Source organism: Danio aesculapii, chromosome 10, assembly GCF_903798145.1.
Source record: "Danio aesculapii chromosome 10, fDanAes4.1, whole genome shotgun sequence".
Taxonomy (NCBI): domain Eukaryota; kingdom Metazoa; phylum Chordata; class Actinopteri; order Cypriniformes; family Danionidae; genus Danio; species Danio aesculapii.
In genome coordinates this window covers 7,002,359-7,074,447 of record NC_079444.1, presented here as the reverse complement: position 1 = coordinate 7,074,447, position 72,089 = coordinate 7,002,359, and the positions used below count along the sequence as shown (strand labels likewise).

Below are 72,089 nucleotides of genomic sequence, written 5' to 3'. Positions count from 1 at the left end.
GCTGTCCGTCCTGAACAGCACGTGTTGCCCCCTCAGCACCGGTAAAAAGCGGCGCAGAGCGAAAAACACTGCCAACAGCTTTAGGCAGTTGATATGCCAATGCAGCTGGGTTCCCCTCCACAGGTCCGCAGCAGCATGCCCGCTACACACGGCCCCCCAACCCGTACTAGAGGCATCTGCCGAAACGACAACATGCCTAGACGCCTGACCTAGGGGCACTCCAGCCCGTAGGAAGGAGGGGTCCTTCCAGGGGGTGAGGGTGCGGCAACACAGCGCAGTGACTGTCACTCGGTGTGTACCCGCGTGCCATGCGCGTCTGGGGACTCGATCGTGAAGCCAACGCTGTAGTGGTCTAATATGGAGCAATCCGAGTGGCGTGGCCGCGACTGCGGATGCCATATGCCCCAGGAGCCTCTGACAAGATATAAAGGGGACCATGTTTTTTCTGTCGAACTCTCTCAGACAGTTCAGCATTAGCTCGCCTTCATGGTGATCGAGTCCAGCTCCAACCCGAGAAAGTAGATGCTCTGCACGGGGGCGAGCTTGCTCTTTTCTCGGTTGACCTGAAACCCCAACGGGCGAAGGTGCCGGAGCACCTTGTCTCAATGCATAATCAATTGCTCCCGAGAGTGGGCTAAAATCAACCAGTCATCGAGATAATTGAGCATGCGGATGCCCGTGAGCCGAAGGGACGTGGGGGCACCCTCCGCGAGCTTGGTGAAAACCCGTGGAGACAGAGAAAGCCCAAAGGGGAGGACCCGTAATGCCATGCTCAACCTTCAAACGCAGTTTTGTGGTGTGGAAGTATGGAGACATGAAATACACGTCCTTCAGGTCTATTGCTGCAAACCAATCCTGAGGACGCGCATCTGCATAAGCATTCTGAAGCGCAGCTTGTGAAGGCAGCGGTTCAAAAAGTGCAGATCTAGGATTGGCCATAGCCCACTGCTCTTTTTGGGCATGATGAAGTACAGGCAGTTAAACCCGTGCTCCATCTCGGCTGGAGGTACCCTTGCATCCTTTGCCAGGAGGACAGCAATCTCCTCTCGCAAGACAGGGGCGGACACAGGGCTGACCCTGGTGAAATACACGCCCGTGAACCTGGGAGGCCGTTTCGCAAACTGAATCGCATAGCCGAGTCTGATCGTATGGATGAGCAATTGCGATGGGCTGGCCTGCGCTAACCAGGCAGGCAGAGTCCCCGCAAGTGGTCTCACCCCCACGATCCCTGACATGCCAGCGGACAATTTAGAGTCTGCATATATTTCATTTTCTTCTGTGACAATGACACTTTCTGAGTCACAGTACTTTCACTAGTTGCAGGAGGAGGAAGAATGTTCAAACAAGTCCGCATCTTTCTGCCACACAGCAACTCAAATGGAGAGAGTACAGTCGCAGAATGTGAAGTAGCACAATAAACTTGAAGAAACTGTGTTAATGTTGGATTCCATGCTTTCCCAGACACAATAGCAGACTAAATACAGCTCTTGAGCACACGATGAAATCTCTCAATGGCACCATTTGCAGCTGGATGATAGACTGAGGTAAATGTATGTTTAATACCTCTCTTTTTCAGAAAAGCAGCAAACTCCATTGACCGGAATTTACATCTATTGTCAGATACCAAGTACTGAGGATTTCCAAATGGACTGAAAACAGATGTCAAGAACTTTCACCTTTTGAGTTATGATCGAGGAAGTAAATGCAACTTCAGGCCACTTACTATGGTAGTCAATCATATTTATCATATACCAACAATACCAAGTAGCAGTTTAAAATGGGCCTACAATATCAACAGCCACCTTTTCCCAAGGCCCAGAGAGATAAGGTACAGGTTGAAGAGGTGCAGCAGAAACAACAGCTGTCTTATCGGAGGAAGCACAAATTGACAGTTTTTAATCTTCTGACTAACCAAAGAATCTATACCTGGCCACCAATAGAGTTCCCAGAGACATTGTTTTGTACGGACAATTCCTTGATGACCAGATTGGGTGGGCCAGATTCACCAATACGTGCCTTAATGAAACAGGAACAAGAAGACGTGATCCTCTGAAAACATAGTTGTGCTGGAGTCACAGCAGACGTCTCAGATGACAAAAATGCAACGAATTCAGGTTCTGCGTCAAACAGATCCTCATCAGAAGCTGGCAAAAGCAATCGAGACAAATAATCAGCAGTATGATTTTGAGAACCAGAATGGTAAATTACCTCATAATTAAAGCACAACAGTCGTGCTTCCCAACGTGCAATTCTCATTCCAGCATGATCTTTTGAAGAAAGAAGCACTGTTAAAGCTTAATGATCCGTACGCAAGAAAAATTTCCATCCCCAAAGATAGATTCTCCATTTCAACAGCCCAGACACAGGCTAAGGCTTCCTTTTCAATTTTTGAATACTTGCGTTCAGAAGGTGATAGTGTTCTCGAAGCAAAGGCAACAATGCGTTCAGATTTCTCTTTATGAATTTGAGCCAGTACAGCTCCTACTCCAAAGCTTGATGCATCAGTTGAAACCACAATCTGTAAATTAGGATCAATTAACACCAATGCAGGACTTTTGATCACACAAAAGCTCCACTAGTGGCAAAACTTGGAATAAACTTGTTGTACCATGAAATTAGTCCAAGAAAAGACCGAAGCTGATGTGCATCTGTAGGAATAGGTGCCTGAGGCATGGAATTAAGATGATCTTCATTTGGATGAACACCTTGTGCAGACACAGTGTGGCCCAAGAAACTTAAACTTGTCTTGCTGAACTGGCATTTCGAAGTGTTCAACTGAATTCCTGCACTCTGCACAATTGGGACAACTTTGTTAAACATGCCATCATGTTCACTCTGTGTACAACCCCAAACAATGATATCATCCAGATAGTGAGCTACATTTGGCAATCCTTGCAGTAAAATAGATAGCATTTTCTGGAATGCTGAAGGTGCCGAAGCTAATCCAAAGGGTACTCGGCAAAACCTAAATAGGCCATCGTGCGTCACTTCTCTCTCATGTCACTTCTCTCTCAAATCACTTCTCTCTCATGTAGTGGAAGTTGAAAGCAAGCATTCTTCAAGTCAATTTTATTAAAGACAGTAGCTCCACATAACGTAGACACACATGCAAATGTCTCCCAATTTCTTCTGCACCACTACAATTGGTGAAATCCAAGGTGATGCATCAACTTTCTCAATAACTCCCAAGTGAAGTAGACGTTGAATTTCTTGAGAAACAGCACTTCGGACAGATAAAGGTAACTGCCTGAGTTTTTGGCGTACTGGGACAACAGTAGGAGAAATCTTTACCTTATGTAGGAACCCTTTTGCACATCCCATTTTATCCACAGAAAGGTCCATCACTGGTCAAAACAGAAAAACCTCCAAAGTGAAGATGCAGGCCATTAATTAAATCCATTCCAAGAAGAGCAGTGCCAAATTCTACTATAAATATTGATGTCTTGCAATTAACATCATTCTTGGTGACAGTAACAGGTAAACAACCAAGCACTGGTATTGGATCACGGGAATACGTCACCAATTTAACAGAGGGAGGCAGCAAAGAGTCTTTTTTAAAATGTGTCTCATTCACAGACCTTGGCAGGATGGAAACAGAGGACCCAGAATCCACTATCAACTCCACAGGTACCGAGGCAGAAGCAGTCTTAATTGTAGCAGTGCACTTTATCTTATCAGTTAGCACATTTTGCATGTACAAAATCTGAACTTCAGGCAACTCAATTTCATGAACAGAACGTGTTTGTTGAGAGCGGCACATTCTTGAAAAATGTCCCATCTTTTGACAACTATGACACTTTTCTGCAAAATCTTTGCACTTCATTTGCAAGATGTTTTGTGGATCCACAGCGATAACATGCACAAACTGATGAAGACATCTTAGCAGTTTTAGAAGTTGTAAATGTTTTTGAAGACCTAAAAGTCTTAGTGGATGCAGAGAATTTAGTTTTATACTGACCAACAGCTATAGACTTCACTTGAACTGCTTTAACAGACACGAAACTTTGGTCTGAAATGGTTTTAATTTGCTCACCAGCCGCTTTAATTTGAGTAGCAATTGTGATGGCTTTACTAAGAATCAATTCAGTCTCCAACAAAAGTCTCGATTGCTGGCCACATTTTCAACTATTTGATCATGTAGCATTTCATCAAGTTTGGATCCAAACTCACATGAGGTTGCTAAATCTCGAAGTGAAGTTACATACTGTAAAACTGTTTCACTAAATGTTTGAGTTCGTTTTCTGAAAATATGCTGTTCTGCAATTACATTCCTTCGAGGAACAAAGTGAACTTCTACAGCTTCAGTAGCTTCTTCCATAGTCTCTTCTTGATTTGGTAAAGTGTAAAATAATCTCTGACCTTCTGTCCCCAGACAGTGCAGGAATAAAACTCTCTTCCTTTCAGCACACCATTCATCTCCAGATGCATTCACAACCAGTAAGTAATTCTTGAACATCTTCAGCCAAACATCAAAAAGTATTAAAGGCTCACCAGGACATGACAGGAATGGTGTAGGAAATGAAGCAACTGCAGACATCTTCAGCTCAATTCAGTTGACATTGAGTAGCATCCTCGTTGCCAATTTTGTAATGGTTGCTCAAGCATGAGAAGTCAAGAAGAGTTCAAAATCAAGAAGATTTATTAGCTTCAGAGCTAAACAGCAAACAGCTCAGCATACCACATGGTTACAAACCAGTTCTCTCAACACATTCTTCTTCTACCCTTTTATAGAACCCAGAGTAACCACTAGCGCCCTCATGTGATTCAGTGACTCAATACAAGAACATAACAAAAAAAAAAAAGATTTGATTTACATGTAACGTTAGAGTGTCGATTATCCGTGTACGTTATGCGATAAGACCTACCTGATGCCTTCTCTCGGCATGCCCGCAATTAGTGATGTGCCTATACCTGTGCCTATTGGCTCGTTTCCACTGACTGGTACGGTATGGTACGGTTCGGTTTGGTACGGGTCACCTTTATCAAGCTTGCGTTTCCACTAACAAGGGTACCCTTTTGGTGGGCGTGGTGTACGACAAAAAAGTTTCAGTCGACATCATTTTCGCTTGAGGAAATGTCTACAATAAAGCTGTATGGGTCGCTCACATATCATATGACAAGCTCTTCTCACAAAACAGATGCTTCATACACATAAATACTTGTGTAGAAATGTTTATTACTAACTTTTCTATGAACATAAGTTGATTTTAACTGCAGATCAATGACAGTGCGAAACAGCCTACTGTAACATCTGTAATTATATTAAATAAATAAATGAACTGTTTTCAGGGCTTGTTTTGAGCACAGACCGAGCATGCCCCTACGAACCGACAAACATCCTCAGCCATGGCGGGCCACCAAAACCGCTGGCGGATGGCAGCCAGCAAACTCTTCACCCCTGGGTGGCAGGAAATTTTAGAAAAGACGCCCCACCGGAGAACGGCAGTGCGAACCGCATCAGGAACAAAGAGCAGACCCGCCAGGCACCCACCAGACACCTCAACCCCAGCCTGGGCTCGTTTGACACGCTCCTCAATTCCCCAGGAGATCGCCCCCACCACACATCTGGAAGGTATGATGGTATTGGAAGGGGAAGGATCTGCCGGAGAACCAAAACAGCAAGACAAGGCATTCAGATGTTTGGCCGCCTGTATGTACTCCAGGTTCCTGTGATCAGTCCACACAATAAAGGGTACTGCCATCTCTCTAACCAGTGGCGCCACTCCCCCAAAGCCAACCGGACCGCCAACAGCTCCCGATTGCCGACATCATAGTTTCGTTCTGTGGGAGACAAACAGTGAAAAATACCCACAAGGATGTAATTTGTTGTCTTGAGGAGAAGTTTGAGAGAGGACCGCTCCGACACCTACCTCTGAGGCATCGACCTCCACAACAAATTGTCGGGCAGGGTCAGGTGTAATAAGGATTGGTGCAGAGGTGAACAGAAATTTTAAATGATCAAAGGCAGTTTGAGCAGCCACAGACCAACCAAACCTGACCCTGGTGGAGGTAAGTGCAGTCAGGGGAGCCGGCACCCGCCGAAAATTCCTGATAAATCGCCGGTAAAAATTGGCAAAGCCCAGGAACCGCTGTAACGCCTTACGGGAGTCAGGTGCCGGCCAGTCGGAGACAGCCCTAACCTTCGCAGGGTCCATGCGAATTCCCTCAACTGAAATTATGTGTCCCAAGAAGGAAACTGACTGGACATGAAATTTGCACTTCTCCGCCTTTACATACAGCTGATTCTCCAACAGCCGTTGTAGCACTCGCCGGACGTGTTGGACATGTTCCTGCATGGTGGAAGAAAAAATAAGAATATCATCCAAGTAAACAAAAACAAATTGATTAATCATGTCTCGGAGTACATCGTTGACGAGTGCCTGAAAGACTGCTGGAGCATTGGTGAGTCCAAATGGCAGAACAAGATATTCAAAATGCCCAGTGGGCGTGTTGAATGCAGTCTTCCATTCATCGCCCTCCCTCATCCGGACGAGATGGTATGCATTGTGAAGGTTCAACTTTGTGAAGAATCTTGCCCCCTGCAAGAGATAGAAGGCTGAAGACATAAGAAGTATGGGTTACCGGTTTTTAATGGTTATGTCATACAAACCTCGATAGTCTATGCAGGGGCGCAGAGAGCCATCTTTTTTCTTCACAAAGAAGAACCCTGCTCCAGCTGGAGAGAAGGAGTGATGAATGATACCAGCTGCCAGGGACTCCGTTAAATATTTATCCATGGCTGCTCGTTCCGGAGCAGACAAGGAGAAAAGACGACCCCGAGGTGGGGAAATGCCTGGGAGGAGGTCAATGGCACAATCGTATGGTCTATGAGGAGTAAGAGATACAGCACGGGACTTACTGAAAACCACCTGCAGATCATGGTAAGTGTATGGAACACAGGATAAATCAGTCTCCTCCTGTAAAGACAGACAAAGAGAAACAGGAGAAGGAGCACACAACAGACAATGTGCATGGCAATACAAGCTCGATGACGACACAGAATTATCTGCCAAGTTAATGCAGGGACCATGACAGGATAACCAGGGATGACCGAAAACTATGGGAGTGGTGGGAGATTTATAAACTAAAAAACTAAGCTCCTCTCTGTGGTTGCCAGAAGTGACCACACTTACCCAGTTGGTAACGGAGGTGATGGTGGCGATGGGTCGTAACAGGGAATTTGAGAGGTAAGATGTTGATTCCTCTGGAACGTGCCCAGTTCTCATCAATAAAATTCCCCTCTGCCCCAGAGTCTATCAAAGCCGCACCTTTAAAAGAGACATTATTAACAATGACAGACACAACCAATTGAGCCGTGAACCCTAAGCTGGGGAGGTGGAGGTACCGCTCGCCAGGACTCCACCGGCTACCGACGAGCGATGGCTTTTAATAGACAGGAGGCTGCTTGATGGCCTTGCCCACCACAGTAAAGGCAGAGACCTGCCCCCAGGCGTCGGTGTCTCTCCTTGGCGGTCAGGCGGTAGCGACCCAAGACCATGGGCTCAGCGTCATCTACCGTGTCCATAGCCACAGGAAGAGAAATAAGAACCGGGGTTTCAGACCTGGGCTGGATTGACAGTCCCCGCACACAACGTCGCAACCAGTCGAATGGCCAAGCTGATAAGTTCATCCAAGCACTCCGGTGGTTCACGAGCGTAAATCTTATCCTTCACCTCCTCCATGAGGCCCTCCAGAAAACGAGCAGTAAGGGCTTCATTATTCCAATTACACGTGGCAGCCAGGGTTCTGAATTCAACAGCGTAATATGCCACAGAACGCTTTCCTTGTTTAAGGGATGCCAACAGCCGAGAAGCCTCCTTGCCAAAAACAGATTGATCAAAAACCTTAATCATCTCTTCCTTAAATGCTGAGAAATCTGAACAGCACCAGGCTTGGGATTCCCATACTGCCACACCCCAGTCACGTGCCCGACCAGTCAGAAGGGAGATGACAAATGCCACCTTTGCACTGTCAGAAGAGTATGTCCTGGGCTGAAGTGAAAACACCACCTCACACTGGATAATGAAAGAACGACATCTGCTGGATCCATAATGGCTAGTGTGTAAAGTCATACCCAGAGAGAAGGATCCAAATGCTGTTAACACAAAGGATTTTATTAACTGTTCGAAATAATGATGAGCAGAGGCTCATGACTCAACTTAAGTGAAAAGTGATGAGATCGCTCAGCGAGGGCGAAAGGTAACAAGGCAACCAGTGTCCAAATCGGCTGGCGTGAGAGAAGTCAGGCAGGCGGGCATCGATCGGGAGGCAGATGGGACAACGGAGGACAGTCAAGCTGTCAGACAGGCGAAGTCGAAGGTTGGTAGCTGGTTGGGGCGAATCCAAAAATGAACAGAATAGACACAGCCAACCGAGCAAAAACTGGGCGGAAGAGAAAAACAGAATCAGAACATGAAGTATTGAATGACAATGACAGGAATCAAGACAAGATAACGTAGCCTGAATAGCGACAGGACACACTAGCGACTAGAAAGTGGAAAAGAGCTTAAATAGCAAAGAAATCAGAGGAGACCGAAGCCATGTGCGCACTGATTAGTAATAATGATCAGCTGAGTGCACACTGCAAGAATGAAAAGCAGGGAGAGAGAGAGAAAAAGAAAAGAAAGATCAAGCCAGTGTCCTGACACATTTTTCCAGGTCATAAGTCAACCTTTCTGTGATCATTCTCTCGATGATTTTACAAAGATTTGATGTAAGAGCTATTGGTCTATAACTTGTGGTTTTAGTTGGATCTTTACCGGGTTTCTTTATTGGTATCACTATTGCCTCCTTCCAGATTTTAGGTAACTTTCCCTCCTTCCATGTCTTATTATATATCTCCAAGAGCTTTAACATTGGCCTTTCCTCCAACTTCTTTAGCATTAAATAACATATTTGATCTTTTTCTGGAGATGTAGGTTTTGCTTTATTAATTGCTCTCACTATCTCTGCCAATGTAAACGGATCATCTAATTAATTTCCTGTTTCTTCTTTCCTATTAAGCCTATGGAAATGCTGATTCATTGTTACTGTTCTCCTCCCTTCCTCTGATAAATTTTCTGAACTATGTACCTTAACAAATGTTTCCGCTATAATCTCTGCTTTTTCCTTATTTGACGTTGCTATTTTCTCTTCAGTTACTATTACTAGGTATTCCCACTGCCTTCTGTTTCGTCCCATTTTTCTATAATTCCCCATACTTCTCCTATAGGTGTTGTTCTGCCTATTTCCTCACAAAATTCCCTCTAACTTGTTTTCTTTGCTTGACTTACTGTTTTTCTGACTACTGCTTGAGCTTTTTTTATACTGGATGAGATGTTGCAAATTGTGTGTTCTTTTTAGTAATCTAAAAGCTTTGTTTCTTTCTCTTATCGCCTTCAAACATTCCTCGTTCCACCATGGCACAGTTTTCCTTTTTCTCTTGGTTTCCTTCTTAGAGATAGCTTCCTCTGCTGCCCTAATAATTGCTGTTGTAACTTGATTATTGACTATACTTATATCATCATGAACTTCAATCTTCATCATTAACTCACAACTGATTTTTGTAAACATTTCCCAGTCTGCTTTACCAAATTTCTATTTAGGGATTCTATAATCTAACTGTTCTGTCTTTTCCTTTTAGCAGCAATAATGACGGCTGGAAAACTTTGTTTAAAACGAAAATGAACTGTTAACCGAAGTTGTTTGCTGTATACTGAAACAGGAGTGAACTCCGAACACACACACACTCACACACTGAGTCAGTTGCTAATGGTTACAGGCGCGCTTTCAGTAGTGCTAAGCATCAAAGGAAAACTGTTCTTAAAGCAAAACAGCATATATAAATGCCAAGGTAAATAAATTCACTTTATTACAATGAAATCATAAATTAGGCATTAATTAATCACTCTAGCTGTTAAATATCAATTTAAGTCACAACACTAACCCCACTTCCGATCTCCCACCTACTGAACTCATGATTGGATACTGATCACTTCCTACTGTAGATGCTGTCCACACCTCCCATTTACAACTTCCCGACAAAGAACTAGTCACTATTGTTAAATCTAAGACAGATTCAATTCCTTTTACTACATTTATTCTAGTTCCTGTACCATCATTCAAACACACCAAATCTCTTTCGTCTATCAGTTATTATTTTACCGTTAGCATCTGTATATGTCCTACCCCACACTGAACTGTGGGCATTAAAATCAGCACACCATATTACCATATGACTGTCCTGTTCCTCTATATTTAATAGCTCTTCTATTTCCAACTTCTGGCATGGATTATAATAATGAATGATTCTAATTACTCCACATTTTTCCCATACCTCCACTACTATGTACTCATGTTCCTCACGTATTCCTACTACTCTATACTAAATCCCATTCTTAATGATAACTGCACATCCTCCTCCACCTCCCCCACTGTTTCTGTCTCTTCTAACTATTGAATATCCATGGATTACATAATCTAAATTTGGTTTTAGCCATGTTTCATGTATACACATCACGTCTGGTTCCTCATTTAACTAATTTACAAATTGTTAAAATTTTTGTCCTTTAGCTAAAATTCTCCTAGCATTCCTATGTAAGATTATAACCATTAATATTACTACCCAATACATGACGCTTCCTGACTCGACTGATTTGTAAGGATTTCCCTTCACCTCTTCCCATGTCAGTCCTACTAATCCAAGATGGTTCAGCTTTTACTATCAGCTGTATTTTCTCATTTTTTAATTTTACTTCTGCTGTACTATTTATCACTCCTGCTATAAATGTTACTAGTTCTATTGTTTTGACGTAGATTCTTTCTGATTTGTCCTGCTGTTGAGATTCCAGAACCACTTCATTTTTTTTGTTTTTCTTTTCTCCTGACACTTATGTGATTTTTTTTTCTCCATTCTTATCTTTTGTATATTAGTCTCTCTCTTCATTATTTCACATCCACTGAATGCCACATTGTGAGCACCTCCACAATTGCAACATTTTGGTTAAACCCCTACTCCACAGTTTCCATAACCATGATCCCCTCCACACCTACTACACCTTCTTTGCCTATTACAGATTTTTCCTGTCTGGCCAAACCTTTGACAATTATAGCACTTCAATGGTTTTGGTACATACAATCTCACTGAATAACTCACAAATCCAAGAAATAAGTAAAAACTCACAAAATTCACAATTTAGCCATATAGAGTCCTATTCGTCCCACATAAATAACAGTAATGCATACCTAGCTAACCCCATTGAGACTGTGTCTGTTCCTCGCATTATTAGATCAAGAAACAAACGTACTGTGTGCTCCAGAAATAATCTATTAAGAATTAAACCAGAAAAACCACTAAAAAGTGAGAATACAAATTTCATGAAGCTTGGTCTCCTAAACATCAGGTCACTAGCACCTAAAGCACTTATCATATATGAAATAATAACAGATAACAATCTTAATGCACTCTGTCTCACTGAAACCTGGCTGAAACAAAATGACTATATTAGTTTAAATTAAGCAACTCCTCCAGGATTCTTATATAAACATGAGGCTCGTCAAACTGGTCGTGGTGGTGGAGGTGCGTCAATCTTTAGTGATATTCTTAATGTTAATCAGAGAAACGGACTTATGTTTAGCTCCTTTGAAGTATTAGCGCTTAATGTTGTCCTTCCAAACACTATGTAAAAACCTATGTTATCTCTCGCTCTAATCACAATATATAGACCCCCAGGACCCTATGTCAATTTTCTAAAAGAGTTTTCTGATTTTATCTCTGACTTACTAGTTAAAACTGATAAAATACTAATTGTAGGAGACTTTAACATCCACATAGATGATGCTAACGACACATTAGGGCTCGCGTTTATGGACTTACTACTTTCACTAGGGATAAAGCAAAATGTTATTGGTCCAACCCATCGCCTAAAGCATACACTAGATCTAATTCTGTCTTATGGAATTGAGGTCATTGATGTAGACATTATACCACAAAGTGATGATATTACAGACCACTACCTCTTACTATATAAGCTGTGTTTACCTGAAATTAGAAGATCCGCTCCGATATATCGCCCTAGTAGAACTATTGTTCCATCCACTAAAGATGAATTTATAAATAACTTACCTGATCTTTCTCTACTTCGAAATGCACCCGCAAATGCAAATGACCTTGATGTAGTAACCAGCAGTATGGATGCCATCTTTACTAGCACTCTAAATACTGTGGCACCCATCAAACTAAAGATCGGCTAGAGAGAATAAAACTACACCATGGTATAATAGTCATACCCGCGCTCTCAAAACAGCAACCCGTGCCCTGGAACGTAAATGGAAAAAAACTAATTTAGAAGTCTTTAAAATTGCATACAAAGACAGTATGTCCAGCTATAGGAGGGCTTTAAATTCTGCCAGGGCTGAGCACCTCTGCAAACTGATAGAAAATAATCATAACAATCCTAGATTCTTATTTAACACCATTGCTAAATTAACAAATAATCGGTCATCTTTGGAACAAAACGTTCCACCGCAAATTAGTAGTGATGACTTCATAAATTTTTTCAGTGATAAAATAGAAGGCTTTAGACAGAAAATAGGAGATATTAAACTTTCTGCACCGCCTTATACATCAGATCCAGTAAACACGCCACTGAATCTAAGTAACCTACAGTGCTTTAAAAACCATAGAACAGGAAGAGCTAGACAAAATTATAAATAGCTCTAAACCAGCTACGTGTATATTGGACCCAATTCCAACAAAGTTACGGAAAGAATTGCTACCTGTTATAGGAGAACCTCTTCTTAACATTATCAACTCTTCTTTATCTTTAGGCCATGTTCCAAATCCTTACAAGTTAGCTGTTATTAAACCTATTATTAAGAAACCACAACTGGACCCCAGCAACTTAGCTAATTATAGGCCTATTTCAAATCTTCCATTTATATCTAAAATACTAGAAAAAGTTGTTTCTGCTCAATTATGCTCATTTCTGCAGACAAACAATGTTTTGAAATGTTTCAGTCAGGTTTCAGAGCTCATCACAGTACAGAAACTGCATTAGTGAAAATAACCAACGATTTACTCTTAGCTGCTGACCAAGGGTGCATCTCGTTATCAGTTCTACTCGATCTTAGTGCGGCATTTGACACCATTGACCATGGTATCCTTATTAATCGCTTAAAGTCTACAGGTGTCCAGGGACAGGCCCTACAATGGTTTAAGTCATACTTAGCTGACCGTTACCAGTTTATGAATATTAATGGAAAGCCTTCACAAATCAGCCCAGTAAAATACGGGGTGCCTCAAGGATCAGTTTTAGGCCCTTTGCTGTTTACAATATACATGCTACCCCTGGGAGACATTATTAGAAGACATGGGATCAGCTTTCACTGCTATGCAGATGATACTCAATTATATATTTCAACTAAACCTGACAAGACGTCTAAACTGTCCAAGCTAACTGAGTGTATTAAAGATGTTAAAGTCTAGATCTCCAACAATTATCTTCTCTTAAACTCAGACAAAACAGAATTATTACTTATTGGGCCTAAATCCTGTACACAGCAGATCTCACAACTCGACTTGCAATTAGAGGGATACAAAGTTAGCGTTAGCTCTACTATAAAAGATCTGGGTGTCATATTAGACAGCAATTTAACTTTTAAAAATCATATATCCCATGTCACAAAAACTGCTTTCTTTCATCTGAGAAATATCGCTAAGTTACGAAGTATGCTATCCATCTCAGATGCAGAAAAGCTAGTCCATGCTTTTATGACTTCTAGGCTGGACTACTGTAATGCACTGTTTGCAGGCTGCCCAGCATCCTCTATTAACAAACTTCAATTAGTACAAAATGCAGCTGCTAGAGTTCTTACCAGGTCTAGAAAATTTGATCACATCACCCCAATTTTATCCTCCTTACACTGGCTGCCTGTTAAGTTTCGTATTGAATTTAAAATATTGCTTCTTACATATAAAGCTTTAAATAATCTAGCTCCTGTTTATCTAACCAATCTTCTGTCTCGCTACAATCCAACTCGCTCTTTAAGGTCTCAAAACTTAGGGCTTCTGGTAGTACCTAGAATAGCAAAGTCGAGTAAAGGAGGTCGAGCCTTCTCATTTCTAGCTCCTAAACTCTGGAATAGCCTTCCTGATAACGTCCGAGGCTCAGACACACTCTCCCAATTCAAAACTAGATTAAAGACCTATCTTTTCAGTAAAGCATACACTCAGTGCACCACTTAGTGGGCTTCCACACAGGTTCTGCACCTTGTTTATATACACTATGAACAGCAGCTACACTAATTATTTTGTTTATTCTCCATTTCCACCTAGGGATACTCTTCCCGAGGCCCTCAGACTATGCAGAGTCACTGATTCGATCCAAGACCAACGACGAGATGATCCCAAGGTTTCCATATCCTGGACCAGGCCGTACCCTGAGCAGCTACTGTGGTGGTCATGGAGGAGTGGAGAACAGGAGACTGATTCCTGTGACGCTCCAGAGACAGACGAGTCTTCGCTGAGGCCAGCTTCCAGCCTCCGCCACTGAGACTGCAGCTCTGCACAAGACGTTTGGCCAGCGGAGAAATTAAAATGATCGTGCCCAACTGAGCCTGGTTTCTCTCAAGGTTTTTTTTCTTCACTTCCACCATTAGTGAAGTTTTTTTTTCCCTCTCCGCTGTCGCCACTGGCTTGCATGGTTCAGGATCTATAGAGCTGCGCATCGTTGGATTTGCTCTTCAATATTTGGACTCTCAGTAGTGATTATTAAACCACACTGAACTGAGCTAAACTGAACTTAACTTAAACACTACAAATTAAACTACAATGTTCCTATTTACTATGACCTTTTATGTGAAGCTGCTGCATTGTATAAGCGCTATACAAATAAGGGTGAATTGAATTGAATTGAAATACTTTCTGTGGCATTGCCACCTCATCAAACTCTAATAACAGTTGTATTGTCTTTAACTTTTTCATCTCTTGTTGTTTTCATTCTTGTAACATTCACTACTTTTGGTCCTTTTATATTCTTTTTCATTTCTTCTTCTGTTACACTGAATGATACTCCTGTGATCACCCCTCTGGTTACACATTTCCTCCCCACTCCCACCCTAGCTGTATTTTCCACCTTACATTTGACCACATCCTTAATTTTTAGGGCTTTCTCCATTTGTCCAGCATTAGCACATCTTATAAGTAGGTTACCATCAATAAGGATTTTTGCGTACTCTATCTGCCCTATTTTATTTGCCAGGCTGTTTGTTAACCCAAATGGGTTTGCTGTCTTTATAATCTCTTGGTTCGTTCCATTAAACCTTATCACCACTTTATCCATCTCTTCTATTTCTTTCTGAAAAGAGTCCATTCTTTCATCATCTATTTCAGACTCTTTTCCATCTTCACTTCTTACTCTTTTATTGTTTTCATCACTCATCCTAACATTACCCCTCCTTCCCCTTCCACTACTATCAAACCAATCCTTATTATAATTCATATCTCCCCACCTACCTTCCTCTGATCCATTCACTGAGCTGTTGTGCACAACCGCCAGTCTTTTTCAAACGTTTTAATCCGATTTAAATTTCCCTCCAACTAGCAAAACAAACAACCTTCCGATAATGGCATCCGACCAGAAGTTGTCGACCCTCCACTCTATTCGATCAGCCCTCCAACACCCCCCCATGGGACTAAACCCGTGACTGAAGCTGCCCTCATCATTGGCTAAAAAGCTTGTCAAACAAAGAGGGACAGTCATACAATTGCATTGATACGGAGTTTCTCCTACATGTATTTATATTGTAGCCTTTATATTGCCTTTATGATAAGAGACCTGCCCCCTCCCGATTGTTTCACAGATCTGCACGGTTCATGAGATTCACATAACACAGAATGAAAACTGCGAATTTCGCCGAAAGGTGAGAAGTTTGCTCCCGTTTATGGTGGGTGTTGAGGCTGGGATAGTGCCCTCTTGTGTGACGGCTTTAGGTTGTGTGGTGTCATATAATGGCAGGTTTCAACGCTCAACAAGATTAAAATAACACGTAAAATTATTTTTAAAAATGTTTTCAGCAACATCGGATGCTTCACAGGCTCATTAAATGGTATATGTAACGTTTAGTTTAAGTTAATATAGCCTCAAAGGTAACCGTGACTGAGGCTGTTAAGGACTTTTTTCATCCAAAAACGAAATTATAATAAAGTTCGATTTTTGACAACTACTAACTTCTTCGGCAATACTTCAAATCACTCTAAGATAACCCAGACCATAAAAACGTAAATTTTTTATAGGACTTACCATAAAACTTGCTTGCTTAATTTTTTACAGTGTGAGACCAATAGAAGATCAGAGCATGACCTCTTTTTACAGAAATTTAAAATATGGACCAGTTGCTCTCTTCGTTTAATGTCTAATCATTTTGTTTAATCCTGCCTTTTTTCGCAGCACTGTGCAACATAATTTTGCAAGTTAAAAGTCTAGTGTGAAAGGATAGTGAGTAATTGGAAAATAAGCACACCTGATTGGCTATTGTGTTCACTCAATGGAAAAATACCCTGTAAATACAAAGCTTACCAAGTGCTCACATAAATACATACGGTGTCTTAGGACTTGGTATAGATACAGTATATGTGATAACACACCTTCAATCAACAAGACTATAAATGGCATATTGCATTTTCTTTGTCTTATGTGTTTGAAAATTGTTTGTTAATTTCCTGCTATTTAACATTGTTTTCAGGAGTTAGAGTACAGTTTTATCTCAATGTTTAAGAATGAGCTAAACTGGTACAAAGGACAACTGAGCTCTGATAAATCAGGATGCTCTGATAGAGAGAAGGAAGATGACAAAGATGAATGCAGTCTCAAAGAGAACATTCTGAAGATCACAATAAACATGCTGAAGAAGAGAAAGCAGATGAATCTCGCTAACATGCTACTCACCAGTAAGAGCAATGATTTATTTATAACATTTAGACTATTGTAAATAGATAGCTCACCCTGAATCACCCATGAGATCAACACAGGATCATTGGGAAAATGTGCCCAGGGTCTGAGATACATTTCTGAGAACTGAGAAATATATGCTTGTGGGTACATATGGCTGCATTTTTGTGTAAAAATGATGACACGGGCCTGAACTTACCTTCATATGGAGGCTTTTCTGGCATGACCGGTTTGCTCGATAGCTTACCACAAATGTATCAGACTTGGTTCATAAAACAGACTGGGGTTTGAATCTGGCCAAGGACAGTTTCAGAAACCAGGTAAAACTAAACCCAAAAAAGTCAATGCCTTTTCTCTTCTAGTTTGCTTTTGAAAACACTATCGGTTGGGTTGAGGGGAGGGTGGGTCAGTCAACATCAAGCTGATATATTACACATAAAAAACAAACAAACTGGCTTCTCTCATGGACTTGTGTGGGAAGGACGTTAATCTCTGGTGGATTTATTAGAAACTGCAGGCATGAGAACAAGCACCACAGTAACATATTTGAGTTTGTCAAATACATACACTGTGACATTTAGTGGATTTGGGAAAACAAAAACTGCAAGTGGACCCTGGTTCTTAATAATGTGTGCCTGAGCACAAAATTTCAAATTAATTACCAAGATGTTGAGTTAACTTATTTGTGAATCAGTTGGTCAAACTGCTGTACTTGTAATATCCACATCAGTAGATGCTAGAAGAACTACACTCTAAATAATGCTGGATTTTTTGTGTAGTAATGGGACAAATGCTTGATTTATTGTCTGATACAACAGTACTTACATGTGATTAACCTTGATGCTGATGCTGTAAGATTATGTTCAGAAGGTGGTGCTGAGGGCTTATCACATATAGTGGTGTGGCCATATCTTCACAACATAATTTAAAAAGTATTGTTTTTCTTTTTAATTGTTTATATTATTTTAGGGGCACAGCAATAAGGTAGCTGGTTCGAGTCTGGGCTGGGCCAGTTGGCATTTCTGTGTGGAGTTTGCATGTTCTCCCCCATGTTCGTGTGGCTTTCGGGTGCTCTGATTTTCCCCACAGTCCAAAGACATGCGGTATAGGTGAACTGAATAAACTAAATTCGCTGTAGTGTATGAGTGTGAATGGGTGTTTCCAAGTATGGGTTGCAGCTGGAAGGGCATCCACTGTGTAAAACATGTGCTGGATAAGTTACTCATTTCATTTCCAAATTCGGCGACCCCTGATGAATAAAGAGACTAAGCTAAAGGAAAATGAATACAAATTATTTTAGTTCAAAAAGCTTATGTCAGTCAATTTTGCCACAAATGTACCTTAATATTTGTGCTATGTTTTATTCTTAAGTTACAGTAATTTTACTGTGAACAACAAAACATGTCAGATGCCCCCTTTTAGAAAAACAGACATGTTTGCAGTTTATGTTTTCTAAGGCCCTATTTGCACGGGATTGAGATCAAAACCTCCACTCATATTACAAATAACTAGAAGTCATTAAGTAGCCTAATGTTAATCCAGTGAAATATACAGACATCAGAATAAAATTGCATGCTTCATAAGTGTGTATATTTTTTGGGACTTAAAAATAACAAAGTATTATAATAATAGTAATGTAAATAGCAAAATGTATAACATGCCACTTCTGAAACATTAAAAAGCTCTAGTCTATTTGCTCTTTGATTCTGCTACTTATTTTCTGTAGTCATCTCTCGAAGCGATTTCATTAGCGCAAACTAAAAATTTAAGAGGCTTGTGCTGAATTTAAAACAGAATATATTGAGCAAATTATCCACCATGAAAATGCACAAGCTGACAAAACACTGGTCAGTTTTTTTATAGTACATTAAATTACAGTCAATCACTAAAAACAGATGACAACTTTCACCTGCATCGCAAACCACACTTTCTTTTAAGAGTTCACACTTAGCTGATAATATGGCTTGCTTAGAGCTTGACTATGATACCAATTTGGTATGTTCAATTTACTTTTTGTGGTTACTTTTGTTTTGTGGTTTTTGGACTCCAAAATGTCAACTTAGTAGGGACTATAACCAGAGACATTCTTGCTGTGAGGCAACAGTGCTAATCACTGGGCCGCCATGTCACTCATCTAGAAAGGATGAGGAGTAGAGGTGAGTAGGTGGATTCTTCAAGACGAAGATACTGAGGTAAGAATCTCTGGTTATTTATAGTGAGTTAGGAATCATCTGATTGGTTAACTGAGCATTAGCTAATGAGGGACCAGCCATAAACAATAATAAGCCCATGATCCTCTCGAAATTAGTTTATAAATAAACTTATATGCCTGCAATTTCTACTTAGCGGCCATGATGGGTATGTTCCCTTCAGAGCATAAGTGACAGATTTGCATAAAAGACTAGTCTGGGGCAGTCATGTGAGTTGACTTTTTGTTGGAAAAAATTATCTAAGACCGTTTATGACTCGGAACTGGAACAACATAATGACGTTTTTGACTACATCATGATGGCAACAACGTCCAAACCGCATGGCTACGAGACATACTTCACCCCCCACGGAGGTAAAGGCAACCGCAAGCTCGTTTGGAAAACAGACCAACGCAAAAGTGAGTATGGAGAAACTGTTGGCTGAAGTTACTAAAATGAGCAAAACCCTTCAAATAGTAGCAACGCACAAGATTGCCATCAAAAAAACAATGACGGAACTAAAGGACTCGGTTAATGGGCTGCGGGTCAGAGTGGAGGAGGCAGAGGGCCGAATCTCATAGCTCGAAAATGTGACAGAGGGGCTGACGACTGACAAAGATGTTAAAGAAAAGAAAATAAAGAGTTTGTGGGAGCGTGTTCAAATGCTTGAAAACCACAGCAAGAGAAATAATGTAAGGCTTGTGGGGCTGAAAGAGAAATACAGGACGAATGGGATGTTAGAAGAGTGCGTGAAGAAGATCCTGAGTAAAGAGCTGGGGATCGAAATTTGAGAGGGCTCACCGAATACTGGCCCCTATGCCAAGCCAGGATCAACCACCGAGACCGGTGATCAGGTATTTAAGACAATCAGCACGTGAGAAAGTGCTGCGAGCCGCGCGAATACGTCATGGCATTAAGTGGGAAGATGTCAAATTATCCATGTTCCCCGATACAACGAGGGAACTGGCTGAAAAAAGAAAGACGTTTTTGCCTGCTAAGAAAGCACCCAAGCAGCTTAATGTGAGATACACGCTTGGGTTTCCCGCAACCCTGAGATTCACTTGGGAAGGCAAAATTCGTAGCTTCACTAACAACAAAGAAGTGGAAAGCTTTATCGCCACATTGTGCAATGACGAGATATAAAACATGTATTTTGCTTACAAGATGGATTTTGCCTAACTAGCGACAATGTGGAACATATAAGTCAACTGTATGAGGAAATCTAAAACGAGTGGGAATCAGCTTTAAGGTGCCAGCACAACATGTGGTCGGAGAGCAAAACCACCGTCTACATGCGGAGTGCAAGCTCGACCAATACGACTTTTTTTGTTGTTGTTGCGTGTTATTTTTGCAACGCTTTTATTTATTTTTTGTCATGGCTTAGTGGCCAGAGATAGGTTAAAGCTCCCAGTTAATGTTTTACGGGAGCATTCTATGTTATTTAAGGATGTTCTTTTCCTTGGATAAATGGATAAACAAGGCTAAGGTCAAAATACACGGAGAAACAAGACTAGGAAAACGCGTTGTAATGTCACTTTACTGTTAAACAAGACTCGGCAATGGAAGTGAGAGTGTGTGTTGTTTAAATGGTGTCTGTAATCAGTCTAGAAGCTGCAACAGCTGTGGAAGTCTAATCAGTGGAAATGAGGAAGCATGTGTGTGTGTGTGAACGGAGTGTATGTATGAATATGTAGTCCATGAATGGCGGATTTGTAGTCCATGTGTGTTTGTGTGTGAGATCCAGCGATCTGGGAGTTATGATTGCTGATGATCATGACAGAGCCCCCCCCTCTAAGGAGTGGCTTCCAGACACTCCTAATACTGTTCAGGCGGGAGGTGGAGCGGAGGCGGAAGAGGGGGAGGGATGGAGGGCCAGGACCATGTAGAGGAGGCGTACCTGAAGCATGGGGCTCAGGAGGGCCTGGAGCATAGAGCTAGGGAAGGCCTGGAGAGTGGAGCTGCGGAGGGCCTGGAGAGTGGAGCTGCGGAGGGCCTGGAGAGTGGAGCTGCAGTGGCCCTGGATCATGGAGTTGTAGAGAGCCTGGAGCCTTACATTCCGCAGACATCTGCGGGTCATATGAACCTGGTGACCATTCAGGGAGCTCAGGCGGCGGCGGCCATTCAGGAAACTCAGGTGGCGGTGGCGGCCATTCAAGAAGCTCAGGCGGCGGCGGCGGCGGCCATTCAAGAAGCTCAGGCGGCGGCCATTCAAGAAGCTCAGGCGGCCATTCAAGAAGCGCAGGCGGCCATTCAGGAAGCGAAGGCCATTCAGGAAGCTCAGGTGGTGGCGGCCATTCAGGGAACTCAGGTGGTGGCCATTCAGGAAGCTCAGGTGGCGGCGGCGGCCATTCAGGAAGCTCAGGCGGTGGCTGCAGCGGCAGCAGTGGTGGCTGCGGCAGCTCTGGTGGCGGCAGTGGCTCTGGCAGCTCTGGAGGCGACTGAGGATCTGGCAGCTCTGGAAGTTCTAGAGGTGGCGATGGCAGCTCTAGTGGCGGCGGCATCGACTCTGCCAGCTCTAGTGGCGGCGGCGTCGACTCTGCCAGCTCTAGTGGCGGCGGCGGCGTCGACTCTGCCAGCTCTAGTGGCGGCGGCGGCGTCGACTCTGCCAGCTCTAGTGGTGGCGGCGGCGTCGACTCTGCCAGCTCTAGTGGCGGCGGTGGTAGTAGTGGCTCTGGCGATGGTCTTTCAGGAACAGACTCGGGACAGGAAGCCATCTTGTGTGCTGGAGGACTGGGAGCAGCCATCTTGTGTGCTGGAGGACAGGGAGCAGCCATCTTGTGAGCGGCCATCTTGTTAGCTGGAGAACTGGGAGCGGCCATCTTGTGAGCTGGAGGACTGGGAGCGGCCATCTTGTGAGATGGAGGACTGGGAGCGGCCATCTTGTGAGCTGGAGGACTGGGAGCGGCCATCTTGTGAGCTGGAGGACTGGGAGCGGCCATCTTCTGAGCTGGAGGAGGCCATCTTGTGAGCTGGAGGACTGGAGGCAGCCATCTTGTGAGCTGGAGGACTAGAGGCGGCCATCTTGTGAGCTGGAGGACTGGAAGCGGCCATCTTGTGCGCTGGAGGACTGGAAGCGGCCATCTTGTGCGCTGGAGGACTGGAAGCGGCCATCTTGTGCGCTGGAGGACTGGAAGCGGCCATCTTGTGCGCTGGAGGACTGGAAGCGGCCATCTTGTGCGCTGGAGGACTGGAAGCGGCCATCTTGTGATCTGGAGGATGTATCATAGGCTGGAGAGATGGTGATGCTAGCATTACTGTCTTGGTGGAGTGTACAGCAAGCCCTGTTGTCATTTGGTCATGCTATACACTGCCCCCTCCCAAAAAACATTTAGGAGTTTCCTCCACCTCTCCTACAGTGAAGGGGGACCCACCCATTTGTAGTGCCAAATCTATGTACTTTTCTAAAGTCCAGTGGGGTTCGCACAGTGGCATGCCTGAATAAAGTGGCTCAGATAACCCACCATGGAAAAATACCATTAAGCACAAATCGTTCATAGATGTTAGGTGGGCTACCTGAATAAAGTCCTCAACATAGTCTTCGATGGATGGATCTCCCTGACGAAGACGCATGAATTGAGCTCCTGCTGGACCCATAGTATGGCCGAGTCTTCTGTAACACGGGGAGTGACAGAGACAACTGAGGTTTAGGATCCACGTGCAGGTTTATTCAATGTCAGGAAAGCAATGGTCAACACAGGTGCAAACATATGTTTAACGGCAGTCCAGAATCGTAGAAAAACACAGGCAAGAGGTCGGTAGACAGGCGGCAGACAGGGAGAAATGGATAAACAAGGCTACGGTCAAAATACACGGAGAAACAAGACTAGGAAAACGCGTTGTAATGTCACTTTACAGTTAAACAAGACTCGGCAATGGAAGTGAGAGTGTGTGTTGTTTAAATGGTGTCTGTAATCAGTCTAGAAGCTGCAACAGCTGTGGAAGTCTAATCAGTGGAAATGAGGAAGCATGTGTGTGTGTGTGAACGGAGTGTATGTATGAATATGTAGTCCATGAATGGCGGATTTGTAGTCCATGTGTTTGTGTGTGAGATCCAGCGATCTGGGAGTTATGATCCCTGATGATCATGACAGCTGGACACCTGTAACCATTGACTTCCATAGTATTTGTTTTTACTTTTGTGGAAGTCAATAGCTACAGGTAACTGATGTTAAATAAATAAATGTAAAAAAAATTATATATATATATATATATATATATATATATATATATATATATATATATATATATATATATATATATATTTATATATATATAATATATATATATATATATATAATTTTTGTCAAAAGATTGTCAAAGTTGGTCTCGTTTGCTGTCACTTCAAGCATAATGCCAATGCATAAGAAGAATGTAGGCTTTTAAACATTTTACTATAGGTAATTTTAAAGTTCAAATGTAACAGACGCCATAAATAAACAATTACAGAACTACATTATTCTGTACAGAACTACATAATAACTTTTTTTTTTATTTTTTTTTTTACAAAACTCAGATTCTGAGGTAACTTTTAAATTTATTGCATTAAGTGTTGCTATCTGTTATGATGTCACTGGAGTGGAACTTTTTAAAATTTGTAACTAAAAGGTCCATATTTTTACCTCAAAGGTACATATCGGTAGCTAAAAAGTACAAAAAGTGTATTTCTTTAAAACATTAAATACTAATCTGCTTGTTAAGTGTGACATTATGTGAAGCAACTTCCGAGTCCAAGCTTTGTAATCAAACTGTGTGGGGAGGCTCAAGTGGAGGATCAAATGATAATAAAAAAAAAACGTATTACTTTCGAAAATTCCGATTGTAATAATAATAATAATTATATATATATATATATATATATATATATATATATATATATATATATATATTGATAGATAGATAGATAGATAGATACAAATAAATAAATAGATATTAATTCAAATATAGCGACTTGGACCAGGAAGCAGTAATCACGACGTATTCTAGTTATTTCTAGTCACGTTTATCTAGTTATTTACTCTTTTTCTCTGCCCATATATTATTCATAAATTATTATTCATGTTAACAATATATTAACAACCAGTAGCTACAGTGTTCTATCCTAAAATACAAATACGATTTTTGCACATAATTGGGATACGCATAAAACATTTGCAAACAAAGCACCGTCAAAAATAAGAAAATCATAAAATTCTGAAAAACGGGTGCCAAATATCAAAAATAAAAGTCTGTATAAGTATTTTATGCACATTTTCAAATTGTATGTATCTCAGTGTTTCCATTAAACATTTTTTATGCTACAGAACAAAATGCGAATTAAGTGAAGTTTATTTATAAACTAATTTCGAGAAGATCATGTGCTTATGATTTATCACAGCCGGTCTCGTATTAAGCAAATCAGTATCATCCAATCATATGAGCCATAAGCTACTATAAATAACCACAGTCTTCAGTCCACTTTATCTTCATTTTGAAGACCGCTCTGCATACAACTGCGCTCCAGAAACTCTTTGCAAGCAAGCAAGCAAGCAAGCAGGTAAGCAAACTCCATATTTCAACAACAACAACAACCATCATCTTCATCATCATCATCTGCTTACCACCATCACCTCCCTCATTGGGTCTCTGTCCCCAGCAAACTACCCAACGACACCAGATTGATTGCGGAGAATTCTCTGTCTCCCTCAAACCATCAGCCAGTAATCAATCCTGTATATTAACACTAGCAGAATTGATTTTATGGCAATCATCGCCGAGCTCGCGCTCTCCTATGGGGCACGCACTTCTACACCTACCACAAATTATTCTCTGCCAATCTAACCTGCGCTGTCTGCCGCTCCAGTCTGCACCCCACTACCTCCTGTCCTCTAATCACTCCCTCCTCTGATCCAGCTAAACCATCCATCAAATCTACCAGCTATGTTCCTCAACCACCCAGCCACAACATCCCTTCTCTTCTGTCTGCTTCCCTCAAACCCTCCCTCCCTAATCGTGACATCTGCATGAATCTTAACATCAGCAGATGTAACAGAATGCCCTGCAGATACCTCCATTTATGTTCTTATTGTGGTGGCGCCCACGCCAAAATCATCTGCCAAGTCCTTAGGGCAAACAATAAAAAATCTAAAAATTACCTGTCGACTCCTGTGAATATTCCTAACCTTGCTCTCGAACTACATTCTCACCCTGATACTAACTTCTCTGATTTTCTAATTTCAGGTCTAACCCACGGATTCCATCCAGACATTTCAGCTCTCCCTTCTCACAATCTCTTTTGTCCCAATTTGCAGTCTGCTACCACTGAACCTGAAACTGTTGATGATCTGAAAATGATTCTGTTTTTCCTAGCATTAACAGCACTATCCCATTAGATGAATATTCGCTCAACTACCACAACATCGAGCAAGCTATCGCCCTCATCAAAATAGCTGGTCACAACGCCTGGCTAGCTAAAGTAGACATTTCATCTGCCTTTAAAATATTGCCAATCCACCCAGATTTTTAGCATCTTTTTGGCATTCATTGGCGGTCCCAATTCTATTTTGCAGTCCGACTAACTTTCGGATGCAAAAGTAGTCCAAAAATATTCGACATGATGTCAGAAGCATTATGCTGGATTTTGTCTAATAATTACGAAATCCCTCACCTCATTCACCTTCTATATGATTTTCTCATAATTTTCCCCGTCCTTCACCTCCAGCTAAGCACCTAGTGATCACCCAACAGGTTTTTGCTAATCTAGGAATTCCTCTCGCAGAGGAAAAAAACCTCAGGACCCAGTACTTCAATCGAATTTCTGGACATTAAACTAGACTCGCATAAATTACAAGCATCCCTCCCTAAAGAGAAAATTGATTGAATCATTTCCCTATCCCAGATATTTCTAGAAAAACAGACATGCACAAAACGCGAACTCCTATCCATTCTCGGCCATCTCAATTTTGCCATGCGCATAATTCCTCAAGGCCACCCTTTCATTACTCACCTCCTCCAACTCTCCACTACAGTCCATGGTTTATAAGAAACAATCCCCCATAGACATTCATTTATTCACAGATATAATGGGCATTGGTTCGCCGCCACATGGCCACCCCAATTGACTTCCATTCCAAAAAACCAAAGCTCTTCGGCCCTCTTCGAACTCTACCCACTAGTTGCAGCAGCCATCCTGTGGGGAGATGAATGGTCCACATCTAGCATTCTCGTTCATTGTGATAACCAAGCTACGGTACACTGCATAAATAAAGGGTGTTCTCACTCCCCTTCAATAATGCAGTTTCTAAGATGCCTCACCTGGATATCTGCTCAAAAACAGTTTATCATAACTGCTGAACATGTACCTGGTTGCAAAAACCAAATTGCTGACTCTCCTTCTCGTTTTTCTTTCCAGAAATTCTGGCTATTGGACCCAGAGGCGAACCCCCACCCAACGCCTGTCCCTCCCTATTCAGAAATGATATTGCCATAAACCATCCACTCTACAATCTCCATCAAACCTCCCTATCTTTCATATTACAAGCCGTATCCCCCAGAACCCTCCATTCATACCTCACAGCATGGAACACATTCAAACATTTTCACACCCTCCATCACCTACATTTCCCTGATTTTTCCCTCCTCTCCATCACCTCCTTAATATCACACCTTCACACTGCAAAACACATCCAAGCAAGTTCAATCAAAAGCTATCTCAGTGGGATCCAATTTTTTCACAAATTAATCCACAGGTCACCCTCTGATACCATCACCAATTCGCAAACCTCCCTCCTTATTAAAGGTATTCAAAAAGCCAACCCCACCACCCCCAATTCTAGACAACCCATCACACTCAAAATCCTCTCGTCATGCATTCATACCCTACGTAAAGGTAACATTTCCTCCCACACAGCTCGCACCCTAGATGCCATGTTCACCCTAGCCTTCTTCGGCTTCCTCAGATGCTCCAAATTAACAGTTGCATCTAAATTCAACCCATCACTCCACCCCACTAATTCAGATCTAACTTTGCAAGATAAGGAAACTATTTCTTTCCTTATCAAACAAAGCAAAACAGATCAGTTCCACAAAGGACACCTAATTTACATTTTCAACATACCCTCCCACACCCACCCCTTCCAAACCCTCCTAACATTTCTAGATCTAAGGAAATCTCAAGAAGCTAACCCACTAGCCCCACTCTTTACTGATGACGCTAACCGTCCAGTAACTCGCTTCTGGTTCCAAACACACCTTAAAGAAGTTCTCCGCCTCTAAGGTTTTTCCCCCGAGCCATTTTCCAGCCACTCATTTAGGATTGGCGCCGCCACCACAGCAGCCTTTAACAGGCTCTCCCAGCATCAGATCCAGACCCTTGGTCACTGGTCCTCTGAAGCTTTAAAATCCTACATTCGCCTTAGTAAATACCACCTCAGGGAAGCTCAACGAGCCCTCACTATCCTCCCAACCCCCACACTCCCTCCCTAAGGTTCTAGGCAAACCTATATCTCCCCATGTCCCCCCTCTCTCTCCTTCCATAACTCCTTTAGCAAGAGCATCATTTCCTCTCCCCATGTCTGCCCCCCCGCTCCGACTCCCGCAAGAGTCATATCAGAGCCATGACTCTCGCAAGAGTCCCACCCAGCTAACCCCCCCCAGGAGTTTACTGTCCACTCCTCAACCCCCCCAAGGCTATACGTCACAACAGCTTAGACTCCCGCAGGAGCTATACATAGATAAATAGATAGTTATATGCATTTGTGTAAATTCACATTTGCTTGTGGCTGCGTGCGCATGTGCACATGTGGGTGTGCATGTGCACGCATGCACGTTTGTTTCCTGCGTATGTATGCGCGCATACGCATGTGTTTGTGTATATGCGTGTGCATGTATGTATGTGTGTATGTATGTGTGTGTGTGCACGTGTGCGCTGATATGTGTGTATGTATATGGGTGCGCGCGTGTGTGTGTGCGTGCATATGTGTCCATGCTTGGAACTCATTTGGACATTAAGTACATTCGTACTTACACATGTCCAGATATGTTCCCTCTTCCGCTTCTAACTCTCCTTACCCCTCAACCTCTATCACCTCGCTACAAAAAAATAAAAATAAATAAATTCTTTCATACTAAAACTAAGAAGCTCCGACCCCCGCAGGGGTCTCCCTGAGCTCTAACTCCTGCAGGAGCCCCCCCTCTCATATCCCTTCTTCCCCTCTACAGCCCCTCCCAAGCCACCTCTAGTCTCTTCATAAACTCCTTAAATCCCCCAACCACCCCCTTAGTCCACAAATTTCCCTGTATTCCCTTACCCCCCCAAGCATGCCTCATGCCTTTTCCACACCCTTATCCTACACCACCACAGCTGGATGCTCAGCTCCTCAGCTCCTCATAACACCCAGTCTCCACTAATGCCCATCCTAGCCCTCCCCGCCAGGCCTCCTACAGGAGCCTCCCTTCTTCCTCATCTTGCCCTGTTATGTACAGCTGCCTTATATAGCTCCAGTCTCCTTACCCTACATAGCCCTCTCTTTCCACGTTATATCCAGCAGCCGGATATAGCTCCATTCTCCTTGCTTTTTGGGGGGGTTTTGCGTGTAAAAACGCGGCTGCTGTCCCGAGCGATTAATTACTGCTTTTTAGGGAGTTCTGAGCTCGGGGCTCTCTCCCGGGACAGCATGCCAAACAAGGTTTTGATGGATCATCAGCTAAGTGTGACCTCTTGAAGTGAAGTTTATTTATAAACTAATTTCGAGAGGATCAGGTGCTTATGATTTATCACAGCCGGTCTCATATCAAGCTAATCAGTATCATCCAATCATATGAGCCATAAGCTACTATAAATAATCACAGTCTTCAGTCCACTTTATCTTTGTTTGGAAGAAACCCCCCTTCCCCCTCCATTCTCCTCCTTTACCATCGATAGGGCGGCACGGAGGCCCAGTGGTTAGCACTGTTAGCCCCACAGCAAGAACACTGCCAGCCCTGGTCCAGCCAGGTCGGTAGGCGTTTCTGTGAGGAGTTTGTATATTCTCCCCATGTCTGCGTAGGTTTTCCCCCAAAGATATACATCATGCATAACAATCAAGCATTTGTCTAGCCCCCTTTTTCCTCACGTGTTCCCTTAGCTACTGCAGACGGGGAGTTCTGAGATCCACAGAGCTCAAGCTCCCCTCTCGCTCTGTGAATGGGAGGAAGCCCAGGGCTCGAGGATCCCTTGAGCTCTGGGTTCTCTCCTGGGACAGCATGCCAAACAAGCTTTTGATGGATCATCAGCTAAGTGTGAACTCTTGAAAATAGGTGGAAGGAAAAATGTAAAGTGGGAGCAGAGAATGAATGTTATATTTTAAGGTTAGCAAACTGCAGTATTACGAAGAAAGATTGTGCTGATCTGGCTTCAGCTCTGAGGTCAAACACACAAATGAAAGAACTCAATCTGAGCTGGAATAAACCAGGAAATTCAGGAATAAACGCTCTCTCTGATCTACTGAAGGATCCCCACTGCAAACTGCAGGAACTAATGTGAGGGTTTTTGTTTGAGTGATGAGCAATTGTGTTCTCTTAATCCTTATGATATTTCTAATCATTTTTGTTTTTGATTAATGTTTTGTTGATTATTAATTATTTTTCTCATCAGCATTGATTTTTTAAATATAATTCAGTTCTAATAATAAACAATGTGGATGTATTTTTCTTTGTCTAAGACATTTTTTTTCTATGTATTTAAAAAAGTCCTATGCACATACAGACTGTAAACCTTACCCACATGCTGTTGTTGATTAATAAATATCTGAATTTGAATAAATATCTTCCATGTAATACTCAAAACTTTTTATGTCACTGTAAACTTTGATATATCCCAAAAAATATATAGGGTAAGACATCTAAAACCTAAAAAATATACCGTGAGATTTGAACTCATACTCTCTTTCTCCATTTAACCTTTTCAATAATTTTGTGTGTGTTGATCTGTGTTTAATGATTATTTTTCTCTCTCTCTCTGCAGTCTGTCTAATTGCAATATTGGACGAGGGCTGTCGTGCTTTGGCTTCAGCATTACAATCAGAGAACTTTTACCTGAGACGACTGGATTTGAGCAAAAATATGCTAGAGGACACAAGATTGCAGCTGCTCTCTGTTGGACTAAAAGATCCACACTGTAACTTAGAGAAAGTACAGTAAGTTTTCCCTCCCCTTGTTAATGTTGGCATTGGCCAACAAAAGTTAATTCAATATATAAATGTGTAGTGGTTCTGTATTTAGTATTATTTGTGTCTTTGTCATCATTTGATTAATTATTTAATATTTTACTATTTAACATATTAATATCTATAATATCAATATCATATAAATTCATATATATATATATATATATATATATATATATATATATATATATATATATATATATATATTGTCTAACCCCTGTATATAACCCCCTGCTATTTGGAATATTATAACATATTTATAATAAACATTTTTAATCAGTTTAATTGTCTTTGCTGAATTAAATATTATTATTATTATTATTATTATTATTATTATTTTAATCATAGTGATCTCATGATGTATTTACTTAAAGGTTGTTGAAACTCAATCTGAGCTTGTTTTGTCTTAATTAAAGATTGGAAAACTGCAGTATTACAGCGAAAGGCTGTACTTCACTGGCTTCAGCTCTGACATCCAACTTGTTGCATCTGAAAGAACTTAATCTCAGGAATAATGAACTGGGGAATTTAGGAGTTAAGAAGCTCTTCGATGGACTAAAGGATCAAATTAGAACTAGAGAAACTATAATAGGTGTAAATATCTCCTTTTTTCATTTATAAATTGGAAATTGCTTTTGGAACTGCGTACTTATACTGTGTTCTTTTCATTTGTCTTTAGCTTGGAAAACTGTAGTATTACAAAGAAAGGGTTTGGTGTTCCGGCTTTGGTTCAAAGAGAGTTCAAAAGAGTTCAAACTGCTCCAACTTGCTCCAACTCTAGAGTTCAAACTGCTCCAACTTGAAAGAAGTAGCACTAAGCAAGAATGATCCAGGCGACACAGAAGTGACACTGCTTGCTGATGTACTTAAGGACTGAGAATGTAAACTGAATAAACTACTGTGGGTTATTTACATTTTAAACATGTTACAATGCACTTTTTATCCATTTGGTTAAACAGAATCAAACTTCATTTATAAAACAGTGTTTGTGGTATTTTTACAGAATAAATTGGCAAAATAAAATGATCTACACATTTCATTCAAACATACCACAAAAACTGATTCATTCTAACTCAATATATTTCTAAAACAATGAATGTAATAGAGTATGATTGCTTAAAGACTTTTAGAGGTCATAGGGAGGGTCATGGACCATGTTTTAAAAATATTTTTAAGTATGTTTTGATAATGAAACTCAACAGATGATTGGATTGTGTCTTATATTATAAATTGTGCATTAAAATGTTATTAACAAAACTGTTTTTGACTCTACGAATCTTCATTTTTTTACTCTTTGCAAGCTGGAAAGCTGCAGTTGGTTGTATTACTCTATCTTCAGCTCTAAAATCAAACCCCTCACAACTCAATCTGGGCTGGAATGAACTGGGAAATTTAGGTTTGAAGCTGCTCTCTGATCTACTGGAGGATCCACAGTGTAACTTCGGTGCAGCTATCGGAAAGAATATTGAAGGGTGCAGCGCGATGATCGGTAAATGAAGAAGGGAGGGCAGGTCAGATTTACGGTGGCAGGCCAAATTGACTGTCAGGCCACCGGGAAATGTCCCGGTGCTCCCCATGGCCAATCCGCCACTGCCTATTATTGTAATTTTGTCATGAAAAAAAAAATAGTACACACTGCAATTGTGTGACAGTTGTATGATGACCGTTGTGTGTGTATATGTAAAGATAAAGCACATGCCGGCAGATGTTATCACAGAAAAAAAAGCAGATGAGCTTATTGGCAGCCAAAGGGAAAGTAGACTGTAGCTGTAGTTGTACTGAAGGGCTTTATTCTGTGAAAACAACTGCCTGGATGTGCTTTATTCTACTTATTACATGGCTACTACCCTGTACTTTCAGAGGTTGATATCTGGGATTATTACAGGACTTTCTGGAATACTTTGTTTTTATGTTTTACACACACACACACACACACACACACACACACACACACACACACACACACACACACACACATTAAAGAAAAAAATCCAATATTAGTTTTGGTAAAAACAGGCACTCGCTTTCCATATTAATTGAAATATATGTAAACAGCAAATATAGGGCCTGTGTTTCCTTTACAAATATTATTGAGAACATTACATATTCTATTCTAAAACATAAAATCACTTAAAAAAAGCCAACACTTTTTCTAATCTCATATGTAAATCATATAAATAAAGGAGGCTATTTATTAAGAAATGAAATGTAATATTTATTAGGAAATGAAAAAAAACAACAACAATTTTTATTAATAATATTAAATAATGTTGACGATTCTTATTATTATTATCATTATTAAGTAGGATATTGTTTTTATTTTATTTTTCTGAAAAGTCTACTTTTACAATTTTACACATGCAAATCACCGCAGAATTGTGCTAACCAATAGTCCCATGTCATATACAGTACAGATACTTAATAAATAACCCAGTATAAATTAAAAGCATTAACGTATGCTGTGTTGTTTGTTTTCACAAGCTTTGGAGATGTAACATAATTTCGGCTTTTAAATAAAAGGTCACCTACAGCTTTCGCCATGAGCCAAGACTGTGTTCCAAATGGCATCAATGTTTTCAAAGTGCACTGCGAAGGGAGCGCATGAAAATCGCTAAAACTGTAAAAATGCTTTGAAAGCAAATTACACCTAAAAGACATGACTTTAATGCTTTATTTAAAAAAAAAAATCATTCCAAGTTTAAATGTTAGAATGTTCTAAATGAATCGGGGATTTTTAACTACAGCTTCAGGGGTGTAGTTGCAAGCATAGAAGTTTGCGACCCAGTTTGCAAATATTTGTTGGAACGACGGTTTTGGGAAACACCAAATCAACAAACTATGTTTGTAACGACACAAATTGTGACCTTAGTTGTCTAATGATGGTTTTTGGAAACGCACCCCTGGGTAGCAATCTGCAGCAAACACAGTGGTGTTGTGTACATATGTCTATAGCACGGAAAATCTAATCGGCCTCTGCTGGAGTTGAGAGAGGATCACGTGAGCTCTACTGATGCTCCTATTTGCTGTCGCTCAACAAAGTCGCTCTTCATTTGCATAAAGTTGAAGGATTCTCAACTTTGTCAAGTTGCTCAATACGCTCGGTCACCAACGGTTGCTGATGCTTGCTTAAGCCTAGTTCACACTACAGGATTTTAAGTATGATTTGAGCCCGATTTAGAAGTTAACGAGCTCGCCGACAGATCGGGCTGTGATCGGAAAGAAATCTGAAAGTGCATGTCGCTCGCCAGTCTTTTTGTGTGAACAACTGAACAACGCATCAAAGAGGCTCGCTGAAGCGTCGCCGACACCTCGCAGATGGAAATCCAATATCTAGCATGCTGAATATTCCAGAGCAGTTGGCCGACTCGACCCCTGTGCGATCTGATGTAGTGAAGAGCTGCAGCCAATGAGAGAGCATATGAGCATGAGCTGAATGCCTGTTTGCTCAGAAGCTCAACAGAAACGTCTGTGATTGGTCAGAATGGGCCTTAACACGGACACAAGAGTAGGCTATATTAACAGGGGAACTAGAATTCTGTGACTATTAAAATGACTATACTGGTCATTCTGACCGTTCTCATATAAAACGTCATATTGTCTGGTTATATTGACATTCAAAACTTCCATTGAGATCTTAAAATTAAGCTCTGAATGTCTATCCTCATATTTTATAGCACTATTAACCTAAAATATTATCTTTCTTGGTAATACAGGCTATAAATATGTAGTTAAGAGACTAGAACATGCAAAGGTCTGGGGCTCCCTTTCATTTTCACTTTCAAACAGGAGCTATTTCGAATATGCTGGTTTGAAAGATATATCTGAAGTAAATTTATGTTTTTGCTATCTGCTGATGCATCAGCTGATTGACAATGTTTTTAAATACTCCCTTGAAAGCTTGAAACACTGTCAGTGATGTAATCAGCACACAAGCAGCCAATAGTGTTCAGCTTTTTCTGACGAATCCTCCCTCAACATTTCATTGGCTGTGGTTTGGTAGCTGGACTGAGCTGTTAGGGAACTAGTTGTTGTCAGATCATGTAGTGTGTGACCCCCTTTTGTGGATCATCGGCACAGCAATCTGCTGATGTTTAAAATCCTGTAGTGTGAACTAGGCTTTAGATGGAGGTCCCCGGAAGTCGCTCTCTCTCTGTAGATATGAATGGTCACTTGGCGCTTTGCCACTGCAAGTCGCTCAGTGTAAATGAAGTTTTAGACTGTACATAAATAGTAAGATCTACTATAATATTATGACTAGATTTGTAATATATGTTTTTTGATAAATGTTTTAAGGTTTTGTCCTGATCAGTTAAACTGCCCTCTGTTCTTCAGCAAAACCCTCCAGTTCCTGCACGTGCTTTTGTTTACTGAAATATTCGTGTGACCCCATTTCAACAGTTAGAGTCTGAGATCATCTTCATTTTCTTTTTGGCTTAGTCCCTTTTGTAATCAACTATCCAGCACATGTCTTAAACGCAGCGGATGCCCTTTCAGCTGCAATCCATCACTGGGAAACACCCATACAATCTTATTCACACTTATACATTACAGACAATTTAGCTAACCCAATTCACCTACAGCAGTTTGCACCCCAAGGAAACCCACGCAAAAACTGGGAGAACATGCAAACTCCACACAGCAATGCCAACTGACCCAGCCGAGGCTCAAACCAGCGACTTTCTTGCTGTTAGGTGACAGCACTACCCACCGCGCCTCTGCGGCGCCTTCATTAAGAGCAAAATATGTAATCTTTTGAACAGAATTATGTGTCATGTTTTACCTTATTTATTGATCGACCCCAAAAGAGTTGCTATACAGTAAATTATTCCAAACCACTCCTTTGCATAAAGCTAATCAATGGTGATTGGTTCGATGACACATTCTGTTGTGATTGGTCTACTGCATTCAGCATGTGTTTGGAAAAGAACACCCATCACAATTACTGGATTATGGTATTTAATTAAATTCATCTTTATTTCTATAGTGCTTTTTACAATGTAGATTGTGTCAAAGCAGTTTAATATGGAGCATTCCAGCAAGTCAGGCAGACAAGAGAGTAGTTTAAAATGCTGGTTATAGTTAAATGAATACTGATTCAGTTCAGCTGAGTTCTCTATTGAAAGCAGATCAATTTAAGAGCAACTTCACTGATGTGCAGCTTAACCAACCCTGACCAGGCAAGCCAGAGCAGGGGCATCGCTAGACCCCTTTTACTGGGGCACGTGCCCCAGTAAAAATCGCCAGTGCCCCAGTAAATGCTTTGAGATATGATTTACTTTATATGCACGTGTATTTATTAAGAGTGGTAATCACAGAATAAAGACATTGTTCTCTATGTGTAACCGAACCAACGCTGATGAAAGCAATGTAGTTTAATCAAAAGGCATATCACGCACCTCACGCACCGCTCCTGCTTGACGCTGACGCGCTGCTCTGCTCCCGGTGTAAGTCCTGGTTTTGAATACGTAAAAATAGCCGCGCTGCTCACGCACCACTTATATTAAAAAAACATATTTTTTTATTCGATAGAATTGTCTATAGAATTTCATTTAAATGAAATTAATATTCATGCAAATGATTTCTTAAATTATCTTAGCATCACTCCAGTTGTGTCTTTAGATTGTTTTTCAGTTACATTTTGGATTAATTTATATATATATATATATATATATATATATATATATATATATATATATATATATATATATATATATATGTCCCAGTAGAGCATTATGTCTAGCAACGCCCCTGAGCCAGAGGCAACAGTGGAAAAAACCCAAAACTCCAACAATTGACAAAAAAAATAACCTTGAGAGGAACCAGACTCAATCAGGGTGACCAGTTCTCCTTTAGCTAAACGTCTTGGGTAGAACTTCAGTCTGGATGTTGGAGGCTTGAGAATGATGAGCGTTCATCATGGAGAAGTTGCAGGTCCAAGAAGGTGACCAGGGGGATGTTCAGGCTAACCACTGGGATCAATGAGGAGATTCGTCTTTCACTGGGGTCTTTGCAGTCCTGTGCTCTCAATGCATCAATGACCATGGCAACTATTTGCTCAGGATATTGGCCAGATTGATGATTGTTTAAACCTCGGAATAAGGTGAACCAGACAGACTAACATGAGCATAGATGACATTCAAATTGCAGTGTCTTTTGGGAAGGGTTCCCAGGTCCAGTTGAGCTAATTTATGCAGGCTAACAATACTTTAGAGGATTTGCATATAAAAGTTATACATTTGCTTTTTTATCTGTATGCTAATGAAAAAAGATGTGTCTTTCTCGGGGCAGCATTGGCCTAATGGTTAGAAAGTTGGACATGTGATTGGAAGGTGGCAGGTTTGAGTCAAGGCTCAGACAAGGATTTTTGGTCATGAGAGTGAATAATTAGTGCTCTCACCACTCTCAATGCTAAAGTATGGCTGAGGTAAGTCCCTTGAGCAAGGCACAAATCCCCCAATTGCTAAGTGGGTGCCACAGCAATGGTGTGTGTTCACTGCTGTGTGTGTGCACTTGGATAGGTTAAATGCAGAGCACTAATTCTGAGTATGGGTCACCAGACTTGGCCACATATAAAAATTTTACTTTACTTTACCTCAATTTAAACTGACAAAGATTAACTATATTTGAAGGCATTATACAGTGCATAAACAGACAACATGGCTGCAGTTTTACCTTATCAGTTTGAGCTTGACGAGGATGCATTGTTCAACTAAATAGAAGAGTAAAAAAAAAAAACTTCCTTATGTCACAGCACTATGCAAGTGATTAGAGAGCTATGCTTTTGAATTAATGATGTTGTGGTCACAAATCAATCTGCTTCAAGTCAAATTCATCTATATTTTTGATTCAGTATCCCTGATCTTCATGCACAACAAATGTGTGGTCTAATGTTTTATGTTGACAGATAAATTGGCTAGGGATTATTTTAAAAACAACTCGTTTAAATGACTATGAAATGAAATATTTCTTTTCAGAGACAATAACTTTATCCATGGTGCACTTTCCAATTTAAAAACTTTGCATGATGTTTTATTTAACTAGAGCTGTATAACACACTGCATGCATGGTAATTTCACATTTATAATAGGGACCCTTTAACATAGAGTGACCCCAATCACAGGAACTGCTTCAGTGTTCCTGATTTTTGAGAATGATTGTAAATGATTGTGGCCCATAAACATATCTTCACATGCATAATTATTACACAAACATGGAGCACATTCCCTTTGTTTTTAGAACAGAACAAAACTCATAACAGAACAGTTCAAATAAGTTCCATACCAGTGTGGGCAATTCTGTGATGTGCTCAGTATCGATCCAGCCTATATTTGGAATATGTAAGGTGCATAGGGCCCCGCAAGTTATGTGAAGCCACCTGACTAGCATCTAATTCACATATGTGAGGAAAAAGAGAGGAAGATTGCTTTCAACAAATCTAGAGGACAGTGTTGTGTCCTACTGTTTGGTCTGACCAGTGCCCCAGCTGACCAGTGCCCCAGTGGCCAAGACCAGCTATCTACAGCTATCTTGATTAAATCTTGATATTATATATTATTAATATACCGTCTCCACATTACATACTCAGCAGATGCTAAAATGGCTGCAGGAGAACCCTCTTTATGTCAAGACAGAGAAGTGCATCTTCTATGCCCAGTCATTTCCATTCTTGGGGTTCATTATTTCTGTGGAAGAGGTCAAAGCAAACCCCTGAATCTGTTAAGGCTCTGCAGCAGTCCCTCGGGATTTCCAATTTTTAAGTTTTTCATCCGGAACTTTTGTCAGATTGCATCACCCTTAACAGCCAAGGTATTGTTCTAATGGAATGATGGTGCATGAAGACATTTTCTGTTTTATTTATTGTCTTTTCTATTCCAGATCATGAACATCAAGTTTTATCTATTGTCTTTTCTATTCCAGATTATGAACATCAATTTATTGCTGAGGTAGATGGCTCTGATGTTAATGTAAGTGCGGTCCTATCATAGCAGTTGCACCAGAATGGGAAGGTGCATCCTTGCACTTTCTTTTCCCACTGCCTGAGTCCCTCAAAATGAAATTACAACATAGGTAATCACAAATTGTTGGAAGTCATGCTCCCTTTGAGGAAGTGGCATCCGTAATTGGAATGCACAGTTCAGCCCTTTCTGATGCCCTTCCTGATCCAGCTTGACAGATCAAAAACCATTGAATAGATTTATTTAGGCAATAGACTGAGCTCCTAAAAATTTTATAGGGCTCCCTTATTTGACCCCAAACTTTGGCCTCAATGTCACCCTGTCTTACAGGCCAAGGTCCAAAAATATCAAGTCCAATACACTCTCCCATCTGTTTGAGCCCCCAGGGGAGGAAGAATTTTGTATGTTGTCCTGGGCCATTCCATCTAGTCATGTATTTTCTCTGTTGGCCTCACTAGCACCTAGTTTTCTCAGGAGGTCTCCCATCTAACCCTGTTTAGCTTCAATCTCCAACTAGGCTGCACTGTCAGCTGAGTACTTGAACTCTTTAAAACTTCCACAGATCTGCAAAACTAGTTTGTCAGTGCTGTTAAGCAGGAGGATGAGCTGCACATCAGGTAGCAATCTTATCATTGGTTTGGATCATGTGTACTCTACTGTGCATTCTAGAAAATGCCCTTACAACATGGTTGCCAACTTTAGATAAGCAGGGTTGTATCTGGTTACTACCTGGATGGGAGACCACATGGCAAAACTAGATTGCTGCTGGAAGAGGTGCTAGTGAGGCCAGTGGTGGGTGTTCACCCAGTGGTCTGCATGGATCCTAGTGTACCAGTACACAGTATAGGGTACTCTAAACTGTCAGTGAGCACCATTTTTTGGATGAGACATTAATGGCTCATTTCCACTGACTGGTACGGTACGGTACGGTACGGTACGGTACGGTACGGTTTGGTACGGGTCACCTTTATCAGGCTTGCGTTTCAACTAACAAGGATACCCTTTTGGTGGGCGTGGTGTATGACAGAAAGTTTCAGTCGATGTCATTCTCGCTCGAGGAAATGTCTACAATAAAGCTGTATGGGTCACTTACATATCATATGAAAAGCACTTCTCACAAAACAGATGCTTCATACACATAAATACTTGTGTAGAAATGTTTATTACTAACTTTTCAATGAACATGAGTTGATTATAACTGCAGATCAATGACAGTACGAAACAGCCTACTGTAACGTCTGTAATTATATTAAATAACTAAATAAATGTACATATATAAACACATACAGCCCCTTACAGTCTCCCATATGTTACCAACTACAGAAGAACTACATATAGCAGACATTTCATCGGTATTTAGGTTCAAAACAACACAAAATATAGCCCACAGTCAGTGAAAACCTCTCATCTGTGTCTGTAATCTTCAGCAGCACATGTAGCCTCTGTTAGAGAGTAATTCCCTCATTCCCAGTTCATATTCGTCCAAAAGGTGAAGATAATAAGTTAGTTATACATGGCATTTTGTTCATGTTTGCTGAAAAATAATGTGCTCCTTTTTTTCTGGCTTCTCCTTTGTTTCTTTGTGCTTCACTCTCGCGTTTGTCAGTGTCTGACAGGATCGGGTTTCAAAAGCACGTCAATAATCAAGCACAGGTTATTATCATCAGCTCAAGAAGTTTGTTATTTCAGATATAATGTTGGACGCGCGCGAGCGCAAGGAAGAAAGCGAAACCGCTCGAACCTCAGACTGACTCGTAAAAAACTACAGGGCACAGGAGAAATCTGCTCTTCTTCTTGGCTTTGTGGCTGTTCGACAAGATGACGACAAGGTTTTTTTGAGCCCAGATCGACCATGGCTCGTTATTATATGTATTTATAATTCCGCTTTAATCTCTCGCTGTGTATTTCAAACATGGCGGGTTTTTTGTTTTCATCCTGGCTTGTTGCGTAAGCGAAAGACGTATCTCTGTAAACCAATAGTGTTCAGCTGCGCGTGTGGCTCCGCCTTTTGGTACCCTTTCTCGTGTTTGGTACCCTTTCGAAAGGGTGCCGAAAAAGTGGTACGGTACAGTTCGGTTCAGTACGCTTTTTGACAGTGGAAACGGTCATTAAAGCGTACCAAACCGAACTGTACCGTACCGTACCACTCAGTGGAAACGGGCCATAAACCAAGGACACTGGTGGGAGTTGAGGACATTTCCAACCAAATCTTAAAAAGTGCTTTGAGTGCACAGAAAATCGATATAAAAATGTAATTATTATTATTATTATTATTACTGATATTATTATTATTATTATTATTATTATAAGCTGTTATACTATTAAAAAAATAATACACTCCCGAGGTGGTCATGCATATGTATTGGATGTGCTTTATTTACTAAGCAAATTCATCTTACCCAAATCAATTATTTCTTTCATTTACAGATATGTAAAGGCAATTAACAAAAGTTGTATTGTTGTTAATCTGGTACCTTCTCATACTTTTCTTGATTATCTTACAAACTAAACTGGCAGCCAAATTTGTCACTGATTTTGCAAGGATTTGAGACCGTTCTAAACTGAAACAACCCTCCGACATTGCGTTGTCTAGATGAAAAGCAAAAATACTAAAACAATTTCACCCAAACTACAAAAAGTCAATATTACAATGTCAGTAGATAGTCAGTAGTTTCCTTCCAAGCATGAAAATTAGACTTATGTGCAAAGCTGAAAATTGCGTAAAACGTTTGCAAAACCGTTTCCATCCAATCAGTCAAAGAAAAAAAAATCATCACAAATTTTAAAATACAGTAACATGCTGCATAACTGTCCTACAGTAAAACATAGTTCATATTAGTTAAATATTGTGTAATTTACAACAATTGTAGTGTATTTTAAACATATTTTATTTTTTTTGTCTTTAAATTGCTCCTGTCTATTAAGTACTGTTCATCTCTAAGAAGTTGTTGCTTTGTTTGTGTAAGTGTGCATCTATAGTGTGTGTGTGTTTGTTTGTTTGTTTGTTTGTTTGTTTGTTTGTTTGTAAGAGTGAGTGACATAAATGGTAAGTCTCTTAAGTAGTTAAGAAACATAAGTCCGAGACAAAAAAAAAAGTTTAACCTATTTTTTTAATCAATGCAATGTATTGGTTAGCGTTAAAATAGATTAGCGTAAACAAATAAAAGATTTTCTAGTTTAAATAAACTAAATTATTATCACCTTAAGACATCTTGTTGAGCATAACACTTAACTGGAGTTAACTAACTCTCAAAGTTATTAGTAGACTGCTAGAGGTTAGGGTTAGTACAATTAGTTGGCATGTACTTAGTAAGTTACTAATAGTTACTAGAATGTCTGTGGGTGGAGCAATAAAGTCTTATCTATCAATTGTATACTTATGCATTCTGTACATACAGGACATAATAAAGTTCTTTGTAAGGCAATAATATTTCACTGTCAGTATGTCAGTGTCTTAAATTCTTGGTTCACAATTAACCTAAATAGTCATTGCAGACCAGTCTACATGTGTCAGACGAGGTTTAAGAGTTCATCGTCAGTTCAAGTCCTTAAGGAAAAGAGCCTTTCAATAGCATTGAGCGCTTGTAGGCTTAGGCTTTGCACTGCTTCTATTTAGACAAATACAGTGCATCCGGAAAGTATTCATAGCGCTTCACTTTTTCCACATTTTTTTTGTTACAGCCTTATTCCAAAATGAAAAAAATTCATTTATTTCCTCAAAATTCTACACACAAAACCCCATAATGACAATATGAAAAAAAGATTTTTTGAAATTGTTGCAAATTATTAAACATAAAAAAACTGAAAAATCACATGTACATAAGTATTCACAGCCTTTGCCGTGAAGCTCTAAGTTAAGCTCAGGTACATTCTGTTTCCACTGATCATTCTTGAGATGTTTCAGCAGCTTAATTGGGGTTCACCTGCGGTTCAGTTGATTGGACATAATTTGAAAAGGCATACACCTGTCTATATAAGGTCCCAGGGTTGAAAGTGCATGTCAAAGCACAAACCAAACATGAAGACAAAGAAATTGTCTGAAGACCTCCGAGACAGGATTGTCTCGAGGCACAAGGCTGAGGAAGGTTACAGAAAAATTTCTGCTGCCCTGAAAGTTCCAGTGGCCGCCATCATCCGTAAATGGAAGATGTTTGGAACCACCAGGACTCTTCCTAGGGCTGGCCGGCCATCTATGTTGAGTGATCGGATGAGAAGGGCCTTAGTCAGGGAGGTGATCAATAACTCGATGGTCACTCTGTCTGAGCTCCAGCATTCTTCTGTGGAGAGAGGAGAACCTTAAAGAAGCACAACTATCTATGCAGCAATCCACCAATCAGGCCTGTATAATAGAGTAGCCAGACAGAAGCCACTCCCCACCTGGAATTTGTCAAAAGGCATCTGAAGGACTCTCCAACCATAAGAAACAAAATTCTCTGGTCTGATGAGACTAAAATTGAACTCTGGAGTGAATGCCAGGCGTTACGCTTGGAGAAAACCAGGCACCGCTCATCACCATGCTAATTCTATCCCTACAGTGAAACATGGTGGTGGCATCATCATGCTGTGGTGATGTTTTTCAGCAGCAGGAACTGGAAGAGTAGTCAAGGTAGAGAGGGAAAGATGAATGTAGCAATGTACAGAGACGTCCTGAATGAAAACCTGCTTCAGAGTGATCTTGACCGTCTAAGGGGTGGGGTGACTGTTCATCTTCCAGTAGGACAATGACCCAAAGCACACTGCCAAAAATATCAATAGAGTGGCTTCACAACAACACAGTAAATTTCCTTGAGTGGCCCAGTCAGAGCCCAGACCAACATCTTATTGAACATCTAGAGAGATCTGAAAATGGCTGTACACCGTTGCTGTGACAGGTGTGCCAAGCTTATGGCTTCATATTCAAATAAGATTTGAGGCTGTAATTGCTGCCAAAGGTGCATCACCAAAGTATTGAGCAAATGCTATGAATGCTTATGTACATGTGATTTTTCTGTTTTTTTTTTTTTTATTTTTAATTTAAAAAGTTTGCAACAATTTCAAAAAAAAATTCACATTGTCATTATGGGGTTTTGTGTGTACAATTTTGAGGAAATAAATTAATTTAATGCATTTTGGAATACGTCTGTAACATAAAAAAATGTGGAAAAAGAGAAGCGCTATGAATACTTTCCGGATGCACTGTATATGACAGGGTTAATTAATGTTATTTATTCATTTTCCTTGGCTTAACCCTAACCCTTTATCGCTACAGCGGAATGAACCACCAACTTATCCATCATGTTTTACACAGCAAATGCCCTTCCAGCTGCAACCCAGAACTGGAAATAATTAAGGTTACAGGGCTTCAAAAATGACTGTAATCATCATGACAATAAAAGTGATCTTAGAGGATGAGCTTAACACTGATTTCCATAACAATGTAAACACTTGACAAACAACCACCTTCTTCTTTTTTTAAGTAATCATTGTATACTTATCAAGCAATGCAAACCATTCTGAGTAAATTTATACTGTATATTATACTTTAGTTCAACACGCAATGTAATTACAAAAGCTAAGATGGCATTAGTGGTCTAAAATGAAACCACACACAGACATGACCTAATGGTAGATGAAATGACCAAACTGTCACAAAAACAGTGCAGCTTATCTGAACACAAAATGTATATGAAGAGTTCAGATGCAAAGCCCTCTAAATGCCATCTGAAATTTTCATCTAAAATGAGGACTTTTATCAGGCTCCAGTATTTAGGTTTAGTAATTCCACTTTTATGGCAAAGAATAAGTGTTTTTGATGGTTTTCAAAGTGAAATAACTCAACATAAACAAAGGAGGCTGAAAATAATGCTCATTTTCTATGGAAATTTCAGACGGAACTCTTCATTTATTAACATACAGACTGGAATGTAATGAGTATTTTTCCTTTTCTGTTCAGCTCTCATTTGCTGTGCTCTGTCAGCAGAGTCTTTATGTGACTATGGCCTGTTTGTTTGTCCTGTGCTTTTGTTATGCAGTGAGGGTGTGATTTTTGTCGCACACGTTCTAGATTGTCTTTAAACGTGGCCTTGGTGAGAGGTATTTAGACGTCACTAGAACAAATGACTGAGGCACCACCAAAACAAGCTTTAAAGTGTGTTCTAGGACAAAACAAAAAAATTTTAAGTGTTAAAATAGTCATTAAAGCATTTGGTTTGTAAGCAACATTATTATGTATTTAATTATTAATAAAACATAATATAATAAAACATTTATAATTTTATATTTGTGTCTAATATATATTTTTCAGTTATTATGTCATTTGAATATAATTAAATTGAGATGACTGATGTATTAAGAGAATGGGACTACTTGGGGAAGTTTGCTCTGATGATGACAATAATGGAATCATCATCAGCTGAAATGGAACCCTTTAAGTCCTAAAACTATACATATAGTTGTGTAAAATCAGGAGGGCAACACGGTGGCTCAGTGGTTAGCACTGTCGCCTCACAGCAAGAAGGTCGCTGGTTTGAGTCACGGCTGGGTGAGTTGGCAGTTGGCAAGTTTACTATATATATAAGACCTCTTTCTTGTAAATAAACATTTATTATCAGGCTCCTATAATTAAGTTCAGAAGTTTCATTTTATATGGAATGATAAAGTTATAAGCTAATGAATAAAATACCTTTTTTTTTTTTTTTATAAATGTCACTTTAGACATTAAGTTTTTAACAAAGTAGATTTTCTTTGGTGTCAAAACCAGCTAAATCCACATCAACTTTAAATAGTGCTTAAATAGTAGAATTTATTATACTCAAAATATACCAAAACGTTCACGTTTACCCACATTTTATTTATACTAAATATGTTCTCCATTTTACGGATGATTACATTTGAATACATATACTTACTATTACACTCAAAAAAATACTTTTGCTGCTTGTTCAAACTATTTGGTTAAAATGATCTGAAATAACACAATGCCTTGAGACTCCTTTTTTTGGGGACAACAATTGTTTTATGTTCAATCCACTTCAATTTGTTAAGTTAACTTAATCGAGACAGCATTCATAATTTGTGTGGAACCTTACCTCTTTACAGTGCAAATATAAAACTTAAATATAGTTTAAAAGTATACTCTATTAGCACACTTGAAAAAACTTCTACTTTGTAATGTTATTCATCAACAGACTCAATAAACTAAAATAATGTAATTTTGAATGTATTTTAAAAATAAACATAACATGATACACAAAAAATAACAGGATATAATTATTTTTTATGTTGCATCAAATTAACCTCATTAGTCATTTTAGCTTAAATTGCATTGCAAACTGACTTCAAACAGTTTGTATAACATAAACAAATTAAGTCAGAAACACAATCGACTTAGTTTAACAACTTATAAATAACGTAATTTAAATACATTATGCAGTAGTGATAAATAAGCAGTGACGTTAGTTCTCCGTCAAGCGTTGTTAAATTAATCTTCACTTGTAAGTAACAGGAAGTATTCTATAGAAAGTCAGTCTGACAGAAGGCCGGCGGCTTACATTATTAAAGCAGATTACCCCTTCTTTATAGTTCTCCGTCACAGGTCACATACTTTCACACACACTTGACTCTACTGTGGGCTGTATGTTTTTCCCCCTGACTCACCGTCTGTGTGGATTCACACTGTTTGGGCGTTGACGGAGCTCCGCCCGGGGGAGGGGAGTATTGGAGGCCGCGGGATGCGTCAGGATCTCCGGGACTGTGTTTCTAAAAGCGGCTCCACATTTACAGTGAGCCTCATTCTGCCGGACGCACACAGTTGGAGACATGGACATCTGCCTGCTTGTCTTGGTGTCTTTTCTGTCTATGTTTCACTTGAGCGGAGCTGACCAGCCTCTGGAAGAGGCGGTAATTGTAGCAAGTAAGTGCTAACATTATGGGTCATATGTTTTATTAGGCTATTTATAAAATGTCTTATTCTGAATTTGTTTTCAGTAGGATATGAAGAGTTGCGTCGATGTTTGCGCCAGCTATTGTACAATATATCAATTGATATTACCATAAGTTACTTTTAATATTTTAAATTTATATATAGTTTAGTATTAATATTTATTAAAAAAATTTAGCTCGTGTCAGATTTTTTCATACTATTTCTTTTCATTTTTATTTATTTATTTTAATTTATAGGCTGCGTTATTAATAGGATATGTTATTATTTAGTTTACTTTAGTATAATTTAGTACTTATAATAAGTTATCTTACTGTACATCACGTTGAAGTAATTTTTGTAGGGTTAACGTTTATTTTATTTAAAAACATTTGTTTAACCATTTCTTATGTTTAACAATATGGTTTAGTTGATTTTGCTTTGAGATATATGTTTGCTTTTTTAATCGTTTTGTTGTTTTTATACGGCTCTATAACTAGTTTTCATTATTTTATTGATTGTAATTCTAGTTATGTTAGTAACTAGAATTAAACATTGCAACGAGTTATGTTTATAATGTTTATTTTATTGATTTTAATTAAAGTCATGTTAGTACATCACGTTAATTTAAATGAAAATTATAATTATTTTCTTGACAACTAGGTAAATATTTAAATAATGATTTTAACATGTTTTTTTACCATATAATTATTTTTTCATTAACTTTTTGTTAATTATTATGTTGTTTTTGTCATCTTCATTCTTGAAATATGTGTGCATCTTTATGTAGTGTAGTAGAGTAAACTGTGCTTAAACATGGCAATTATTGAAAAAAAAGCTAACTCATTAAACATGTACATAATTTGAAGAACACTTTTTTTTTTATGAACCCATTGCTGATTCATGTCATGAATTTGTTACACATGAGTGTATTTATATCCTGTGATTAACATTCTGTGTTGGTGTCTCTCAGGAAAGGTGGAGCTGCTTGGGGGATGGATTGATGCCAATCCGGACAGAGAAGAAGTTCAAAAAGCTGCAAAAGAAGCTGTAGAGCAATTCAACAGCGAGTCCAAAGCAAAGAAATACTTCAAACTCATTAATGTCACATCAGCTCGCACTCAGGTACAGCTTTCACAGGTTCTTGCAATTCATGTGTAATTTAAATGTATCTTGATCACATTAACTAATCATGAATCTTTCTGTACAGGTGACAAACAGGGTAAACTTCAAAATAGAGGCCATTATTGGAAAGACGAAATGCCACAAATTGGAAGGTGTAAACATTGAGTCTTGTCTCATGGCAAAAAAGGTATATTTATCTGTTATTATTATTATTATTATTATTTAAAATTTATTATGGTGGCTTGATAAAGTAATAGAATACTACATAAACTTAATATTCTTCTTCTTCTTCTAAGACTAATTTCTATATGCATCTCCTACTAGACTGTTCATTGACAAGTCCCATTGACTTAACATTGAGTCAAACTTCGTGACCTCATAACTTTGTGCCAGAATGTCATACAAACTTAAAGTTGGGCTCATTTAACTCAGACTACCAATCTGCCAATTACTGACCACCTTTCAACTACTAGCCACACCCTGGCAACCATTTACGGCACCCTATCAACTGTCCCGTATACTTCCATTGTTAAAAACTCCCATTGACTTTACATTGAACATACTAACAAGATACCAATTCATACAAACAATATACTAATTTATACTAAAAAACATACTAATGACATTCCAATCCATACTAGGAACATACTAACAAGCATACTAACATACTAATCCATACTAGAAACATACTAATGACATACTAAACATACTAGCAATATGCTAATTAATGCTAAATTCATGTTAACAAAATGCTAGTTTATGCTAAAAACATGCAAGCAACATTCTAATTTATTCTAGAACCATGCCAACAACATGCTAATTTATGCTAGAAACATGCTAGCATAATGCTAATTCAAAATAGAAACATACTAACTTATGTTAGCAACTGCTTAGCAACCACTCAAAACACCTTAGAAACCGCCAAGCAACACCCTAGCAACCACCTAGCTACGCCTTAGCAATGCCTTAGTGACCACTCAGAACACCCTAGTAATTGCCTGGCAACCCCTTAGCAACCACCTAACAACTTTACTTTTCTAGTTAATTTATGAGATTTAAAATGTAAAAAAAAAAATGGAATTCATATGATTTAATACAGATTTATCAACTGTTTGTTTGTGTTTCTTTGTATCCGTACAAATCTGCTTATGTGTCAAAGATGAAAACGTGGTTTATTTGTAACTGTTTAACATTTCTTCCTAATTTAAAATATAAAAGTTATAATTTTATTATTTATTGTTTTTACTTATTATTATTATACATATTTTTTATGTATGAATATTGATTTTTGCCATGTAAGGTCAAAATTATTAGCCCCATTACGCTTTATTTTTTCCCAAAGTCTACCAAACAAACCACCATTATAGACTTGCCTAATTACTCTAACCTGCCTAGTTATCCTATTTAACCTAGATAAGCCTTTAAATGTCACTTTAAGCTGTATAGAAGTGTCTTGAAAAATATCTATTAAAATATTGTTTACTGTCATCATGGCAAAGATACAATAAATAAGTTATTAAAACTATTATGTTTAGAAATGTGTTGAAAAAATCTCTCCGCTAAACAGAAATTGGGGGAAAAATAAACAGGGGGTTAATATATATTAGGTTATATTATTTATATATTATATATATAATTAGCAGTCAACACTAGCAAAGAGGATCAAAAATGTTTTCAAAACTGTTCTAGGACAGGAATAAGTGTTTTACAAAGTTTTAAAACAACTTAAATATATAGCCGGGAAAAAAATTATTAAGTAGATCATCTTTATATATGACTTTTACAGTAAATGATGATGGAGCGATATGTCAAAATGTTATTATTTTCACAATAGCATTTAATTTGGTTGTTTTTCTATGTATGTATTGCATTTTTTAAATGATCATTGTAATTTAACAGAATATTTATTTCTTCATTTTTTTTTTTTTCTAGCAACTGACATGCAAGTTTGAGGTCAGCCTGAACCCAATGAATGATGATTATGTCGTGCACAAAATTATCTGCAAAAGATCCTCTTGAATTTCACTTGGACAACACATTGCTACGGTTTTGCACTTTTGGATATTGATGGCCCATTGTTTTGTTAGAATTTTTGTGATCTATTCAGTAGCTTCTGTATATTTTTTGTAAAATCATACAACATGGATTAAAATAATCTCCCTTTAAAAGCAATTTTATATTTTGTTAAGATCCAACTTTTATCTTTTTTTTTTAATAAAATATCTTCAGATTCATGAAGTGACATCAGTATTTCTAGACTATTAAAAACAAGTTACATAATGACCTAATGATAAGTGATTTTATGTGCTGCATTTTGCCAAGAATAAACTGACAGACATTTTCCAGAAAGCTACAGTAAGCCTAATGGATTTTTTTCCTCAAACCACAGATCAAATACAGCAACAGAACACTACAGTAGTTATTTCACAAATAAACTGCAAATCAAATACCAGCATTTTATTTGGTCTCTCACATGATAAATAGTGTAATTACAGTTCCATTATGCGAAATCTATTTTACATTATTTACACTCACACCACAAACATAATTGTGTAAATCTATGTCCTGCATGCACTTTTAAACATTTCACAATCCTCATTTCAAGTTTTGAAGACAGTATTCTTTTTTACCCTGTTTCTCGTTTGTGGTTGACCTCACATGGAAAATTATTTCCCACTGCCAAAACTTCTTTATACAGTCGTCTCAGTTTTAACCGTCATCTTTTTCCTCAAGCACTGCAACAAGAGACCCCGTTCCTTCTGGTATCTGTGTGATAAAATGCGTTATAAAGTCTTTATGGAAAAAAAGACAAAAATGCAGTAATTGCTACAAGCAATTTTCAAGTGCTGTGGACTAGAGATGTGTGGGATTAACAAAAAATTTAACACTTAGTTCAAAATAATGCATTAGTTAATCATTAAGTAATGGTTAATTTGCTCACAATTGAGCATTAGTTAAAAAACAAAAGCACTAGTAATTAATGTTTAACTAAACATTTTAAGGGTCCCAAATTATGCATTAGCTAAGCTCAGTTAAACTTGCAAATCCTGATTAACTTGTTCAAAATTATGCATCAGTTAAGCATGAGCAAACACATAATTCATGATTAACTGAACACATAGTAAAGTCATGTTAACCATTATTTACAGTTTGATAAACCATGTATTATTTCTTTGATTTGTCGTGTAAGTTAACTGAACAACTAGCTTTATGTTTAATTACTGCTGGTTTGCAATTATATATAGCTAAAATTATTGGGGGCACTTATTGGGGAATGTTCAAGTTTATTGACTAAAACAAGCTAATAATTGAGGCTAAATGTCATTAACACATTACAAATATTACAAATATTATTTTTAGAAAACAGTATTTTGCTGAGAGTGTTTTTGTGTTGGAACTGTGGCTGGTTTAGACCTGTCATGACACTAAAACCACCAGTAGGTGGTAGGGGTGGGAGAAAAAAAATCATTGATGCATCACAATTGTCATGGTCACCATGTTGAGTGCCTACCAGACACACTATGTCTGTTTCTGAGTGCTACGGTACGCTTCGGTATGTTTTTATGGCCATTTCCACTGTCAAAAGGTACCTAAAGGCGAACCGTACCTTACCACGTTTTGCGTACCTTTTCAGAAGGGTACCTAGCACAACAAAAGGGTACCAAAAGGTGGAGGAAAACGCGCAGCTGAACGCTATTGGTTTACAGAGATACGTCACTAGCTCGTGGACAAGCACAAGAATAAAAACAAAGGAACCGCCATTTTTAATTACACAGCCGAGACATCACACCATAATAATATTTACATATAAAAATGAGCCATGGTCGACCCGAGCTTAAACAAACCTTGTCATCATCTTGATGAGCTTGACAAAGCCAAGAAGAAGAGCAGAATCTACCCTGTGCCCCATAGTTGTTTGCAAGGCCGTCTAAATTGAGAGCCATTTCGATTTCTCACTTGCGCTCATCATGCGTCTATATTTGAAAAAACAAACTTCTTGAGCTGATGATAATAACGTGCACGTGGTTATTGAAGTGCTTCTGACACACGATCATCTCAGAAATGGACAAACGCGACAGTGACATGCAAAAAAACAAAGTAGAAGCCTGACAAAACAAAGGAGCAAATTATTGTTTCGGCAACCAAAAACATGAACAAACTGCCATGTTTAATTATTATCATCGCCTTTTGGACTATTGTGAACTCTGAATGATGGAATTACTTGCTAACAAGAGGTTATATGTGCTGGTGAAAATTAAAGATACTGACTGTGTACTACAGTATGTTGCATGTTGTTTTTGAACCCAAATAAGGACTAAATGTATGTTGTGTGTAGTTTTTCTGTAATTGGTAACAAATCGGAGACTGTAAGGGCTGTATGTGTTCATATATGTTGCATTTATTTATTTTAGATATTTGCAGATGTTGCAGTAGGCTATTTCGCACATTAATCATTAATCTGCTGTTATAATCAAATCATGTTCATTGAAAGGTTAGTACTGAACATTTATATAAAAGTATTTATGTGTATAAAGCATCTGTTTTGTGAGAAGTGCTTCTCATATGATATGTGAATGACCCATACAGCTTTACTGTAGTCATCTGCTCGAGCATGAATGACGTCTACTGAAACTTTCTGTCATACCATTGGCACCCTTTTGGCAGTGGAAACGCAAGCCTAATAAAGGTGAGCCATTTCAAGGCCGCTAGAGTGCACTCTACACATCACATCTTTCCTCTGAACCAGACTACCCATCACATAATGTTCATGAACTTCAGGTGTGAGATGCTGAGAATTATGGGATGTGTAGTCTGGTTCAGCAGCAGATGTGATGTACAGAGTGCACTCAAGTGTGACTGGTGGGCACTCAACTTGGTGACCGTGACAGCAATTATTTCTCTAGTGATTCAGAATCAATTCTTAACTATGTATAGAATAACTAAAGGAAGTGTGGCCAGTGCGGCCTTAATGTGATGCAAGGACACTGATTATAATGGAGTCACTCACAGCTTGTGTCCTGCAAACGCAGACTGTAAATAAAAGTAAAAGTGCTGCAAATGCATGAAGCATTCTGTGCTGCTGTTTTCAGGTACAGTACATCCGTAAAGTATTCATAGCGCTTTACTTTTTCCACATTTTTTTGTTACAGCCTTATTCCAAAATTGATTAAATTAATTTATCTCCTGAAAATTCTACACACAAAACCCCATTATGACAATGTGAAAAAAAAAAAAAATTATTAAAAAAAAAAAAAAAAACTGAAAAATCACATGTACATAAGTATTCACATCCTTTGCCGTGAAGTTCTAAATTAAGCTCAGGTACATTCTGTTTCCACTGATCATTCTTGGGATGTTTCAGCAGCTTAATTGGAGTTCACTTGTGGTAAATTCAGCTGATTGGACATGATTTGAAAAGGCATACACCTGTCTATATAAGGTCCCAGGGTTGACAGTGCATGTCAAAGCACAAAACAAGCATGAAGACAAAGGAATTGTCTGAAGACCTCCGAGACAGAATTGTCTCGAGGCACAAGGCTGGGGAAGGTTACAGAAAAACTTCTGCTGCCCTGAAAGTTTCAATGAGCACAGTGGCCTCCTTCATTCATAAGTGGAAGATGTTTAGAACCACCAGGACTCTTCCTAGGGCTGGCCGGCCATCTAAGTTGAGTGATCGGATCATATATAAATAAATATTGATATTCATCATGAATACATAAATAAATCACCCAATAAAATTTTTAAATCTCAAAACATTTTAAAACATTTTAAAATGCAGAACTTTCATACATATAATCTAATCATAAACAAACTCATAGAAACTCTAATTCTGGTTGAATGTAACTTTTTAACAATGTCTTTGCACAGCTGAGTTAAAAAAAAAAGGGAAAAACGTGTGTTAGAATAATTTTGGAATCGGATCATGACTCCCAGAATCATAATCGAATTGGTTTGGATCATGAAGACACGCATCCATCTTATGTAGAGACAAGTCTTAAAGGGATAATTCACACAATTAAATGAAAAATATTTCATTGTTAACTCATCCTCAACTTCTTCCAAACCCATTTGAGTTTCTGTATTCTGTTGTACACACAGGAACATATACCGAAGAATGTTGGAACGCAGAAGACATTGACTTGCATAGTATTTTTTGTTCCTACATTGGATGTCAATTGTTTCTGGTTTTCAACATTCATCAGAAAATATTGGTTTGTGTTCAAGAGAAAAAAATAAACTAATAAAAGCCTAAAACCACTTGAGTGTGAGAAAATAGTGAAGATATTTTCATTTTTGGGAGTGAATCACTGAATCATTAATTCAAATGATTTGTTCAAAACAACAGAAGAATCGTTTAGTTAAAAGCAAGTGAACAGAAATCAATGTTGGATTTGCTTGTGTAATATTACTGGTATGTCATGTCTTGCAGGAATATTTTTGTTGTAATAACTTGATTTATTGGCTCACTCTAACTTCATACTAATAGGCTTCACCACACTTTCAAGATGCTTATTCTTGTTTAAAAGTAAATAACAGTGAAAGTTGTAAGAAGACAACAAGTATAACACACACACAGCCCTTGACTTACTTTGCTATTATCCTTTGTATCTCTAGATTCTCTTGCTCTTCTAGTTTCTGCAGGATAACCTTCAAAATGGGCATTTCTAAATTGAGGTACTGAGCTACCTGTTAAATCAATGCAAATGGCCTGTTAGTTTCACTTATTTGAATAGAAATCACTTTCTGTAATACCCGAAGAGCTAGACTTACATCAAGACTAATTTCCTCTTCGTCTGCATCCATAAGGAACATCCTCATAATGATGTTTGATGGTCCTTGGAGAACACGCTCCCACAAGGGCAGGTCTGAACTGCTCAACCTTCGCTTCTCTAGGAAAGATTGATATAATGATCAGAAATGTGTCTTTGGGTGTGTTCACATTTGTAGTTTGCTTCACCTGACTTGTACATTTAGTCCTGATACACTTGGTGTTCACAGCTTGTGGTTCCATTAAAGGGGTCATAAACTTTCATAAATTCATTTATTTGTTTTCTTTAGGCTTAGTCCCTTATTTATCAGGAAATCGCCACAGCGGAATGAACCAAACTCAGCCAGGGTGACCAGTTTTCTGGCTAAACATCTTGAGTGTCAATGAGACACAATGAGTATCTGGTGTAGAGAAGGTGTAGGTCTAAGTAGGTGATCCGAATGATGTTCAGTCTAACCGACAAAATCAATGCAAAGACTCTTCGGTCTTTGCAGGAATCTTATGCTCATCAAGATTTTTGCATCAACAACAAACATCTTAATTTAGAAGTAATTGACTAGAGTAATCTCCTGTCCAGTTTTTGACCCTGCTCATGTTTAAATAGGCTGATTGTAAACTGTTGTTATTGTGACCGTAAACGATTGCCCACTTGTTCCAAATCCATTTGAGTTTGTTGCTTCTTTTTGAACACAAATGAAAATATACTGAAGAAAGTTGAAAAAAATCAATTGACATCAGGCCCAGATTGGCTAATCAGGAGGACTGGGAGTATTCCCGGTGGGTTGGTTCGTTTTTTTGGCCGCGAGCGCCGGTTGATAATAAAAAGCGCAAAGGTGGCACTGAAAAGGCCAGAAATAAAAAAGCTGATTACATTTTTTGCTAAAACCAGTGGCAGTAACACATACAGACGGTCAGTTAACATTAAACTAGTTAGGAGCAGTGCAAAACAACAATGTCTGAAAACCACTGTTTATGTATCGAACTTTTTCTTATACTGTAGCTCTTCAGCAGCAGCCTCTAGTCCAGTTTTCTTCTAACAGTGAAGAGCCAAGCCCCGTAATGTTACTAAGCACTAGTCATGAGCCCAACACACTAGAATGGGCAGGTAGAATTGTCATTGAGTGAATATATTAATTCGAATAATTCATATTAATATTATTATGAATGAATATTACACCTGCTCAACAAAAAATGTGAGACAATTAATGACATTAGATTATTCACTACATTGATAAATCTGACTTAACTTGATCAGAAAACTGAAAAGGAGAAAAATATTAATCCATCGTTAGAAAGCAATACTGTGGTTAAAAAGTCTGGCAGCTAACAGTGCAGTACTTGTTTTATTCTTTATTGACTGGACTGGATTTCTGAGAATAGAATATATATTCAGATATTGCAGAAAAGGACATTGTGATGTTTAAAAGAATAGTGTTGAAGATTTAGCTACCATTTAATGTTCTCATATTTCTGAAAAATATTTGAAGTTATACAGCAGCTGTTTCCTTGTGATGGTGTCATTAGAAAATTCAATACATTTCATTTTAATATTTATTTTATGTATGTATGTATATATATATATATATATATATATATATATATATATATATATATATATATATATATATATATATATATTTTTTTTTTTTTTTTTTTTGTTTTTTTTTTTGTATTTTTTTTGTATTTTTGTATTTATTATTTTATATTTATTTGATTTTTTTTTTTGGGGGGGGGGGTGTATATTTATGAGCACTAATTCTTAAAGAAAATAGATTCTGATACTGTTGAACATTACATCATGTTAACTGTTCAGATAAATCTTCACTGTGAAGTACTGAATTGGAAATGACATTATTTTAATACAGTCAGTCATGAACTGAAGTGGGCCGGTCTAAGGCATAAAACTCCAGGGCTGAAAATGAGTCCCACTCCACCCCTGATTGACATTAATTGATTGAGTATTTTATAATATTACTTGTACCTACTATGCATGTCAATGCCTGCTGCTGGTTTCCAAAACTCTTAAGAACATCTCGTGTTTAACAGTAAAAAGTAATTAATTAAACTTTAGAACCACTTGAGTCTGCGAAAATGTTGAGGAAATGACCATATTTGGGTGAACTATCACTTTGGCCAGGCTAAATAGGCTATGGAGTAGAAACCAGCATCAATCTTAGGCAGAGGCAAGGCATTTTCTTTCAGATTGGCCTTAAAGGTGTTACAGAACAGAAACCTGAATGGCTGAATAATTAGAGTTCAATACATAAATGCTATACCATGAACCTTAAACACCATTGTTTCCTCATTCTCATGTTAATCCTGTGAGTGTAAAATCCCAGTACAAAACAGGCCAATCAGAACAAAACACTGACTCGGACGTTCAATGCAATGACTTCAGTTTTGTCTTTGTTTAACTGAAGAAAGTTTTAGCACATCCAACTGTCTTTTTTATCAATGAATTAGCAGAGAGTGTCAATGGGGTTGTAATTATTAGGCTATAAGGTGAAGTAGATCTGAGCGTCATCAGTAAAGCTGTGGTAGGAGATTTGGTTCTTTCTCATTACTTGCCAGAAGGGTGCCAGAATTGAACCTTGTGGGACTCCACATGTCATGGGTAATAGTATAGTAACTCTCCCTTCAAGTAAGATATGAACCATTTGAGGTCCTGGATATGGTCAAAACTGATATTTTAATATTAGGGGAAATATTTGTGATTATAAATGAGCAAATGTTTCTGGAACATTCCTACGCCACATGACATATACTTTCTTTAGATATTTTAACATATTGAATCAATGCACTCTATGGCAGCTTTAAATATTACAGTTTTTACAGTTTTTTAATAGTACCTATATAACTATTTTGATACCTCTAATAAATCAAAAGATATTAATAAGATAAGAATTTTGGTTTCCCAATTCTTGATCACTTTAAATGTCAACAATGTCAGTGTGGTTCATTTAAATAACACTGTGAACACTATCATCTGAATCTTGGTGTGCACCACACAACTGGACTGAGACCATTGAAAAAGATGAGTCTATATGCTTCCCTATGACTTCCATTGCAACTGAAACATGGATGTAACACAGACCAGAAACATCTAAACAAACTAAATACATGATATAATATCACAAAATACAAACATAGAAAGGATATAATGATCAAGCCTAAATATTTTTTTTACACATTATAATTTAATTCAGGAATCTTGAATGTGTCTCTTTGTAGTACATTTTTGTTTCAGTTTGATGGAGGAATTTAAATATTTTATATCTGTATATCAACTGATACAAATACCATCACATGTACTCACATAAAAGTAGAGGATTTAGCCAAGAACACAGCATTATACACAGCACAAAATATACACCCTAAAAGCAAATATGTATATTGCTTTGTATATTTTCTGGTTTGGTCTTAAAAATGGTGGTGTCAATGATTAAGATTTTTTCAACTTCTGTATGATTTGGAATAAAAGGATGGTTCTACATACCTCCAGTTTGATGAATGCAGTAGAGGGAAAATTCATTTGGACTGTTTTCTACCTGCATTAAAAAAAATGTAACTGTAAACCCTGTGGTTCTTATGTATCAAACCTTCAGTAATAATAACTGTACCTACTTTAAATTTGTGTAGCAGTTGTGTAATGACCTCTTGTGTCGTCATCCTGCTGTTAATGTGCACATTTGTGGTTGCTCCAAATGATGGTGTGAAAACAGATGTCTGCAATAACAAAATGACTCAGAGAATTATATATATATATATCTATATATATATATATATATATATATATATATATATATATATATATATATATATATATATATATATATATATATATATATATATATATATATATATATATATAAATTAAACAATAACAAAGTCATGAAAAAAATGTTGAAAAATAGTGTGTTCAGACATTTAAAAAAAAACATTTTTCCTTTTTTTTATTATACAGAAGAAAGCAAGTAATAGTAGGCATTTGGGGGAATTTATTTATTTGTGTTTTATTTACTCCCAAATGTTTTTATTTTTTTTTACTTTAATACAGTTTGTTCAGTTATATTTTATATTTTATAAATATAGATATTTGTATTATAGGTGAATTCAGTATTTCAATAATTTCAATAAAGAAAAAAAAAGATCTGCATATTACTTTTTTAAGAGTCACCAGAATTGATCATATTACCATAAGATAATTTAAATAAAATATGTTTATTTTTTTCATTTAACTATCATTCATTTTGCCATGTTGGACTAACCCATGTTAGGCATTTGGGGCAAAAAGTCTTTATTTATGTCTAATAAAAGTACTGTATATGAAATTTAATAGTATCGCCACTATAAACACTTTGTTTGTTTCAAAGCCAATTAAATTGATAGATTTTAAACTTTATTTGCATATGTTAAACAATTGTACATTGTGATATACATTGTCATGACTATCAGTGGGACTTGTGGGACTATCAAGTTTGCTATTCACCCAGACTACAACCCCCTATCATGTTTTGCATCAACATGGACATTGATTACACACTACAGCTGACACCAATTTAGACTGGATTATAAATTGCTTGTTGCCTGCCACGACTGACGGTGGGCAGAGTAAAGCTGCGGTCACACTTGACTTTTCTTCCCATAGACTTCCATTCATATGCACGCGAATGCGTCAGACCAGAAACGCAAAGTCATGCGTCAAGTTTCGCAGGTTGCTGCGGTGCAAAGTTCAAGCTTTGTGAACTCTGACCTGCGAAATTGCATCACTTGACTGTGTGAGACACATCGAGGATCAAAACATGACCTCTCTGGACAGAAATTTAAAACATGGAGCTCGCTTTTTTAAATGTCTAATCATCTTGTTTAATCCCGCCCCTTTTCGCAGTGCCATATGACAAAATTTCGTACACACAAAGCCCAGTGTGACCATAGCTTGAGGCTTTGTGAAATACTGAAACAATCAAGAAAAATGTGTCGAGGCTTTGAAGCATTTAGAAACCCATCTCTACTGTTACACCTGGAAGTCATCTTGAGGTATTACTCTGAGACCACTTCAGCAAAGAAAGTATTAAGCACAGTCAGTAATTAAAATTCACGTTAAATGAACAAGTGGTGTGGGTAGTGTACCTGACTTACGCAATATTGACTTACGCAATATGCCTGCACATTGTCCACTAGTACGAGTGCGAGTGATTTTTTTTTATGTGCAATTTTATGTGAGATTTGCCAGGTCCCGGGTGGAAGTGCTTGTGAAATGGTCTTAATTATTTGAATTGCTTTAGTCAAGTGACATGGTTGTTTCGAAACACGTAGGAGTAGTGTTTTGAAACTTCTGCACACCCGGTAAAAACGTAATTTTTTTCATCAGCCATCTCTAGCCATGACCTGTTTTCTTGGATAACTTTTTTGGATTACCCATTTTGGTACTGTCTGCTCCTCTTTGATCCTTGCCTGCATGATCATCACTTATTCAAATAAAGCTCCATTTGGAACTTTCATTGTCCGCACTATACATAACAGACATATTCAACCATCAGCTGAGATGCTTACAATTATGCTTGTAAATTATTTCCTATGCATCATTAAGAGACATTCAAAACAAACTGTAAGTTACTTGCTGCAGTTCACTTAGTTGTTTCTGAATTTAGCATATAATCCTTAAAGCACAAATCTGTAGCCAACACAATTCCTTTTTTGATATTAATGAATTCATGTATTATTTATGCGTTATGATCAGTGGTGGAAAGAGTACTGAAAAATCATACTCAAGTACCATTACTTGCCTAAAAATGTAGTGCAAGTAGAGTAAAAGTATCTGTTGTAAATATTACTTAAAGTATGAGTAAAAAATACTTAAGAGTAGTGAGTATTACATTGGTAAAAGTGGATGCGTATTTATATAATTTGTGCACGTGTGTGTAAACGTAACATTCTGTAGTGCATCTAGTTATTGCCCAGCACACCTCATAAGATGATAATATTAGGTTAGATTTAGGTTGTGATGTCAGGTGACCAAAATTCAACGTCTAGCCAGTGTCTAAGGACAACATTATTTTGATGTCCAGTAAGGACGTCAAATGACGTTGATATTTGGTTGATTTTAGGTTGTTAGAATGTGACCAAAATCCGATGTCGAGCCAACATTTTAAACCCACGTCATATTGACATCAAATACTGACATATATTAATCTGGTATAGCAACCAAAATCCAACATCTGATAGACGTCATATTGGTGAAGTCCACACAACATCAAGCTGTAACATCATTAGGCCTTGATATTTGGTTGGTTTTAGGTTGGACATTGGATGTTGACGTTGGCCTGACATTGAGTTCTGACGTCAACCCCATTTTCTTTTACAAAAAAATGCAACCTCCCCATGACGATGTGGGTAAAACGTCAATCTGACATCATGTTGATGTCTTGTGCCTGCTGGGTGTTTAAGACCATTTCGGTCATCATCCAGTAAACATCCGTCATCTTCTCATCAGTGACATGCATCTAAACAGTCTCTGGGTCAATGCGCATAAAGACTTTGGACATCTTCTTGAACACTTTCAATGCTTCTTAACAATTTTCTGCAATTGTAAATTGCCCATGTCTTGAGGTGGTTCATTATGATGCAATTTGCCTTCTATGTGTGATTTGATTAGACAGGAATCACAGGACTATTTTTCCTTGTCTATGGGGATTAGAAAAATCAAAGTAGTGACTGCAGGATGAAAGAAAGTAGTGGAGTAAAAGTACAGATACTGCACTAAAAAAGTACTCAAGGAAAAGTAAAAGTACACATTTTTAAAACTACTTGGTAAATAACAATTCCTGAGAAAACTACTCCATTACAATGGTTTGAGTATTTGTAATTAGTTACTTTACACTACGGGTTATGATAAACAACATCGAATGCATACAGCTCCAAGGTTGATGTTTGGATCGTTGCACTTAAACTACAGACCTTATAGTTGTAGAAGTGTCCATTGATAGAGAAGCGATGGTTTCTGTTCTTCTGACTTTCAATCATCTTCTTACTTTTCACCCTCATTTTCACCAGCGAGGCATCGCTCATGGTGCGGATCAGATATGAACTATCTTCATTGATTTGCGTGGTCCGCGATGGCCTTAAAGTCGTGGTCTCGTATACGATGTAGTCTAGAAGAGAGTGTAGGTTGTGTTAAATGAAATGTGGAACTAATTTTTTAATGCAGAAAAACTAGTTATTTATTAAATGTATTTTGGGTATAGTTCACCCAAAAATGAAAATATGTTAGTTTGTTCATCCTCAGGCCATCCAGAATGTTAGTTTATAATACTTAGGTAGAATATTAAAAAAGACTTTTAAAGAAACTGTGAAACTGGTGATTCATAAAACACAAGTCAGTGCCTGCTGGCACCTTGAGAGTTAAAAGACATAGAGGTAAAACAGAATTAATATCCAATCAGGATGAGAGGTATTTTATACATTGCCCACAACAGAAAACAATAGACTTTTAATAGTAATAATTATAATTAATTCTACCATCAGTATGTGCAATGATTTATTTTAGTAGCATGTGTGAAATACATGTTTGCCTTTATGTGCCTGTTTAACAGATTTACTGACATGCATACTTAATTTATTACCTGTATTAAATTAACTTCATGACATCAGTCGAGTATTTGAAATAACTACTTTTTGTGACCAGACATGGTTTTACATCACAGAATGAGGAAGAAATTAAACTATTTTATAGTATTCAATACAATGATAAATACTATAGGTCAATTTGATTGCATTATAAATATAATTTATCCTTAAACAATATCCAGCATGGCTTAAAGAACATAAATAATTCATATATTGCCACAATGATTTGTTTATTATGTCAATGTTTGATCCATTTATCTGTGTTGCTATCATGTTTATCCTAAGTGCTCAGTAGTATCTTGATATATTCAATAATCTATATGCGTAGATTATGCACATGGCTGCCCTCCTGCATCCAGTTGGAATGAAACATAAAAAATATTACAATATATTTCAGAGGACTTCAACTTTGAAGTGCCACTGTCCTACAAAATTTCCTGCAATTTTCTTAACCTGCTTTGGAACATCTATTTTATATTCACCAGGTGTGTTTTACATGATCCTGAAAATCTTGCATAAGCTGCTTTAGTGTGTTTGATTATTGTTGAGCTTCACTCCAAAGTAGGCATTCAGGAGCAGGGTTGAATAACTCTCCACTGTTTTATAAAAAGGTCTGTCAGTGGATACTTATGACTTATATTGCCATTAATATTGTTATCATTATAAATGCCAGAAAATATTGTAAAAAAATCTTTTAAAGTCTATCCCTAATACCCATAACTCCACCATTATATATGCACTAATGCTGTGGATTAAATGTAATAATAATAACAATAATAATAACAATAATAATAATGTCCAGTTTGTTACACAGACTGATCGATTCCCTTTATAGCTTCTCAAGGAAACATCATCACGGGTATTAATTTTATCTATATGTTTTTTATTATTCACCAAGAATTACAGTTTTACCTAAAGATCTTCTTTAATTTTCTACTAAGAAAACAGGTGCTCGAGTAAATTTACCGAAAATTATTTATGTATGTATGTATGTATGTATGTATGTATGTATGTATTTATTTATTATTTATTTATTTATTTATTTACTTATTTATTTATTTATGAGATACCATATATGATTCTATCAGTTGTGTTACCATAGTCCAAATCATGTTACCACAGTCCAAATTCTACTAGAACATCAAATAATGTTAAAGAAACTGAACCTTCAGTAGGATTTTCAGGTGATCCAGCTTCCTCCAGTTCAGCAATATTGTGAAGGTTGTCAAATTCTCCCCATCGTGTCATACCCCTAATGGTACGATTGATCAAATGCCAAAACACATAATCATATTAGAAACCATAAGACAGAATCTTCAACAAAGCCACACATCCATCTATCTATCTATCTATCTATCTATCTATCTATCTATCTATCTATCTATCTATCTATCTATCTATCTATCTATCTATCTATCTATCTATCTATCTATCTATCTATCTATCTATCTATCTATCTATCTTAGACACAGAATCTGAGATAACAAAATAAATAACACTACCAACCTTTTGCTTCCAAGTGGACTGATAGGGTCTGATGATTTAATTGAAGACTCATTTGCAAATATCTGTTTCTCATCTTGTATTTGTAACCGAATGGGTCTCTTTACACCCCAATAAATGACCAGGATGCCTTCCAATGTCACCTTTCCTGCATACTAAAAAACATTAACATTAGTTCTAATGATCTTAAATACCATTCATTTCCAGCAGAGGGCAGAATAATACTCTTTTGTTTGTTAGGCAAAAGTACTGGAGGGTCCAAAGTCCACACATATGCATGCAAAATCACACACTGCCACAATTGTCAATTGTTTATGCCACATTTATTAAAGCAATGACTGCATAATAATCCATTATGATATAATTATCCATAAAGACATAAAAGCAATATTTTACCTCATGAACAGTGAGCTGCAGGTGTGTATTGTCTTTAAGAAAGCAGTTGTAGGTGTTCAGTAAAGAGAAAAACTCAGCCCTTTGAATTCAGCGAGAAAAGTGAGTTAAGCAAGAATGGACAGACATATTAGGAAATTAGATAAATAAAATTGTTTAAGTTACAATTATATTTTGATTGTCAGATTTTCAATGTCATCTCAGATGTCAGGCTAATGTTTACCGTAAAATAGTCTGCCATGTCATTGATAACATATAGAGTATTCCTTTGACTCCATTAAAATATAATTTGTGTATATATATGTATAAATAAAATATAATGCAATACAATATCAACTATTACTGACCTGGAGCAAACTTTTCCAGCACCAACTTGAACGACAGAGTTTGACTGGACTGCATTCATTTCAACAAACCAACTCGATCTGCGAAGAAAGTATATTCTTTATACATTTTTACATGCACAGCATTTAATACCTGAAAATATTAATTCAGGATCACTGGAAATATGTGGCTATTCAATGTTGCCCTGGTACATTTCACTTTTCAAATTATACAAACAATGGAAAAATTTACCGTAAAAAAATACCGTAATTCGTTACATCAATTAATTATTATAATTAATTATTATTATTATTATTATTTAAAGTATAATTTAACTGGTTCAAAATTTGAAATTGATCCTAATCTAAGTCAAAAATATATATTGTGGTCAAGAAAAAAATGCATTCAAAAAAAGTAAAAATATTTCTTACTATAGAGACCACTATTATTTGTTTTTGTTTTGTTTTTTACTTTGGTGCAAAACATTTTTATTTTCAAAAAACAATGTTTTTACCCTTACATTAAGTATAGTTTTGCTTTGGACCAGCCTAAAAAATACTGTAATTTGTTGCAGCGAAATTTATACATTTTCCCTTAAATCAAGGCCATGAATTAATGGTCCAGCTTAAATAATAATTTTGATTGCAAACTTATTAAGAATGCAAACTTCACATTTGAATTAAATAATTGCAGAGGGCAAAATGCTACCTGGTCAGCGAGGATTGATGTCATGTGGTAAAAATGACTGAAAAACTGTGTAAAAACAACAATATAATACAGTACATTAAAAATATAACAATATGATAAAGCATTTCATTTGTATGGCGACACGGTGGCTCAATGGTTTGAAATGTCACCTCACGACAAGAAGGTCGCTGGTTCGAGTCCCGGTTGGGCCAGTTGGCATTTCTGTGTGGAATTTGCATGTTCTCCCCGTGTTCATGTGTATTTCCTCTGGGGCTCCGGTTTCCCCCACAGTCCAGAGACATGCGGTAAACTGTTGATGAATTGAATAAACTAAAGTGGCCATAGTGTATGTGTGTGTGAATGAATGTGTATGGGTGTTTCCCAGTACTGGGTTTCAGCTGGAAGGGCATCCGCTGTGTAAAACATATGCTGGATACACTGACGGCTCGTTCCGCTGTGGCGACCCCTAATGAATAAAGTAACTAAGTCAAAGAAAAATGAAATAAAATGAAATTTCAGTGTTCAATGTTTAAACTGTATAGTAATTTTACTTTATTTATTTATTTATTTATTTTTTATTTGATACGGAACCTTTAATTGTGATTTATAAGGTATTTATAAAGCATAACAGTCCTCGCTTTAGATTAGGTCACAATCTAATCTAATCTAATCTAATACACGCATTACGTGTATTAATAAAGCATTTATTAACAAAGTACTATATGTATGAAAAATAAAATGCGTAAATGTTCATTTGAATAGTTTATTAATCATTTATTAATTCATTCTGAATGATCTTTAAAACCAACAACTAAATAACTGGCTTGCAAATAATGCAATACTTAATTTAGTAAAGAAAAAATAATAACTAACAAAGGATTAGAATCATTATGCACACTATACATGTGTTTATAAGTCAAGAATATAACGTTAGTAGATGTAGTTAAAACTATGTAGTAATGTCTATTAATGTAGAGCTAATGTTAATAAATGATTCATAGTGTGTACAGTTATTATAATGTGTTACCAAAATCTAGTGAGGACATTTTATGCTTCATGAATCCTTATAAATGACAATTAAATGCTCTGCTAAAAAGGAAAAAAATTGAAAGAGTGTGATTTCAACAGAGGGTTTCTAGGTAGGATTGCAAAGATTGCAATGTAAAAAAGGGAGTCAAATTATGCAAAAAGAATTATTATTAACAAAGTATGAAAATACAAGAATTAATATTAAACGTATATAATTAATTATTAGTCAGCATTTGTAGCTGTAGTTATGCTTACAATGACTGTTAATGTAGAGTTAATGCTAAAGAAATGCTAAACTACTTGCTAATGTTTAATAAATGATTTATAGTGTGCAGTTATTATTGTTCATTTGGTAACACTTTATTTTGATAGTCCAGTTGAGTATTAGTAGACTGTCTGCTTAATATCTGTTAATACAGACATTCAACAGACATTTAACTGACTTAAAGAAACGTTGCAAGTGCATGTCAACTTACACTAACACTAACCTCAACCTAACAGTGTACTTGTAATCTAATGAGAATTAGTTGGCATGTAGATGCAATGTAACTTAATTCAAGAAGCAGATCATCAAAATAAAGTGTGACCGTTCATTTTATGTGAATAATAACTCCAGCTCCAGTATTGTGTTTCTTGAAACACTTCACTGACTGTTTACAGTTTAACAGAGGTTATGTGATGGCAACATTAAAATGTATTTGTTTAGCAATCATGCACTTTGATAAAACTGGTTTTGATATGACATAAAGAACAATGCTTTTTATTGATCGTCTGCATTTCATATCTGTTAAAAGCAACAACAAACATTTAGTTTTACTGCCAAATCCAACCCAGGCTCATTCTGACTACATACCCCTATATACATTTGTGTAGAGAGCAAAAAATGTCCCAGGAGCTACGTTTTTTTGCAGTTTTTGTTTTCACAAATCCACCGGAGGCTGCTGAGTATGCTTTTTGAGATCTCAAATTTCTCTCGCGAGTGCCATTCACGCATACTGCTCTCATGTAAATCCACCAGAGGCCGCTGTCGACTGACTGATTTCCTTCACTGACCAACTAACCGATCCCCCCACCCCCCCTTCCCTAAACCCAACCCAAAGTGTTTTTAAAAAGCACCGTTGTCGTGGTCAACTCTGCTCTGCGTCTCAAGTCCGCCAGCATAAGCGCGAGCTACTTGACAAACTGGTAACAGTGGAAAAACCGTCCATACGGAGGTAAGCACTCAGCTGGTAAGCAAGTAAAGGAACGGCATCATGCCGCCCCGTAACGTTTGTTTTAAAGACAAAATGCAGCCATTCGTAGCTACATAATTTGTGATCTCCAGAAATGTATAGGGCTACATTTTCAGAATGAGCCTATGTTGACCATATCAGCTGAATAAAATTCATGTTTCTGCAGTCATCAAGACATTCAAGACTGCCTAATATTACACACAGAAGAGTTTCAACTGTGCCCAAACATGTTTCTCTCAGCATTAATGACTGTGGTATTTGAGTGAAAACAGCTGAAAATGCTCCATGCTAATGTGTCATTAGCAAACAGGTCCTTTCAAAAGTCCCTTCTTTTTTAAACACTAAAGCCTGAGGCCACTCGAAAAAAGAAAGCCTGCTGGTCTTGTGTGTTTAGGATTGTTTGAGTTGTACTTTCACTTTGCTCAGTCAATCCTGAAGCGTTTAGTGAATTTGAGTATTAGAGGGAGTGGTGTGGTTGTTCAAGTCAGTGCTTGCTCTCAAAAAAAAAAAAAAAAAGCCACAGATACAAATCCAGATCCGCGGCAAACACAGATTTGAAAGGATTTTGACTGTCAAAAGATCTGCATCTGTATGCAAATATGGCTGTCAACAAATACTGGACTAATGGAATCAAACAAACAATGGTGTGACTGACCTAGTGGGTGCCTTGATGTTAAAACGACATCAAAAAACACATCAAAAATTATGCAAATCAATTTTATTTTAAAAACTTGACATCTATTTGACATGCAAACATTGATGCCCTTTTGACCACCAAAATGATGACACAAAACATTTTTAATATATGAAAATATGTATCAAATTTAAGTTTAAACTGAATTTTGTATTTCTACAATGCATGTAAACTACTTTGACATCAAAACAATGTCAAATTGACATCTAACATTGACCTCAAAAAATATATCTAAAATCCATCAAGTTTTTTTTTATGTCTCAAATGAAATCATGCTAAAATATAAAGCCCCTAGTATGTGTACAACCAATTTCAGACCTTATTTTGGAGAACTTATGCAAAACTTCTTCACGTTTGACTCTCATACTTCCTTAGTTACCTGCTAATCTCATAATACAGCACATGTACATGTGCGTCAATAAATGAAGTCAACAGCAAGCAACATGAATCTAAAAGCATGCGTCTCATAAACAAACTTTATGTAACGCTTTAAACATAATACCGTAGTAACACATAAACACTTCACTCACCTGCTGTCTGCTTAGATCCAATGTCAGTGGACTTTAAGAGGAAGGGGTCACATATCTCTATCTCCAGCCACGGTTATAGCAGGGTCGGGACAGATAAGAGGAGTTCGGGACAGAATGAAGAGCTGTAGTTCTTGTCAGGAGTTTTTCTTGTGATTGTGACAATGTTTGCCGTAACCTGAGCCAACTCACCTCTGCTGAGTGCCTTCTGGGAAAGCCTAGCAATGTCATGAATGCATGAACACACCCATGGGTAGGGGTTTGTGAGTTTGAATTTGTTGGCGGAACAGGAAGTTTGGCTTTATATGTGACACATTAGGCTGTATTAGATATTAATAGTATATTTCCAGAACGTTTCAGTATTTGATTTAAAATGTAAATGTTGCTGGATTTGGTATCTATTAAATGTATATGCTCTTTGCAAATGAAATGCATGCTCTTTGACTACTTTGTCAAGCTGTTCTATATTAGGTACTTAAATAACAACCAAGATAGGTTCAAAACGTAGCCCTATATACATTTCTGGAGATTGCAAATTATGTAGCTAGAAATACGCATGTCTTCTTTAAAAGTACGTCTTTAAAACAAACGCTGTGGGGTGGTATGACGTTGTTCCTTTTCATGCTTACCAGCTGACCACTTATCTCTGTATGGATGGCTTTCCTGCTGTTATCAGTTTGTCCAGTAGCCTGCCATGTACGTCAGCGTACTTTAGACACAGAGAGAAGTTGAATATGATGACAAGGTTTGAGTCCGGCGAAGAACGGTTCCAGAAAGCGGGTAAAACAACTACAAAAGCCAAAAAATTAAATCAACAAGTAAATAACAGGGTAAGAATGTGGTAAAATAAGAAAACGAGGTAAAATAAGGCGAGGGCTTTTCTTTTTCTAGATTTCTTTTGAAAACTGTTGGTTGGGTTTAGGGATGTGGGTGGGCGGCTCAATCTGTGCTTTTGAAAACACTATTGGTTTAAGGGATCTCCTGGTGTATTATAGCCCCTCACGTCATCTACGCTCAATTAATTCTGGACAAGTGATTATTTCCAGAATATCAAAATAAACTGTAGGTGGTAGATCTTTCTCATATCTGGCACCTAAACTCTGGAACAGCCTTCCTAGCACAGTTCGGAAAGCAGACACACTCTGTGTCAGTTTAAAACTAGATTAAAGATCTCTTTGCATTAGCATACACAAAAAACACAAATGCTGCAGAAATCCAAATCCTTTAAAGGATTGTTAGTCTGCATTATTTAGGGCAACTGGAGCTGGGAACAATTCCCAGAAAGACAATATAATTTGAACGGTATCTGCCCTTATGTTAGTCTTTTTTTATTATTCCCGAGGTTTCCATAATCCTGGACCAGGGCTCATCCTGAGCAACTGCTGTGGTGGTTATGAAGGAGTGGAGAGCATGAGACCGATCCCTGTAAGACCCCAGTGACAGACGAGTCCTTGCATTGATCCTAAAGGGACAGCCTGTACACCAGCCGGTGACCATTCCCAGCGTTCTCCAGCCTCCGGCGCCTAGACTGCAGCTCTGCACCAGATTTTGGCCATAGGAGAAATGTCTGTGCCCAACTAAGCCTGCTTTTTCTTAATCCTTCACTTTCGCCAATTGTTAGAGTTTTTTCCTCACCGCTATCTCCACTGGCTTGCATGGTTCGGGACTTATAGAGCTGCACATTGATGAATTTGCTCTTCAATGTATGAACTCTCAGCAGTGAATATTAAACCACACTAAACTGAACTAAACTGAATTTCAACACTGAAAATTGAACTGACACAGTTTCAATTTACTATAATCTTCTACGTAAAGCTGCTTTGACACAATCTACATTGTAAAGCACTATAGAAATAAAGATTAATTGAATTGAATTGAATTGAATTGAAAAAAAAACATATCTCCTGGGATGTATTTGGCACTCTCCAGAAATGTTTATAGTGGTACGTTTTCAGAATGAGCCTGGGTTGATAACAACATATAGAAACATATCAATCCACAGGGATCAAAATTTGAAAATTATCAAAAAGGTCAAAGCTATTCCTGTTCGTGATAATCTTCAAAAAAGTAAAAGAGTAGCTGTTAAGCATGTTTCATGAGCGACATATGAAGAGTTCAGATGCAAAAAACTCAAAGTGCTTTTATTCTAGATACATATTTTTCAGCCTCTTATGTTTATGTTCAGTTATTTAACTTCAAAGGCAATGAATAAAAGGTACTCATTATAATACACACACATTTACTGATTATATGCAGTGGAGCCAGAGAAAAATGTCTCAGATGGCAATTGTGGCATACAGCTGAAGTCAGAATTATGAGCCCCACTTTGAATTTTTATTACTTTTTTAAATACTTCCAAAATTATGTTTAACAGAGCAAGGACATTTTCACAGTATGTCTGATAATATTTTTTCTTCTGGAGAAAGTTTTATTTGTTTAATTTCGACTAGAATAAAAGCATTTTTACATTGTTTATGAACCATTTTAAGGTCAAAATTATTAGCTCTTTTTAGCAAATTGTTTTCGACTGTCTACAGAACAAACCATCCTTATACAATAACTTACCCTAACCCCCCTAGTTAACCTAATTAACCTAGTTAAGCCTTTAAATGTCACTTTAAGCTGTTTAGAAGTGTCTTGTAAAATATCTAGTCAAATGTGATTATGAAATGAATTATGATTAGAAATGTGTTTAAAAAAATCTTCTCTCTGTTAAACAGAAATTGTGGAAAATAAATAAACAGGGAGGCTAATAATTCATGGGGGCTAATAGTTCTGACTTCAAATGTACATATTGCATAACTTAAAATGACAAACTTAAAAACGAACACTGATTAAAATTAGAGATCATTTTCAGATCTTCCCAGTTATTGGTGTTCATCATCTGTGACAGATGGTATTCTTTAATTATCTGACAAACACTATTTTACTGACAGCCAAACTTTTTACAGTTCTACAGTTACAGAATATTTGTGGAGAATCTCTATGGTCAGTCGGTTCAACAGTGCAACTGGAATAGCTTCAGTTAAAGCCAAAAATCGTTTTTTAACAGTAAAGATTACATTATATTAAAAAAAAGTAAATGAAATTCTGATCTCCATTCTCTATGTTTGATATGCTCTCTAAAATGATCTTTCATATTTCAAAGCAAGATATTATACCTTCCTCCAAAGGTAACAAAGTACGCACTTTCTGCTTCCCTGGTGCCCGAGTTAAGAATATTTCTGCACAGATACCTACTATCCTGAGCGCTGCCGAGAGCCTCGGTGCCGTCGTCCTCCACGTGGGGACAAACCACACCGGGCTCCGGCAGACGGAGATCCTGAAGAAGGACTTCAGGAGCCTGATCGAGACGGTTCGACGCACCTCGCCCGCCACGCAGATCATCGTTTTCTGGACCGCTTCCTACTTACCGCCGAGGAAATGAAAGGTTCAGTAGACTTTTTGCTCTGAATGAATGGCTATTAACATGGTGTGAAGAACAGAAATTGCTCTTTGCCAATAAGTGGAATCTTTTCTGGGAGCGTCCTACGCTTTTCCGCGCTGACGGGCTGCACCCCAGTCGAGCTGGAGCTGAACTCCTGTCAGACAACATCTCCAGAATACTTCGCTCTATCTGACTAGTAAGTAAAAATTCACAAAATTCACAATTTAGCCATACAGACTCCTATTCGTCCCACATAAATAACAGTAAAACATATCTGGCTAACCCCATAGAGACTGTGTCTGTTCCTCGCATTATTAGATCAAGAAACAAACGTACTGTGTGCTCCAGAAATAATCTATTAAGAATTAAACAAAAAAAAACCACTAAAAAGTGAAAATACAAATTTCATGAAGCTTGGTCTCCTAAACATCAGGTCACTAGCACCTAAAGCACTTATCATAAATGAAATAATAACAGATAACAATCTTAATGCACTCTGTCTCACTGAAACCTGGCTGAAAACAAATGACTATATTAGTTTAAGTGAAGCAACTCCTTCAGGATACTTATATAAACATAAGGCTCGTCAAACTGGTCGTGGTGG

The 72,089-nt window shown here is 38.1% G+C and overlaps 2 protein-coding genes across 2 annotated transcripts; one reads left to right on the top strand and one right to left on the bottom strand.

Annotated features, from left to right (window-relative positions):
* The first annotated feature begins 45,960 nt into the window (after positions 1-45,960).
* Positions 45,961-49,627, top strand: si:busm1-57f23.1 (uncharacterized protein LOC368621 homolog). The gene is made up of 4 exons (XM_056466959.1): positions 45,961-46,143; positions 47,123-47,274; positions 47,360-47,461; positions 49,207-49,627. Exons 1-4 carry the CDS (start codon positions 46,050-46,052, stop codon positions 49,291-49,293), a joined length of 435 nt encoding a protein of 144 aa, XP_056322934.1. The 5' UTR covers positions 45,961-46,049; the 3' UTR covers positions 49,294-49,627.
* Positions 49,628-49,716: 89 nt separating this feature from the next.
* rassf6 (Ras association domain family member 6) lies at positions 49,717-68,279 on the bottom strand. The gene is made up of 11 exons (XM_056466958.1): positions 68,062-68,279; positions 63,913-63,990; positions 63,569-63,647; positions 63,176-63,327; positions 62,836-62,921; positions 61,001-61,194; positions 57,668-57,769; positions 57,540-57,591; positions 54,046-54,164; positions 53,864-53,961; positions 49,717-50,040 (listed from the first exon to the last, which is right to left on the bottom strand). The coding sequence occupies exons 2-11, from the start codon at positions 63,969-63,971 to the stop codon at positions 49,965-49,967; spliced, it is 1,017 nt and encodes a 338-aa protein (XP_056322933.1). The 5' UTR covers positions 63,972-63,990; positions 68,062-68,279; the 3' UTR covers positions 49,717-49,964.
* Positions 68,280-72,089: the final 3,810 nt, after the last annotated feature.

What these genes read in the sequence shown, in the direction of transcription:
- rassf6 (XM_056466958.1), bottom strand. Translation starts at nt 63,971, where the DNA reads ATGAATGCAGTCCAGTCAAACTCTGTCGTTCAAGTTGGTGCTGGAAAA. An exon ending in TGCAGCTCACTGTTCATGAG is followed by an intron (nt 63,328 to 63,568) that starts GTAAAATATTGC and finishes AATGTTTTTTAG; the next exon opens with TATGCAGGAAAGGTGACATT. An exon ending in GACACTTCTACAACTATAAG is followed by an intron (nt 57,770 to 61,000) that starts GTCTGTAGTTTA and finishes TTGTTATTGCAG; the next exon opens with ACATCTGTTTTCACACCATC.
- si:busm1-57f23.1 (XM_056466959.1), top strand. Translation starts at nt 46,050, where the DNA reads ATGGACATCTGCCTGCTTGTCTTGGTGTCTTTTCTGTCTATGTTTCAC. An exon ending in AGAGGCGGTAATTGTAGCAA is followed by an intron (nt 46,144 to 47,122) that starts GTAAGTGCTAAC and finishes GGTGTCTCTCAG; the next exon opens with GAAAGGTGGAGCTGCTTGGG. An exon ending in TCACATCAGCTCGCACTCAG is followed by an intron (nt 47,275 to 47,359) that starts GTACAGCTTTCA and finishes CTTTCTGTACAG; the next exon opens with GTGACAAACAGGGTAAACTT.